This window comes from Hyperoodon ampullatus (assembly GCF_949752795.1).
Source record: "Hyperoodon ampullatus genome assembly, chromosome: 3".
NCBI classification, from domain to species: Eukaryota; Metazoa; Chordata; class Mammalia; order Artiodactyla; family Ziphiidae; genus Hyperoodon; species Hyperoodon ampullatus.
In genome coordinates this window covers 5,965,474-6,037,562 of record NC_136916.1, presented here as the reverse complement: position 1 = coordinate 6,037,562, position 72,089 = coordinate 5,965,474, and the positions used below count along the sequence as shown (strand labels likewise).

The 72,089-nt window shown below is 40.5% G+C and overlaps 2 protein-coding genes across 3 annotated transcripts; one reads left to right on the top strand and one right to left on the bottom strand.

Annotated features, from left to right (window-relative positions):
• Window positions 1-21,659: 21,659 nt before the first annotated feature.
• PTER (phosphotriesterase related) lies at window positions 21,660-50,104 on the top strand (the record flags this gene model as incomplete). 2 transcript variants are annotated; one of them, XM_079700285.1, is made up of 4 exons in its annotated part: window positions 21,660-22,091; window positions 23,722-23,987; window positions 43,425-43,565; window positions 49,894-50,104. In XM_079700285.1, 4 exons carry the CDS (start codon window positions 21,660-21,662, stop codon window positions 50,102-50,104), a joined length of 1,050 nt encoding a protein of 349 aa, XP_079556411.1. The 2 variants fall into 2 exon arrangements, with proteins under 2 accessions (XP_079556411.1, XP_079556412.1); XM_079700286.1 differs by lacking the exon at window positions 43,425-43,565.
• A 3,217-nt stretch (window positions 50,105-53,321) lies between these two features.
• On the bottom strand, window positions 53,322-60,114 carry C1QL3 (complement C1q like 3; the record flags this gene model as incomplete). Its single annotated transcript, XM_079701125.1, has 2 exons — window positions 53,322-53,501; window positions 59,527-60,114. The coding sequence occupies 2 exons, from the start codon at window positions 60,112-60,114 to the stop codon at window positions 53,322-53,324; spliced, it is 768 nt and encodes a 255-aa protein (XP_079557251.1).
• Window positions 60,115-72,089: the final 11,975 nt, after the last annotated feature.

Here is a 72,089-nt window from a genome sequence, read left to right as displayed (position 1 = left end):
TGCTTGTTTAAATTTAAGACAGAGACATACAATCCAGAAATGAAAATGGTGGGAAAGAAGGCATGCTTAGGAATGGTTAGAACCATTTACAACTCTGCCTTTTGGTACTTACTTGGGGTGAAAGCTCACCTCAAAGTGGCCTCCCCAGACTTTCTCCCCCTGTTCTCGTCCCCTAAAGTAACCAAAAACTGCATCAGGACACAAGAACCCTGGACCCAACTCCCATTTCTATCACTGCCATCACTTAGCATTTTAAGCGTTCTTGTTTCATTTTTGAAGTGGGCATGATAGTACATTACCTCCCTCAAAACAAGAGGCTAAAGCAATTTTTCTTCCATTAAAAGTAATCTTTTTAAATATATGACAAAATTATCTATGTTCAAAATCCAACAAAACAGATAAGCACAGAGGAGAAAAAGAAAAAAGAACTAAAAACAATTCTACCCCTCGAAAGGGCCTCTATAGGCATCCCTGGGTATTTTCTTTTTTTCAAACTATTTCCTATGCATAGGGTATACATTTTTTCCATTAAAACTTTGTATTATATAGTACGTTATTAAGTAGTGTATTTTTAGCCTCCACATGTTTGTCTTTTTTACAGTTTTTTCCCTGTAATTGATATCTAGTCTCATAGTGTTGTGGTCGGAAAAGGTACTTGATATGATTTCAATCTTCTTAAATTTACCAAGGCTTGATTTGTGACCCAAGATATGATCCTGGCGAATGTTCCATGAGCACTTGAGAAGAAAGTGTATCCTGTTGTTTCTGGATGGAATGTCCTATAAATATCAATTAAGTCCATCCTTTTTAATGTATCATTTAAAGCTTGTGTTTCCTTATTTATTTTCATTTTGGATGATCTGTCCATTGGTGAAAGTGGGGTGTTAAAGTCCCCTACTATGATTGTGTTACTGTCAATTCCCCCTTTTATGGCTGTTAGTATCTGCCTTATGTACTGAGGTGCTCCTATGTTGGGTGCATAGATATTTACAATTGTTATATCTTCTTGGATTGATCCCTTCATCATTATGTAGGCTCCTTCTTTGTCTCTTGTGATAGTCTTTATTTTAAAGTCTAATTTTGTCTGATATGAGAATCGCTACTGCAGCTTTCTTTTGATTTCCATTTGCATGGAATATCTTTTTCCATCCCCTCACTTTCAGTCTGAATGTGTCCCTAGGTCTGAAGTGGGTCTCTTGTAGACAGCATATATATGGGTCTTGTTTTTGTATCCATTCAGCCAGTCTATGTCTTTTGGTTGGAGCATTTAATCCATTTACATTTAAGGTAATTATTGATATGTATGTTCCTATTACCATTTTCTTAATTGTTTTGCATTTGTTTTTGTTAAGTCTTTTTCTTCTCTTGTGTTTCCTGCCTAGAGAAGTTCCTTTAGCATTTGTTGTAAAGCTGGTTTGGTGGTGCTGAATTCTCTTAGCTTTTGCTTGTCTGTAAAGGTTTTAATTTCTCTGTCAAGTCTGAATGAGATCATTGCTGGGTACAGTAATTTTGGTTGTAGGTTTTTCCCTTTTATCACTTTAAATATGTCCTGCCAGTCCCTTCTGGCTTGCAGAATTTCTGCTGAAAGATTAGCTGTTAACCTTATGGGGATTCCCTTGTATGTTATTTGTTGTTTTTCCCTTGCTGCTTTTAATATTTTTCTTTTTTTTTGACTTTTTTTTTTTTTGACTTTTTTTTTTTTATTAGTTTCTGCTTTATAACAAAGTGAATCAGTCATACATATACATCTGTTCCCACATCCCCTCCCTCATGCATCTCCCTCCCTCCCACCCTCCCCATCCCACCCCTCCAGGCGGTCACAAAGCACCGGGCTGATCTCCCTGTGCTCTGCGGCTGCTTCCCACTATCTATCTACCTTACGTTTGGTAGTGTATATATGTCCATGCCTCTCTTTCCCTTTGTCACAGCTTACCCTTCCCCTTCCCCATATCCTCAAGTCCATTCTCAAGTAGGTCTGTGTCTTTATTCCCGTTTTACCCCTAGGTTCTTCATGACATTTTTTTTTTTTTAAATTCCATATATATGTGTTAGCATACGGTATTTGTCTTTCTCTTTCTGACTTACTTCACTCTGTATGACAGACTCTAGGTCTATCCACCTCATTACAAATAGCTCAGTTTCGTTTCTTTTTATGGCTGAGTAATATTCCATTGTATATATGTGCCACATCTTCTTTATCCATAATATTTTTCTTTGTATTTAATTTTTTTAGTAGTATTTTTAAATTTATTCATTTATTTTTGGCTGTGTTGGGTCTTCGTTGCTGTGTGCGGGCTTTCTCTAGTTACGGTGAGTGGGGGCTACTCTTTGTTGCAGAGCAAGGGTTCTAGGCGCGCGGGCTTCCGTAGTTGTGGCTCAGGGGCTCCAGAGTAGCTGTGGTGCATGGCCCTAGTTGCTCCACAGCATGTGGGATCTTCCCAGACCAGGGCTGGAACCCACATCCCCTGCATTAGCAAGTGGATTCTCAACCACTACGCCACCAGGGAAGCCCCTGTATTTAATTTTTGATAGTGTGATTAATATGTCTCTTGGCGTGTTTCTCCTTGGTTTTATCCTGTATGGGGCTCTCTGCACTTCCTGGACTTGATTATTTCCTTTCCCATATTAGGGAAGTTTTCGACTATAATCTCTTCAAATATTTTCTCAGTCCCTTTCTTTTTCTCTTCTTCTTCTGCGATCCCTATAATTCGAATATTGGTGCATTTAATGTTGTTCCAGAGGTCTCTGAGACTGTCCTCAATTCTTTTCATTCTTTTTTCTTTATTCTGCTCTGTGGTCGTAATCTCCACTATTTTATCTTCCAGGTCACATATCCATTCTTCTGCCTCAGTTATTTTGCTATTGATTCCTTCTAGAGAATTTTTAATTTCATCTATTGTGTTGTTCATCGTTTGTTTGCTCTTTAGTTCTTCTAGGTCCTTGCTAAACATTTCTTGTATTTTCTCCATTCTATTTCCAAGATTTTGTATCACCTTTACTGTCATTACTCTGAATTCTATTTCAGGTAGACTCTGCCTACTTCCTCTTCATTTGTTTGGTCTGGTGGGTTTTTACCTTGCTCCTTCATCTGCTCCATATTTCTCTGTCTTCTTATTTTGCTTAACTTACTGTGTTTGGGTCTCCTTTTCACAGGCTGCAAGTTCGTAGTTCCCTTTGTTTTTCGTGTCAGCTCCCAGTGGGTAAGGTTGGTTCAGTGGGTTGTGTAGGCTTCCTGATTGAGGGTACTGGTGCCTGTATTATGGTGGATGAGGCTGGATCTTGTCTTTCTGGTCGGCAGGACTGCATCCAGTGGTGTGTTTTGGGGTGTCTGTGAACTTAGTATGACTTTAGGCAGCCTCTCTGCTAATGGATGGGGTTGTGTCCCTGTCTTGCTAGTTGTTTGGCATGGGGCCTCCAGCACTCGAGCTTGCTGGTTGTTGGGTGGAACTGGGTCTTAGTGTTGAGATGGAGATCTCTGGGAGAGCTCTCGCTGATTGATATTACATGGGGCCAGGAGGTCTCTGGTGATACAGTGTCCTGAACTTGGCTCTCCCACCTCAGACGCTCAGGCTTGACACCAGGCCAGAGCACCAAGACCCTGTCAACCACATGGCTCAGAAGAAAAGGGAGAAAAAAAGAAGGAAAGAAAAAAAAATAAATAATAAAAATAAAATAAAATTGTTAAAATAAAAAAATTAAAAAGTAATTTAGGGCTTCCCTGGTGGCGCAGTGGTTGAGAGTCCGCCTGCCGATGCAGGGGACATGGGTTCGTGCCCCCGTCCAGGAAGATCCCACATGCCGCGGAGCGGCTAGTCCCATGAGCCATGGCCTCTGAGCCTGCGCGTCCGGAGCCTGTGCTCCGCAGCGGGAGAGGCCACAACAGTGAGAAGCCCGCGTACCACAAAAAAAAAAAAAAAAAAAAAGTAATTAAAAAAAAAGAAGGGAGCAACCAAACCAATAAACAAATCCACCAATGATAACAAGTGCTAAAAATGAAACTAAGATAAACATATAAATCAGAAACAAATCAGTCGCATACAGCAAACCCCAAGTCTACAGTTGCTCCCAAAGTCCACCACCTCAATTTTGGGATGATTTGTTGTCTATTCAGGTATTCCACAGATGCAGGTACATCAAGTTGATTGTAGAGCTTTAATCCGCTGCTCCTGAGGCTGCTGGGAGAGATTTCCCTTTCTCTTCTTTGTTCGCACAGCTCCTGGGGTTCAGCTTTGGATTTGGCCCCACCTCTGCGTGTAGGTTGCCAGAGGGCGTCTGTTCTTCGCTCAGACAGGACGGGGTTAAAGGAGCCGCTGATTCGGGGGCTCTGGCTCACTCAGGCCTGGGGGAGGGAGGGGCACGGAGGCGGGGCGAGCCTGCGGCGGCAGAGGCCGGCGTGACGTTGTACCAGGCTGAGGCGCGCCGTGCGCTCTCCCGGGGAAGTTGTCCCTGGATCCCGGGACCCTGGCAGTGGCGGGCTGCACAGGCTCCCCGGAAGGGGGGTGTGGATAGTGACCTGTGCTCGCACACAGGCTTCTTGGTGGCGGCAGCAGCAGCCTTAGCGTCTCATGCCCGTCTCTGGAGCTCGTTTAGGCGGTGCTCTGAATCCCCTCTCCTTGCGCACCCCAAAACAATGGTCTCTTGCCTCTTCAGCAGGTCCAGACGTTTCCCGGACTCCCTCCCCGCTACCCGTGGTGCTCTAACCCCCTTCAGGCTGTGTTCACGCCGCCAACCCCAGTCCTCTCCCTGCGCTCCGACTGAAGCCCGAGCCTCAGCTCCCAGCCCCGCCCGCCCCGGCGGGTGAGCAGACAAGCCTCTTGGACTGGTGAGTGCCGGTCGACACCGATCCTCTGTGCGGGAATCTCTCCGCTTTGCCCTCCGCACCCCTGTGGCTGCGCTCTCCTCCGCTGCTCCGAAGCTCCCCCCTCCGCCACCCGCAGTCTCCGCCCGCGAAGGGGCTCCTAGTGTGTGGAAACCTTTCCTCCTTCACGGCTCCCTCCCACTGGTAAAGGTCCCGTCCCTGTTTTTTTGTCTGTTTTTTCTTTTTTCTTTTGCCCTACCCAGGTACGTGGGGAGTTTCTTGCCTTTTGGGAGGTCTGAGGTCTTCTGCCAGCGTTCAGTAGGTGTTCTGTAGGAGTTGTTCCACATGTAGATGTATTTCTGATTGTGGGGAGGAAGGTGATTGACACATCTTACCCCTCCGCCATCTTGAAGGTCCCCCCTCTGCAAGATCTTTTTTTTTTTTTTTTTGCGGTACGCGGGCCTCTCACTGTTGTGGCCTCTCCCGTTGCGGAGCACAGGCTCCAGACGCGCAGGCTCAGCGGCCATGGCTCACGGGCCCAGCTGCTCCGCGGCATGTGGGATCTTCCCGGACTGGGGCACGAACCCGTGTCCCCAGCATCAGCAGGCGGACTCTCAACCACTGCACCACCAGGGAAGCCCCAAGATCTATTTCTTATCCAAGAGAATCCAATTGATAAGTTTTTGTTTTTTTTAAGGTCATCTCATGCTGGATGATTTTACATGTCACCCAGGAAACTATATTTTGTTATTAGGGAATAGTATTCGGCAGGGTTTATGCTCTGCATATGTTACAGGATGGTTCTACAGTGTTAACAACACTACAGATGCTTCATTAACACTTATGTCTGTTTAGTAACGAGTAGTGCATTTGATAAGTCATAGAGTGCTAGTTTGTTCTTGATTGATAATTACTATATGGCTTAGGTCAACATAAAGACGGATTATGGAAAACTAGGAAAGTTTAGGAGCTGCTGAACTTGTTAGATAAACCCCTGCATTAGCTTGTTCGGATGGCATAAGGACATGCAATAGCTCATATACACTCTCTCCTAATATTGACTCAAAGTGGTTATTACTCTTTGGTTTAAATATAATTAAGATTTTTTTGCTATTAGGTATTTAGTTCACACTTAAGAGATTCTGTATGCTTTGTCATTATTATTATTATTATTATTATTGCGGTATGCGGGCCTCTCACTGTTGTGGCCTTTCCCGTTGCAGAGCACAGGCTCCGGACGTGCAGGCTCAGCGGCCATGGCTCACGGGCCCACCCGCTCCGCGGCATGTGGGATCTTCCCGGACCGGGGCACGAACCCACGTCCTCTGCATTGGCAGGCGGACTCTCAACCACTGTGCCACCAGGGAAGCCCTTTGTCATTATTTTTATTACCACTTCCTGCGACAACCAGTTTAGGTAGATACATTTAAATTACTCCAGTTCTTTTTTTTTTCCAGCCCTTTTTGTAATATTTAGGAAAAGGGAAGCAGAGTGCACTTAAATGGCTTGCTTCATGCCATGCAGTCTACAGTGGAGTTGGGATTAGATTTTCTGGTCCTGGATAATTGTAGCTTCTTCCTTAGGCCAATGAGTGATGTTCCCTCTGAATAGTGTTCCCATAAAAATGGACACCAGGATAACTTAATGTGGTGTTTATAGCAAATATCTACATGGTTAAATAAAGTGAGCACTGGACTAACAAGTTGGGAGACTGCGTTCTGGTCTAGGTTATCTGGCCTTCAAAAAATAAGGATTCAGTTTTTGCATCTAAAAATGAAGTCTTTGTATTAAGTGAGCTCTGTAGTCCCTTCCAGCTCAAAACGAATATATGTGGAACCTAGAAAAAGGTACAGATGAACCGGTTTGCTGGGTAGAAATTGAGACACAGATGTAGAGAACAAACGTATGGACACCAAGGGGGGAAAACCACAGTGGGGTGGGGATGGTGGTGTGCTGAATTGGGCGATTGGGATTGACATGTATGCACTGATGTGTATAAAATTGATGACTAATAAGTACCTGCTGTATAAAAAAATAAAATAAAATTCAAAAACAATATATACATATACATATATCCACTCTTTTTTAGATTCTTTTCCCATATAGGCCATTACAGAGTATTGAGTAGAGTTCCCTGTGCTATACAGTAGGTCTTTATTTTCTTAAAAAAAAATCTGCAAACAAATAGTATTTAACATTAATTGAAACTTTCATATTTTAATTACAAATATGCATTTTAATATTAATAAAAAAATTTATTTTACCTGCTTCAAAACCATTAATCTAAATTCAAAACCATACCTTTTTTAGATGTATCTAATAATTTGACATGTTCCAGCAGACTTGTAATTTGAGTTAAAATGTTTTTTTTAATTTAGGAAATTGATGAAAATTATTAAAGTTGCAGATATAAATCTAATCCAAAAAAGAGATTAAAATTATAGTGCTTTGGTATACCCATACTTGTTAAAGTACAGTTAGAACTACAGTGAAAGGAAACTTCTGCTTTCATAATTGTACAAGTACGTAGATAAATACTGTGTTAAATAGTATTTCAAGTATATGACTTTCTGTGAATTCTTATGAAGCAAGTAATAGCAGTGACTGAAGCACCAAATTAAAATATAATGTTAGACAACCTTTCTAAGTCTTTTAGGGTACCTTATTTTTATGAGGAAAATAAATAAGCATTACATTCCCTTTATATTTACATACATATATATGACTAGGGACTAGTTAATTAAAAATTTGTTAGTTGGCTGTAGGGAATTTTCCTAATTTTGTGAGGCTTGTTATCTTTAGAATTTAGAATTCCTTTAGAGCATTTTTTTTCTGCCATCTCAAAGACTTGGAGAGAGTGATTATTGCTCGATGACACATGTATTTATTACAGACTTGCCCTTGGTGCCTCTGTAGGAAATCAGTTTTCAGGAGTAGAAATAAGCTGTTTGTTACTTTATATTTAGTACATCAAATACCTGTCTTTCCCCCAAAGAGGTTTCTGTGTCAGGTGCCACAGTCTCTTAGGACGAGGCAAAATTTGTTACCTTGCCTTCTTTCCTAGACCCATCAGTAAAAATTATCTCTAAAGCAATTTTTCTCAAACTTGAGGAGCCACAAATTCTCAATGAATATGTTTGATTTTGTGTTTTCATTTTTATGATAATCTAAACAATTGTAAGCATAGTCTGGATCATTATAAGCATCTTACAACCAAATATTGCCATAAAATTTCATTATTTGTATCTCCATTTGTTTTTCAGAGTTCAATGATAAGAAATTATTACCTAAAAGCAACACAGCATCTATCTTTTTTTCTGATTTTTTCCCCCCAAACTGGGATCTCTTTTTCCCTGGGAGCCATGCCTGTGTTTTGTAGGATGTCAGGAGGTGGTAAGATTGACACAGTGGTGCCATAGTCTGGTTAAAGTGGTTTGGGCCCTTTAATTTCCTTCCTAAGAAGTGGATTTGGTTTAGAAACTAGATCATGTATGACAACTGCATGTCTGTTTCTTTTTCAGAGTCTCACTTTAGAATCTATACCACTATCCTAAGTATAGAATGAAGAGTCAGGAGTTACCGTTTTCTAGTCTTCTTTTTTTCCTAGCTCTTGCAGTTTGTACTGTGTCTTTAACACAATCAACCTCCTTAAGACTGGTACCCACTCATCTCTCTGTTGCTGAGGGAGGGACACGGATACAGGGAAGGCAGCTGTGAGACAACTCAGCCAAGCTTCTGATAAACCAGCCAATGAAAGCTAAGAGATTACATATCATGATACATTGGGATTCTCATCCTGTGTTCTTTTGCAAGGAAAGGGTGATGTCTATTTTCTTTGGTGCACATTTTAGGTGTTCATTAATAAGTGCAGGTTGCCTATATGGGAAAAGCATCTAAAAAAGAGTGGATACATGTATATGTATAACCGATTCACTTTGCTGTACAGCAGAAGCTAACACAACATTGTAAATCTACTCCAATATATAAATAAATAAGAAGAAAAAAAGTACCGGTTGAATCTCAAAGGAGAAACCCCAGAGATCTTATACTATTTTTAAAGGCCTCCCAAGGGATGCTTACAGAGCCTAGAACAGTGTATTCTGCCTTCAGTGAAAATGGAAGATAGCTCATCATCCTTGTCTGAATAAACCCCATTTCCTCATTGGTGAAATGGGAACAATAATAGTAATAGCAGATTTCATCTAAAAGTATGTCCTGTGGTCCAGTCTTCTAGTTGGGTACTTTTCGGTGACTCACATTCACTGGTCCCTTGCTTATTTCACCAGGACATTAGGAGATTTAATTAAAGTGTAAAGAGCGTCCTGAGCTCTTCAGAGAAACACATGACGTTATTATTGTAGATCCCACTTTTGATATTCCATAATCTCTTGAAAGTAATGAAACCAGCAATATAGAAAGCTGGGGCTTCAATGCAGTTAGAGTTTTATGAAGACACATTCATACCATGTGATATTCATAGTGGTCATCATTGTGGGGTTTGAGAGTTCAATTACTGTGAACTTTCTAATTGTTCTAAGTATTTTGATTTAATTTTTCCCATCAATAAGTAACACGTTTGAGAGGTCAATGAGTATTCAGGTCATGCTATGTTCAGTCAACATTTAAGACTTTCCAATTGTGTTTTCAAACTATGATTGGGAAAAGTACTTTACACAGCTATCATTTTAACACTTCTGTAAGTTAGAGGGGAAAAAAAGAGAATGCTCATCCAGGATTCCTTTCCCCTGAAACGTACTCCTGCTCTTAAAATCCCTGAGGAACAATGAAAATTCGCTTTTGTTTCCTAACTCATCCTAGCCTCCAGTCTCCAGCATTCAGCCTATACTCACACTGTCCATTTAATTACCATCCTAATACAGGTCTCATCCTTCGGGGCCAGCCCATGCGTCAGTATTTTCTACTACAGACCTGCCATGCAATCCATGCATGAGCCTCTAAAGACTGCTTACAACCCCCAAAACATTGCTCATTGCTCATACCACCCGAATGCCTCCTTGCAAAAATCCTCTTAATGTTCTGCAGCATTGCCTAAATGTCACCTCCTCCAGGAAGCCCTCCCAGCCCCTCCAGTACTGATGAAAGTTGTCCAGACAATACTCCCCAGAGCACTTGCTTTGTACTTGTTTTCTAACATTGACTGCACTCTCCTTTATATCATAGCTGCCCCACCAATACACAGAAAATATCAGTTTGACATTGGAAGCTCACCCTATGTCAGGCACTTGTGTTGGAACGCTTCAGCTTCCTAAGGCAGGAGTGCTCCTTTTTCATCTTTGTTTACCATAGTATCCTCCTCCAAAGGAGATCAGCAGATCCTCAGCAAACGTTTGTAACACCAAATTGAAATGTACCCAGGTGAAATCTGTGGATGCCTGGAAAGCAGGCTCCCTTATGTTGCCTTCCTATGCTCTGAGAATTCAAGGACCAAGTTATCCCCTCAAACCTACAAATCAAAGTTACTTTTCTTAATATTTCGAAAAGAATAACAGTAGCTGGTCACAAGCCTAGAACGAGGCCACAGTGCCAATGAGAACATCAGATTGTTTCTGGCTGAAATTACGTTCCATCAGTGTGGAATTGAAGAGTGGATAGAACTCAAGCTGTTCATTGGTTGAACAGACATTTTTGAGCATCTGCTTCTTGCCCATAACTAATATAGCTCAGAGGTGGTACCTACTTCTGCATGTGTGGGAAGTAGTTATCAAAGCAAAAGTAGTTATATGTATAACTCCTCTTCCTCAAGCATGGGTGGCATTTCTCACACAGGCATCCGGGTAGAAAACAGATCATGTTTTGGAAGTCTCTAGAACAAGACAAGGAGGGCTACAATCAGGTGAAGAGTCCTCTGGCTCTCCTTGACCTTTTTCTGTAGGAAAAATGGCAGGTCTACCATTTTTTTCACCAAACAGGCTAAATGTGACAATCTAAAAGCACATACATGGTACTGATTCTTTTTAAGCTTAGCTAATTCAGCTAAGCAGGATAGTGAAAGTCAAGACTTTTCTAAGACAGTCTACTGTGTGGTCTTCAAAATAAATAACCTGAGATGATTTTGTGGGAAATGGCTTTTAGATAGTAGCTACTCGTGCAGTAGAAAGGCCTTCTGGGATTCCAGGAAAATTATTTTGAAATTAAACTCTCCTAAAAAGAAATTAGGGGGGATGGTCTATACATTTAAAAAATTAGCTGTAAGAGTCATTATCCAGTTTTACTCCTTATAAAGGAACGGTTACTGCTATGAATCACCTGCAGTAATTTTACTGAGTATTTTTAGTTTCTGGATTTATATTTGGTGTCTACGAATTCAGGTAGGAACTTCCTTGAAGATGAAGTCACTTGACATTGTTTCTATATGCTCAAGAGTCTTGCTCTTATTTCGTAAGGGAAAGTTTTTTTTTTTTAAAAAAGAGCATATGTATTCCCATGTAGTACTGTGTTGGGTGCAGAAGGATAAGCTACAATGGCATGTTTACTATCTTCTGAGAGTTTAGAGTGCAAAGATACAGGAAACTTGAAAAAACAAACATGGCCTCAAAATCCATAACCCCACAACTTTTGGGAAAACAGTTTTCCATGCTTTTAAATAAGTTTTAGTGGTTTTGATTTAGGGAAATAATGTGATCTGCCATAAATGGGACATGCTATGATCTTAGAATTATTTATTGTTAGATGCTTATTAATAAATATTCCAGGAAAAATTTTTTTAGCCCTTTTCTAGCAACCATGAACCTGTTCTTCTTTTCTGGTCCTGATTCTACTTCCGTTTATAATTTCCTTGCTTCGGCTTTAATATTTGTTTTCTTTATGTGTCTTTTGTGTAAGTTACCTCAAATCCTTCGAGGAATAGGGCTGGATTAAAACAAGCAAGCATATAGCTCTTAATTAAGTACTGCTATGTGCCAGGCACTTCCAGGGGCTGAGGACTGAGAGCCAGGACACGGGCTCTGCCCTCAAGGAGCTCAAAGTCTGATGGACAGACATTAACACAAGATGTGAGTTTCAAGGGTAAACTCGTAACTATGAGAGCACCTAGAGTGGGCATCTTATCCAGAATGCTTGAGCAACAAAGAGGAACATCATGAAAACCTTCCAGTTAGAAATGATGCCAAGGAACTTCCCTGGCGGTCCAGTGGTAAAGAATCCTCCTTCCAATGCAGGGGACGCGGGTTCGACCCCTGGTCAGGGAACTAAGGTCCCACACGCTGCGGGGCAACTAAGCCCGCGCACCACAACTACTGAGCTCATGCGCCTCAGGTAGAGCCTGTGTGCCGCAAACTACAGAACCCACGTGCCCTGGAGCCTGCGCGCCACAACTAGAGAAGAGAACACCTGCATGCCACAACTAGAGAGAAGCCGGCGCGCTGCAACGAAAGATCCCGCATGCCTCAACAAAGGTCCCGCATGCTGCAACTAAGACCCGAGGCAGCCAAAAATAAATTTAAAAAATTTTTAAATACTTTAAAAAAAAAAGGTTGTCATTTTCAGCATTTCAAGGTCCTTTAAAAAAAAAAAGAAAGAAAGGAATGATGCCAAAGCCTCATCCTGAAGACCTAGAACAGGTTAGCCAGGATAGGAAAAGGCTTGAGGAGGCAGAGTGGGAGTAGGTGGGATTTGTTAGCTCAGAAAAAAAGAGGCAGAAACACATTCAGAGACCTTGAGACAGGTGCAAGCATGTTGGGTATCTCCCATAGGCTCTACCTGCCAAGCACAGGATCTTACACTTAAGGGATGCTCAAGAAATATTTATGGAATCTATGATAACTGGCTTTCTTTAAAAGGATGGAGAAGCTGGATGTGAAAGGGTTAATTTGTGGAGGTTTCTGCAGAGAGACAGATGGGGCTATGGGAGAAGGTACCTGAAGTGCATTGTGACAAGGGGGGAGGGGCGGGCAAGGAGAATGTACTTAGGACCAAGTCTCAGGTGCCCTCAGGACCACACAAGCTTGAAAATAGAGAAAGCTTCTAAGGAAATGACACTGAGTTGAGAATTTAGCCACAAAAATCAGTGGGGGAGAAAACAACACAAACTTTAGAGTCTGTAGGAAGATGGTGAGTTGAAGAGTCTGGCATTTTTGAGTAACTGAAAGGCCAGGGAGGAGAGGGGTCAGGGAGAAAGGGTAGAGTGGAGTGAAATGATTGGAGAAGGAACCAGATCACGCCATGCTTTATAGCTTATGCCAAGTATTTTGGACTGTATCCCAAGGGCAATGGGAAACCTCTAGGGGATTTTGAGGGAGGGACAGAAATGATCAAATCTATGTTATATCAGGATCCCTAGTCTATGGAGAACAAGTTGGAGGGGGACCCAGTGGATAGATAACTATGTTTATTTCATTTTTTGTTTTTCTGCTAACCTGTCAAAGGCTGTTAACCTTCCTTGAAAAAAGATTATTTTATGGTTTTGTCCTTATATGGTTTATCTTTACTTAAAATTTATATCGTTTGATCTCTCTTTTTCACTTATAAATAAATGATGACCCATACTTCATAGTTTCTGACATTTCCTATGAAATGACTCATTGACTACCCCCCCATCTGCATCCCTAACCACACATAGGAGTGTATTCCATAGTGGGATTGTGGTCCTTGAGTGGCTTGACTGTGATAACATTTATTCAGGCTGCTGAAGCTTTTCCAAAAATCTCGTTGGGCTCCAGGACTTCAACGAGAGTCAAGTTCAATCCATGAAGGGCTCGGTCAAAGAGCTTGAATGTAATCAGAGCGAACCATAGCCACTGCAACGGCATGTAATTTGATCAGAAGTATTTGCACATGAACAATATCAAATCTCAGGCTTGACTGGCAATTAGCAATTCTGTGATAATAAAGAAGAATCTGAAATAGCTCTTGAGTTAATAAATCTTTGTGTGTCTTAGCTGAGGATTCAAAATCTATATTCTATGAAATAATGCTATTTGCAGCAACATGGATGGACCCAGAGATTATCAGACTAAGTGAAGTAAGTCGGACAGAGAAAGACAAATACCATATGATATCACTTACACGTGGAATCTAAAATATGACACACATGAACAAATGAACTTACCTACAAAACAAACAGACTCACAGACATAGAGACTTGTGGTTGCCAAGAGGGAGGGGGAAAGGGGGAGGGTTGGATTGGGAGTTTAGGATCAGCAAATGCAAACTATTATGTATAGAATGGATAAACAACAAGGTCCTCCTGTAGAGCACCGGGAACTATATTCGGTATCCTGTAATAAGCCGTAATGGAAAAAATATGAAAAAGAATATACATATATATGTATAACTGAATCACTTTGCTGTACACCAGGAACTAATACAACATTGTAAATCAACTATACTTCAATAAAAATAAATACATAAATAAACCAAAATCTACACTCTATTATTTTACAGGTGACAATAGTATAGGCATACGATAGTATAGGTTTACACTGGTAAGATTGACCTTTTCTCATTTTACTCCCTTTTAATGATATAAATGAAACAGATATACATTAAAAAACTGGAACATAACATTAAATTGTAATTAAGAAAAAAATTATCTATCTTTACTGTCTATTGCCCAAGATACACAATACATTTTAAGTTCTACTCATATGTAGCCATATACATCCACCATAAATTTACAGTTTTGTATTTTCTTTCACATGTTATGAGAGCATTTTCTCCTATCCCTAAATATTTTTTGAAACTATAACTTGAATGTTTGCATAATGTTCCATCATAGAGGGAAACATTCCTATATTATTGGATATTTTGGTCACTATTCTAAATAATGCCCAAAAGAAAACTTTGGGCATAAATATTTTTTACAGGTATCTAAATATTTCCTGAAGACGGATCCCCGGTAGCACTATAACATTTTAAAACTCTAGCTACATATTGCTAAACTGCTTTTCAGAAAAGTTGGGCAAGTTGGCACTTTGCTAGGGTTACGTATAGGAGAGCCATATGTCACCATGTTCACAATGCTATTACTCATCTCTCACAAGCCAGACAGTGAATGAGCCATCTGTGTTTTAACCATCTCCCAACTCAGACTTTCTACTGGATCCCCAAAAATGTGCCCACTTCTGCTAACTTTTAGGACTCAGTTGCCATTTAGAATGGAAAGCTTTTTTTTTTTTTTAATGTGAAGCTAGATTTCTATCTACGACAAATTCCAAATGGTTAGTTGTGTTTCAAGTGTAAGTTAAGTTCCTTAAATGTGGTGTACACGTTAAGTACTTTTATTATTAAGCGTTGTTCACACAAAATTGAAATCAAGCTCCCCTCTCTGCCACCACGTTTTGGAGCTTATCTGGCAGCAGCAATTCCAAGTAAGTATCTTATTTGATATTTGGACAGCTATGTGAAATTTGGACAGTTTTCCATTATGTTGTATCCACTGGCAATTATTTTTTAAAAATACATCATGCTTGAGGTTTAGTTTGTAGGCTTGAGAATTTTATGTATGTAGCCACTTCTGTCTTCATTTCTCACTAAGAAGGCATAATGTAAACTAGACTGTCACATTTGTTTGTATATAAAAGGAAAAGTAATTATTTGTGGGATAATCCATTGGGATTTGGAGCATAGTTGTACATATTATGTGCCCTTTCCACTTGCAAGCTTCAACAAAAAGGGGGGGGGGAGGATTTTAATCTTATTGGAATGATAGAGTTATAGTAAATTTTCCTTTATTCATTTTAGGGTGAAACTTTTTGCTCTTCCAGTCATTAAGGCATAAACAAATGACTCTATTTAGTTCAGTCCGGTTTCACAGGTGCAAACCAAATGCTAGATACTATGTAAGTATAGGGGATAAAAGAGAGCTTTCCCCCTTTCCCCGCCTATACACACACACACACACACACTAAAATATACATTTTAAAAAACACTCTTAAAGTACAGCCTTTATTCATAGTTAATAAATGAAATTGATATTTAATGAATGAAATTCATTCTGTGTCTCTTATTATATGTATGTGTATGTATGTATGCATATCTATATAAAATACACATTTTAAAAACTGTTTTTAAAGTACAACCTTCATTGATAATGATTTCTAGAAAGTCAATAATATCCATTTCAAGTTAAAGGCTATCACAGAAGCATGGATGTCATCCAGAAGTCATCTGGTCAACCCCTTCATTTCACAGATGGGAAAACAGCCTCAGAGTGTTAAGTTATTTGCCCAAAGTCACACAGCTGTTTAGAGGAAGAGCCAAGAGCTTTGACTCTGACCAGACCATTCTTCCAACTAAACCAGGCCACCTCAAGAATAGCCTCCCAAATGAAACTGTGTGAGGAATATAGATATTTTGTGGATACGACATTAATTTGATTTGCCAAGAATTAAAATTAGCACAAAATTGAAGATTCTTAATGACTAAATACAGTTAAGGACCAGCTGTGTGATTTGCTCAAAATATTGTTGTTTCCAGGAGACAACCTATTGCTAGGAGTCCATGGAAGAAGAAACAACAACAACAAAAAGTCCTCTATAATAAGCTGAGAACTAACTTCACCTCAGAGAGTTCTTTACGAAGAAAAAGAAGTTTTAATTATTGTATCCAGTAACTTGGTGTATGTTTCTCTTCCAGGACTGTATGTTAGCAAAATCAAAAAGTTTCATCTAACATCCTCAAAGCACTGAGTATGGAACCTTTTTCTGAGAATAAGGGCCAAGATGAGCTAAGATCTTAGCTTTTCAAATGAAGAAAAACACGAAGGTCCATTCAGTTCTGCAGACAGCAGCATTTTGCCAACATTGCACAACTATTACTTATGTTACTACGATAAGTAGCAAGCAATATTGTATTTTGACCTCCATAGAAAGAAAGGTTGTTTTTTTCCCCTCTCTTTTTCCCCTACACCCACATCCTTCCTCTCTCCCTTTCTTTTATTGAGGAGAAAATATTTACCGTCTGTTGACTAAACAGGTAACGGATTCAAGAAGCCAGCAGTACAATTTACCAGAGTTACAGTGTGTGTGACTTGAAGGGTTGACTAGTTAGCACATGTTTGACTAAATTAAAGAGTCAACGAAGCCACAAGCTCCATCCCTTCAGTCAAGAGCCCGATGTAATTTCTGAGTTTAATAAACACTTGAATGACTTGACCTAGTGGTTTAGATGAACCGTTCTCATCAAGGAGCACAGGACGGGGAAGCGCTGAGCTGAGCCAGAGGAGGGGGGCATCTTTCCCAAGCACACCTGCCTGTGACCGCATTTTTCTAGGAATGTCACTTCCTGTGTACATCTCTGCCACCATCTTCATATTTGTTGTTTGAGATTTGGAAATATCCAGAGTTTGTCTCTCTTACTTCCTTAGTCAAATAGAAAACAAAAAACAAAAACCCAAAAAAACTTGGGGATGAAACCCACCATTTTCCTCTGAATTCCAGATACAAGTTGCTCATTTGTATCTCTGAGTAGTTTTGTTTTATTTATGTCACAGTTTGAAGAGCTTGCTGGGTCCCCTTATTGTTCTGTGTACTGAGGTGGCTGGATTTCTTTCTCTTTATTCAGACATGGCTATTGATCTTCGGACAGTGTTTAATATGAAAAGTTATACATCTCCACGCAGGAGAACCACTTAGCCATAAATATCTGGGCAAGTGGACATGTGGGGACGTGTGTGAGGAGAAATTCCCTGTGTCACTGTTGTTCAGCCACCAGACCGATGCTGTTGGAGAGAAGGCATGTCAAAGGCTTGAACCTGCACATGACGGAAGTATTCAAACAAGCTTCCAAGAGTATTATGCGGTGTTTAAAATATTTTAGTCACAAATCAAATGTCAGCTTTAAGTGAAGCGTTTATGGAGTACTGCTGCTCTGTATGATGTAACCCATAAAAAAATAGAAGTGCCCACACATTTCCATGAGACAGCACTTTTTTTCTAAGGAGCCCATTTATTTGGGGGATACTACTTTTATAGCACCAGCAAGGCCAGTGAGAAACTTCCATCTGTTGTACTTCTTTCTGCTTCTGCTGTCTCACCATCTCCACTGGCGTCAAGCTCAGACTAAGCCACCACTGGATTTTGTCCAGATTCTAGCAACACCCCGCTGGTCTCTGTAGGCACACTGGCCCCACTTGTGTCCATTCTCCGCACAGTTGCCAGGTTATTCAGATCATATCTTCTCCTGCATAAAACTCTGAAATGCTTTCCCATTTTTTAATCCGTTAGGGTTTGATTAGGGAAAGGAAACAACTATAAGTGAAATGGACCAAGGGATTTATTACAGAGCTTAGAACTTACATAGTTGTAGAACAAGTGAACTGAAAATCAATTCATCAAACATCAACTTGCCAATTTCACCATTGCTTCTAAAATTATAAATTGTGTATCTCCAATCTGGTCTAGGACCTGGTGCAGCAGATGTAGGGGCAGGAAGAGGGCTTATGTCTATGAAATTGGACAGTATATTGCTGTTAAAGAAATTCCGTACATTCGTATGTAAAATATTCAGAGGTCCAGAAGTCCTACTCTCTGAAATATGAAATATAATTGAAATGGATCTCCACCCTAGGTAGACAGAAAAAATCTTAAGAGTAATGGCTAGGGTGAAGTAGCTGTGGCACAATTTCAGTGAAATTAAACTAAAATTACTCCCAAACTACCTACTCACCACCCAACTCCAGTAATTTAGCCAATTTGCTATACATTTTATAAAAGTTCATTTATGCATATGTTTTCAAAAAAGACCAACCCTGCATATTGTCTCTGGTTTCCAGCTCAGTGGTATAATAGCGCTGTTCTCTGATTCTGTTCCTTTTTTTTCTTTAAATTTCTATGTTCTTTTTTTTATTATTATTATTTTAAATTCTATACCCTTTGGAATTGGAAGAGTTGTTTCCTCTGATCAGGCTGTCATAGTAATTGCAGATTGTCCTCAGTCTCTCTGACTGCTCAGATTTCATACCTGAAGTACAACAAAGCTTGTGGCCAGTGTGTTTATAGCTCTGGCTAACCCTTTTCCCACTACCTTCTGTGCAGGTGTATACAGTGTGGAAGCTTGCCACGGATGCTCTGTAAAATGCCTGAAGCCTCCTTTTTGTTTGGGGTGGGGGGGTCACTCTTGTTTGCACAGCTGTGCACTGCAGCTTTTACTGCCCACGTACTGTCCTCTGTATTCTGTGCACTCTCTCTATGGAGGAGGGCCATTAATAGCCCCTTGCCTGCCGACTGAGAAGAGAACAAGTTCCAGGGTGAATATAGACCCAAAAGGGCTCCCTCACTGCAGAGGAACTAGGAAATCTACCTGCATATTTTAATCCGCTAAAAGATACATTCTAGCATAGAGTGGTGTTGGCTATAGTTTGTTCTTTAATCTTTTAAGTGTGGGTTCCATTGTATATGACCACAGAAAGCACCAACTAGCTGTGCCTGAGAGTGTTAGAGGAATTTCCCAGAGGAGATGACATTTCCTAGGTGATGTTTTTTTCACAAAGACTAGCAGCTTGTGAGTTTGAAACTTACCAACATTGCTCTTTCAAATCTATATCAATTAAATATGCAGTGTGGTGCTTTCCTAGTAAAAGTGATAGTGTTTTGTCAGTTTCTCCAAGTTTCTGGCCCGTGGTGATTCTCCAGGATCACATGGGTGAGGCCATCAACCAGGAGGGGAAGAACAAATGAACCCATATGGGATATTGAGTCTATTATTAATGGTACTTTGATCTCATCCACTGAAGGAAATAGCTACAGTAACAAGGAATAAGGCGTCGAACAGTGAATTCCTAGACATCATCGATGGAAAATATTGCCGTCTGTAGTGACCGGCAGCTACAGAGTGATTCTCTAAATAGATAATGATCTTCTTCCGCTATGGCCGCCACGTGCAATATTTAGCTTTTGGAAGCCTGGCTTGCAGACGAGTGCTCTCAAACAAAAATTAATGGCCATGCTAGCCACAAGTTCTAAAGTTCTCTGTCAAGCAGTCTAAATCAATCATTTATGCATTGCATGCTAGTATATATCAAACACCTGCATTCCAGATAATTGTAGTGGCTTGATGCAAAGTGGCCCCATAACTCAGTATTCCTCTTTCTCCACCTTTGATTTATTTTCACCTTGTCTTATGTATGCACTACACCCATTACAAACTTGTCCTATACCCATTGCTTCTCTAATCAACCACTTCCTCTAGAAAGAAATAACCCAGGACATATGTAATAGTTTCCAGAATGAGCATAACAAACCTACTATTTTCTTGAAGGTGTGTGCTGGGTGCCAGACACTTTTACAGGTCTTTTTACCTGTGCTATGTAATTTAATTCCTATGGCAGCCTATGAAATGTGCATTGTTGTTCTAATTTACAGATGGGAAAACTGATTCTCAGAAAGCCACAGAAGACCATCAAAGGGATGTGCCTCCCCCATCAAAGGGGGAAAATGGTCTCAGAATGTCTTTTAAAGGAACAATGTGAAAGAACAAATATTTAATGAAATATCTAAAAGAGGTAAATTCATAGGGACAGAAAGTAAATTGGTAGTTACCAGAGCCTTGGGGAAAGAGAGAATGAAGAATCATTGCTTAGTGTTTACAGAGTTTCTGTCTGGAGTGATGAAAAAAGTTTTGGAAACAGATACTGGTGATGGTTACATAACATTGTGAATGTAATTAATGCCACTGAAGTGTACATTTAAAAATTGTTAAAATGGCAAATTGTATGCTATATATGTGTTACCACAATTAAAAAGAGGGGAGAGGAGAAAAAAAAAAAGGAACAATGTGAGAGCTTCGAAAGACACTGTTTTACTCAGTTCCCAGCAGATTGTTTTCCACCGTCCGTCTGGGTGTGTCTGGTTGGTGCGACAGTGGGACACTGTCTCTGGCCGTGGTTTTGCCCTTGACTATGTACCTTCACCACTTTCAGGATCATCTTTTTTCTTTCCAAGCGAAATCCCTTCATTTAGGAAATGAAAAGCATTGGAATCGGGTCCTTGCTGTCACTGATAGAAACTTGGTGCACACTTAACTTGTGTCACAAATGAAAGTAAACAGAGGATAAACAGAGAGGTATTTGCTCTTTTTAGAGACAACAGACTTCAGTTTCAGTAACTCACAGTAGCTCATTATGCCTAAGAAGTTTTACTTTTCAGTATTTTTGAAGTGTATTTCTGAGGTGTGCCCTAGGCAAAATAAAACATCTAGAATGGAGAGGTTTGTTTTTCTTTTTCATTATTAAACCTAGATGTAGTCCCTCCAGCTGTTTTTGAGGGAATAATCTGTGAAATCGTCATAGTCAGAGATTTTGTCGTATTTCTCTTTATATATCCAATTTCTACATGGTGGACCTTCAACAGAAATTTGTTCACGTGGATAGTGAATGAGTCATGGAATGATCAGTAGCTTCAGTAAATTTAATTTAGCTGAAAAATGACAAATGAAACAGTTCTGATACATGGCTGCTTTTGAGACAAGTTATTGATTATGAAGTGTTTTTTTTAATGGAGATTATTTTTGAGTTATCCAAGGCAGCATAGCTATGACTAATGAGGTAAAATTAAGCAAAAGAAAAATGTGAACTGAATATCAAGAGATACTTCCAGTAGATGAGTTTGGGATTAAATCAGGCAGAGGAGTCCCAAGTGGAAGTGGTTGGGGGACATTTAACGCCATGCATGTCACTTAGAGCTGCAGTGAACTTAAGCAATTTACAAGCAGCAGGCTCTGACTTTGGCAGGATGATAAGTGAGATCGTATCTCTAGTCTCATTGATTCTCTCTCTTATACGGGTATACGTTCACAGCCTCACATCCCCTATGGACAGAATTTATGTGTGTGTTAAATTTTCTGATTACAGTTTTCTTTTTTCCAGAAAACGCTCGTTTTAGAGCATCTCCTGGTCCCATCAGAAATGTCTTCCTTAAGTGGGAAAGTCCAAACTGTTCTGGGCCTTGTGGAGCCAAGCACACTGGGCCGCACCCTGACCCACGAACACTTGACAATGACTTTTGACTGCTCTTACTGCCCGCCTCCTCCGTGCCATGAAGTGATCTCCAATGAACCTATTACGATGAAAAATTTATTTTGGATCCAGAAAAACCCTTATTCCCATAGAGAGAATCTGCAGTTGAATCAGGAGACGGAAGCCATCAAGGAAGAACTGTTGGATTTTAAAGCCAAAGGTGGAGGAGCTTTGGTGGAAAATACAACCACTGGGATCAGCCGAGATGTGCAGACCTTGAAGCGGCTTGCAGAAGAGACTGGCGTCCACATCATATCCGGAGCTGGGTTTTATGTGGATGCAACTCACTCTTCAGAGACCAGAGCCATGTCAGTGGAGCAGGTAAAAAGCCCTAATTTCTTGGAACAATATTTGTGTGTAAATTCAGAATCATCAGAACTTCAGACCGTGGAATATCCCTACGTGTCATCTACATTTGGAAATGTCACTGGCTCAGAGGCATGCTGTAGAAATTTGCTAGCTAGCAAAGGCATCTGTCAATGGGACCTAAATTAGGAACATTTCATTTCATAAAGAAAAAGCATCCAGGAGGGAGATCTAAATGCACTAGTCACCGGAAAACCCAATGGGTTAATACTTAGATTCATGTATATCATGGTGCGCAGTAGCGGTGGCACAGTCTGTGTGTAAACCTCGGTTTTCCATTAGAAGCTTCAGTTATGCAACCTCAATTTTCTTTCTGGATTTTATAATAACCAGCAATAAAAATTCACTGTCGGGTGAAACCTGGCAGGCAGAGACTTGGCACAGTTGCGAATATGTTTCCTTCTCCTTTTACAAACCAGGAGGGATAGAAGAAAATCCATGTTCCTGTTTTTGTCATAATATGATCTTAAGCAAGAATGAGCAGAAGGAAAAGTAAATCTTTCAGGGACAAAAAGAAAGGATAAGCCACAAAGCTTTTTTGTATGGGTGTGTGCTCTCCTTTTACATATACGGATAATATACATTTAGATGTGTGTAACCCTAGCCCTGAACCTAAACCTAACACCAACCCTACACCTTACCCTAACCCTTACCCTAATCCTAATCTGTACACTACACTAACCCGTGCTTTAACACGAACCCTGACCCTAACACGTTGCCATACCCTCACCTGTACCCTAAACCTTACCGTTTGCTAACCCTAACCCTATATGTATATATTTATATGTATCTTCCATTGCCTGTTTCATAGGCATAGAATGTCAGCTGCAGTCTTTGCAAAGAGTCAGTTAATCTTTAAAATACTTAATATTTCAAAATTTTATCTGCGTTTTTTTTCCAGTCAGGCCTTTCCCTTTTTACTCATTTATATTATTTGAAGACTATCCTGATATCAGGATTACACATTCTTCTAACCACTCAATATAAGGATTGTGTGCTGTCAATCTGCTTTGCTGTATAGGATAAAGAACAGAATGAATAAGAGAAAATTAAAGAATTACTTGCTAGAGTTGACATAGATTCAGAGGCAGTCTTTTTACATTCTGGATGCCCCTTAGGTTCAAATACAGATTTTTATCTCAATGAACGAATGTACAGTGAATGTACTGTCATTAAGTCACTTTTTCCCCTGCAGCCTCCTAACGCCATGAATTTCTTGGTAAATAATCACAGTAAGTTACTATGGACTCTTTGATTTAGAGTAACTTGTTGTTTTGATTATTTTTTAATTTTTATTTTATATTGGAGTATAGTTGATTAACAATATTGTGTTAGTTTCAGGTGTACAGCAAAGGGATTCAGTTCTACATAGACATGTATCGATTCTTTTTCAAATTCTTTTACAGTAACTTGTTGAATTTGAGAGTTGGTCAGTAAAACGCCTTCCTCATTGACCAATACTAACTGAATGGATGTTGGATACATTTTTAAAAGAATGAGTGACCGAATGACTACATTCATGCACATACTGTGGTGACTCTGTGTTGATAAAATCCAGTCTATCAATTTTCATTCTCTTCCTTAGCTAACCGATGTCCTTGTTAATGAAATTCTCCATGGAGCTGATGGAACCAGTATCAAGTGTGGCGTTATTGGGGAAATTGGTTGCTCCTGGCCTCTGACTGAGAGTGAAAGAAAGGTTCTACTGGCAACAGCTCACGCTCAGGCTCAGCTCGGCTGTCCTGTTATTGTTCACCCGGGAAGGAATCCAAGTGCACCATTTCAGATTATCCGAGTGCTGCAAGAAGCTGGAGCAGACATCTCCAAAACGGTTATGTCACACCTTGATAGGTAAGCAGACCATCTGCCAACTAGTGCAAACCATCACAAGATTCATGAATGATCAAATAAGTAAAATCATCAGATCCATAAAGCACTAGAAAAAAACTACTAACTACTTGGAAGATAGTGTTTATAAAGTTTTACCATAGACGTTAATAAAAATCCCCAGTGCCATTTTTGTGTCCCTACCCTGTGTCAGTATCCTAGGTATTTTGCATAATGAATTTCTTTTAATTTACTTAATCTTTCATGATGCTTCACAGTTGGTGTCCCCACTTTGTCTCAGGGTATGATGTCACAGTTGGTGCCAATTCCACACGCTCAGTATTTGCCAGTAGTTAAGAGTGATAAATTTATCTGCAAATATAAAGGGAAGGGGAATTGAATGGCTTTCACCCTGAGAATAAACGCATAGAAATGTTGAGGTGTGTTGTTGTGACTGGTGGTTTGAATCATCTTAATTTTGGAAAATGCACGGCTAAAAAAATAATAGTAATACGTATAGTATTTGTTTGGCGGTATTATGTCTTAGTTTCCTATGGCTTCTGTAACAAATTATAAGAAACTGGGAGGCCTCAAACAATAGAAATGTATTCTCTGACAGCTCTGGAGGCCAGAAGTCTGGAATCAAGGTGTTGGCAGGGCTGTGCTTCCTCCAGGGATCTACAGGAGGAGGGATCCTTGCCTCTTCTAGTGTCTGGTTGTTCCAGGCTTTCCTTGGCTTGTAGCCTAACTTCAATTTCTGCTGTCTTCACATGGCCTCCTTCTGCTTGTCTGTGTCTCCTCTTTTGCTTCTTATGAGGACACTTGTCATTAGATTTAGTGCCCACCCAGATCATCCACAATGATCTCATCTCAAGATCCTTAACACAATTATGTCTGCAAAGACCCTTTTTCCAAGTAGGGTCACTTTCAGAGATTGACAGGGCTGAAACATGGACATGTCTTTCTGAGGTCCACCACTCAACCCCCTCATATTGTATTAGACCCGTAGGGCTCAGCAAAATAACTGACTATATAAACAGACGTTAGCTGCAGTTATTTGTATGAAGAAGCCTAACAATGCTGCAAAGGCTAGACATCGGCCTTTACATTGAATTGATGAAAGAATTAACATGGTACCGATGAGACTAATAATACGTTACAATTAATTCTATCTCGCAAAGTGGAATACAGCCATATTAGCAGACTGATAAGTCCTGATCATCAGACCTGACAGTCTGCTATTTAATAAACTAATGCTCCTACAGAACGTATTGGTAAAATGCTTCATCTTAATAAAAATACTGTAAAATCCTATGCAGATAAAAAATAAAACATATTATAATTGTGGCAGAACAGAGAAACCAGTGTTAATGGGGAACCTGAGGGACATCAAGGTAAAGGCAGTTGTCCTGGCAGCTGGGTTGCTATTGAGATCAATACTTGGCTATCTTCAGGAATCTTCTGGTTGTACTGATAAAACAGAGGGATGTTTCTGGATACTGGTCACAGAGGTAGTGCGTCGCAGTATGAAGAATAGAATCTTTGGACCCAGAGACATGTGCTTTTAAATCTTGCCTCTACCATTTGCTCTGCGATCTTGGGTAGCTTCATTTGAATTTAAAATAATGTATTTGATAATATACTTTTGTATGATATGGAATATATGTAGCACCTTTAATCAATAAGGATGATTTTTGGTACTTTTTAAACAGTGTGAAGTATATCAGGCATACAAAAGAGTATAGATAATATATATTTAAAAATTTTTTAAATATTTATTAAGTTCTTGAAAACATTGCATTCTGCTGTTATTATATAAATCCTCTCTATATACCCCTTAGACTACAGCTGTTAATCATGGTGTTCAAATATTCTATATTTCTACTGATTTTCTGACTGCTTGATCTATTGGTTACTACGAGAAGTATGTTAAAATCTCTCATGGTGGATCTTTAGTTTCTGTTTGTACATATTTCAGTTTTCGCTTCATATATTTTGAAGCTATGTTATCACATGCATACAAATTATTATATCTTCCTGATGAATTGAAACTTATATCAACATATATGGAGCTGCTTTACCTCGCAATGTAAGTACTAGTGTTTTATTTTTTTATTTTTATTTTTTAAATAAATTTATTTATTCTATTTATTTTTGGCTGCGTTGGGTCTTCATTGCTGCATGTGGGCTTTCTCTAGTTGAGGTGAGCGGGGGTTACTCTTCGTTGAGGTGTGCGGGCTTCTCATTGCGGTGGCTTCTCTCCTTGCAGAGCACAGACTCTAGGCACGTGGGCTTCAGTAGTTGTGGCACACAGGCTCAGTAGTTGTGGCTCGTGGGCTCTAGAGCGCAGGCTCAGTAGCTGTGGCACACAGGCTTAGTTGCTCCGTGGCATGTGGGATCTTCCCGGACCAGGGCTCAAACCCGTGTCCCCTGCATTGGCAGGTGCATTCTTAACCACTGCGCCAGCAGGGAAGCCCAGTACTAGTGTTTTAAAAGCTGTTTTATCTGATGTTAATGTGACCGTACCAATCTTTTTGTGTTTGTCTTTATAATTTACATGTGTCTCGTATAAAAAGCATATGGCTGGGTTTGGAGTTTTACCCAGTCATTCTCTTTTTTTATATGCTAAATTCAGTTTATTTGCATTGACTATGTTTACTGATATGCTTATTTCATTTTTTTGTCATAGTTATCATTAAAATTTCTTGATTTCTTTTTATTGGCTTTTTTCTTCACCTCCATATTCTATTTTTCCTCTTTACTTCTTTGGAAGGTATGTGTACGATTTATATCCTATTAGTAGTTATAGTAGAAAATTTAACATGTATAGTTAACACATCAAATTTAAACATTTTAAAATATAGTAAACAATTTTACCTTCCTTCCTTCCTAGTAATACAAGAACTTTAGAAACCTCAGTTACTCACCATCTAAGTCATAGGCTATATTTTCCAGGATGTGGGGTCTACCTGATTTTTTTTTTTTTTTTTTTTTTTTTTTTTTTGGCCACACCGCACGGCTTGTGGGATCCTAGTTCCCTGACTGGGGACCGAACCCAGGCCCTTGGCAGTGAAAGCGTGGAGTCCTAACCACTGGACCACCAGGGAATTCCCTACTTGATATTTTTTAATCCCAGTGATAAGACATTATTTTATTATTAAAAAACATGGTTAATGTAGATTTAGATTAACTTTTTTGCTTTTTTTCTTTGCTTATCATTTCCTCTCACATCTCATACCTTTATCCTTAAATTATTACTTATTTCCTGAGGTACATCATTTGAAGTTCCTTTACTGAGGGTCTGTTTTGGTAATAAATGCTTAGATTTCATGTGTCTGCAAATGCATTTATTCCTTCATTCATAAGAGATCATTTAATATAATAGATAATGTATAATAGTGAATTAGAATAGATAATTCTATTTAAAAGTTATTCTTTCCAAGCCCTTTCCATTTTTATCTGACATGTATTATTGCTGTTATATCAGCTCAAAGTAATTGTGCTTCCTTTGAAGTAACCTGTCTTTTTTTTTCTGATGACTTTTAGCATCTTTGTCTCTGGTATTCTGTATTTTCCCTATGATCTATCTCAGTGTGAATTTCTTTTTTATTTTGTATGCTTGGAATTCCTCAGTAGGAGGGTATTTTTCATTGTTTCTGGAAAATCTCAGCCATTGTCTCTTCAAATATTGCTTCACCCATATTTCCAGATTATTTACATTGTAAACTATAAGTTGATATAGGTAGGATCTTAATACCTGCACTTCATACTTCCATCCATTTGCATCTTTGAGCTGTAATTTCTTCAGTTCCATCTTCCTATTTACTCCTTCTCTCTCCAGTGGAATCAACCTGCTGCTTAGTCTATCAATTTGGTTTATAATATTAAGAACTATAGTTTTTATTTTTTCTTCTGTAAGTTCTATTTGGTTACTTTTCAAATCTCCTTGGTTAATTTTGATAATTTCTTTCTCCTTCAACATGCTTTCAGCTTCATCTTTAAAAAAAAAATGAAGCATACCATGTTAACCTTGCACCTAATAAATCTAATTCCCACTGTCTTTTTATTCTGAGTGTATAGTTTGTTGGTCCTTCTGGCCCTCATTCATTATTTCCTTGTAAACTATTACTGTGATCTTAGATTCCTTGGAAATTATTACAAATCCTGGGTTGGAGGGTCTTTTCCTGGCCTTTTGTTTGTTTGCTATGTTTGTTTCTTATAGGCAGTCAGGGGGCATTACCAACCTGAGACTACTTTAAATTTTTAAAAATTAAAAGACAATTTTTACTGTGGTAAAATACACATAACATAAAATTTACCATCTTAACCATTTTGAAATGTCAAGTTTGGTTGTGTTCAGTACATTCACATTGTTGGGCAACTGATATCTAGAACTCTCTTCATTTGCACAACTGAAATTCTACAGCCATTGAACATCAACTCCCCATCCCCCCACCCCTGGCCCACGGCAACCGCCATTCGATTGTCTGTCTCTACGAATGTGACTACAGGTACCTCATACAAGTGGAATCATACCGTATTTATCTTTTTGTGACTGTTTAAGCATTTGAGGGTTTTAGAACCACACAGGTGCTATGAATTCTGGCCCCTAAACTCAGTAAGTGCAGGTTTGTGGTTATAGATTCTCATGGAAGACTTTTTTCCCAACTGCCTCCCCTCCACCAGAAGACAAGACTGAGGAAGACATATAATCTCCAAAGACTCCTTCTGTGGGCCAGATTTGCACTGAGTCCACCCACATGGGTGTTGTTTTTGGGTGAGAGGAGTACTCCCTTCTTGTGCTGGCAGAGGCTATGTCTCTGATTTATTTCTATTCAGCCCCGGTTTTTTCTCACTTCGTCCTTTAAAACCCCCCAGGCATCAAAAAAACAAACAACCCAATTACAAAATGGGCAGAAGACCTGAGTAGACATTTTTCCAAAGAAGACATACAGATGGTCATGAAAAGATGCTCAGTATCGTTAATCGTCAGGAAAATGCAAATTAAAACCACAATGAGATATCACCTCACACCTGTCAGAATGGCCACCATCAAAAAGAACACAAATAACAAATGTTGGTGAGGATGTGGAGAAAAGGGATCCCTTGTACACTGTTGGTGGGAGTGTAAGTTGGTTCAGTCATGTGGAAAACAGTACGGAGTTTTCTCAAAAAACTAAAAATAGAACTAGTATATGACCCAGCAATTTCACTCCTAGATATATATCCAAAAAAGCCAAAAACACTGATTCAAAAAGATACGTGCACCGCAATGTTCACAGCAGCATCATTTACAATTGCCAAGATACGGAAGCAACCTAAGTGCCCATCAACAGATAAATGGATAAAGAAGATGTGATGTCTATAAGCAATGGAATACTACTCAACCGTAAAAAAGAATGAAATTTTGCCACTTGCAACAACATGGATAGATTTGGAGGGTATTATGCTAATGAAATAGACAGAGAAAGACAAATACTGTATGATATCACTTATATGTGGAACCTAAAAAATACAACAAACTAGTGAATATAACAAAAGAGGAAACAGACTCACAGATACAGAGAACAAACTAGTGGTTACCAGTAGGGAGAGGGAAGCAGGCAGGGGCAAGATAGGGGTAGGGGATTAAGAGGTACAAACTACTATGTATAAAATAAATAAGCCACAAGGATATATTGTACAACACAGGGAATATAGTCAATATTTTATAATAACTAAAAATGGAATATAAGCTTTGAAAATTGTGAATCACTATGTTGTATACCAGAAACTTACATAATATTGTACATCAATTATACCTCAATAAAAAAAAAAAAAAAAAACAGGCAAACGGCTGCTCTAGGTCACCCCTTACTCCTTATTTTCTCTGCTCTCTCTTGTTTCTGCCCCCTGAACAAGTCCTTTACTTTCCTACCAGCTTAGCCAGGCATTTAAAAATATGATATTTTGTCCCCTTTCATTTTATTCATTATTTTACATGTACTATGTTGGCAAGGTATCCTGTGAATGTTTAGCCTGCCCTACTGCTTGAACTGGCTCATACTAATTCTTAAAGAAGAATCTTTCTAACTCTATTTGTTTATACTTAGACATGTAGGTAAGTGAGAAAATGAGGCCTGGCATTAATAGAACATAACCTTTCATTGAAAATTGTGAAATAAACGTTAACTTCCACAACAGCAGGACTTCCTTGTTCATAACATCAAACTCTACGTGTGTGTGTGTGTGTGTGTGTGTGTGTATATATGTTTACTCCTTGCTCATAAAATCAAACATGTATAGGTACATAAAATATATATACACATATGTATATGTATTTTCTTTTAAACGATAAAGCTACAGTATCTGAGATTCACTGGCTGCCATTTCAATGCCTCCTTTTAAAATGGCCCAGGATGGAATGGGGAGCTCGAACTGACATCAGACAAACTCAGAGCATCCTAGAAAATCCTGAGACCAATTCTAGAACAGCCACCCATCCTGTCCCTATATTATGGATTATTCAGGGTTCCAGGCCTGAAATACTATACCTAGAAGTATGAACGTTTCAGAGGACAGGCAACTAGGGAAAATGGCTTTAGAAAAAGGAGTGCATTGGGAAAAACAAACCAAATAAAGTAACAGAAAAAAAAAATCAGGGAGGCAGAGACAGGCAACTTTAGCTTTTTGATGTGAGTGTTCACAGCAAGACAGTTGCCAGGCTGGCGTTTGACTAGGTCAGCCTTTCACAGACTCTCTGAGGTCTGCTGGGCTGCACACACAATCTGACCTGTACTGAAACGGCAAGGACTTCAGCTTCTATAATGGGGACAAATCACAAAAGAACATGTATTTCATGCAACAAAATGCACATACAACACACAAAAAGAAGAGCATCCTGAAAACAAGGCCTCCAGGAAAACAACAAGAATTTTTAGGCTTGAAAGAGAAGGTTCTGAACCCACAGGCTGCTGTGACCGTGGGAAGCAAGGTAAGATGCTGGTCTGTCCTGCAACTCTTTTTAGGACACTGGGCTTTCTAGCCGGACTGCCGCTCAGCCTTGACTACCTGTAAAACTGTTCATTCATCCCCCTAAAGGTAGGATTTCTATCATTTGAGAATACAAAATAAAATATCTCCAGGTGTCCACAATCCATTGATGCAATTAAATTTTTAAAAAGTTTTTCTAATCTTTTTTTTTCTAATTTAATTATTTGGTTGCACTGGCAGGTGGGCTCCTTAGTTGTGCCTCCAGGGCTCCCTTGTTGTGGCATGCGGGCTCCTTAGTTGTGGCATGTGAACTCTCAGTTGCAGCGTGCATGTGGGGTCTGGTTTCCTGACCAGGGATTGAACCCAGGCCCCCTGCATTGGGAGCATGGAGTCTTATCCACTGCGCCACCAGGGAAGTACCAACAATTAAATATTTTTAAAGATATATAAATCTTCACTAGCATTCCTGATAAGGCATTTTACCTTAAAATACATGCACACACACATAAAACAACAACAACAAAACTGCTATATGCCTATCCAAAAGAAGCAGTTGAGACCCTGAGAGGGAAGAGTTAACGAATGGCCAGCACCTTAGGACACCTCTGAACCACACTGTTGTCATGTGACCACTTGTGACCTGCTTCAGGTCATTTGCCTGGAGAGAACAGCCTGACAAGATAAATCTGCTTCTGTGTCTGGGCCCCTCCCCTAACCATCTGTTCTCTTTAAGAAATACAGGCCTGTGGAAGTGCCTGTGGACTGCGGTGGATGTAACCCGAGGGAACATTGTAGGGGGCTGCCCTTGACAGTTACAGCCGCCCAAAGTCAACATTTTTCGAAAAATAACACCAGCACTTATGTGTTCCTGTTTGGGCTTTTAATCTACAAAGGCTTTATGCCTTTTAATCACGTATTAAAACTTGACTACCTGTTAAAACTCTAGCCACATTTCCAGGTGGCATATAATCACAGCACTGCCTCTGCCCCTGGTTTGACACAGGGTATATGGGATTGAAGAAGATAACCCATGGAGAGTCTTTTTGCCATCCGCCTCCAAGGAATTTTCTCTGCAATGTACTATAGAGTAGCTGTAGGTATTTTTATGACAGCAAAATTCTGTCATCACCAAGGAAAGTTGGGTAAAGCAACGTGGCTGGGTACTAACTATTTTCTGATCAAACTCGGAGCCACTGGGATGGCCAAAGACAGGTGCTATGCCTCAATCTTTCTTCTACTTATCGATTTAACAAACCAAAGGGTTTTAATGGAAATCCAGGGCCTAGAGTTTGATTAGAGGCACAATGCTAATTAAGCGCAGGAACATAGCACATCTCTCTCTTTGAAAATTTCTCCCTGTGGAAGGTAGAGGAATTTGACCCAAGGGTTTCTGAAAGAGGAGAAGGCAGATTGCAGTGGATGGGCTCTTTACCCCTGATTATCCAGGCCAAATTTGCCCACCTCCTTAAAGGACACAATTTAGATACATTTTTTTATGCTCTTAATTAGATAAAGTAAGTGAGTGGAAAATCACTTCATTTATTCATTCATTCAACAAATATTTGTGAAGTGCCTAATTACCATATACCTGACACTAGGATGTAGCACGGAACAAGACCCATTTTCTGCCTTCAACATGATTACTTCATTGTAATTATGGTGACTTAACCTTAAGGGTGTCATTGTAAAGGCACCAAAAAATAATCATCTGGTATCCTTCGAACTGTACAGTTCTAATTCCTGTGAATACTAGTGAATTAATGTGAAACCATCCAAAAACAATTCCAGGCAAAAGTTTGGCAAACTTAAAATGGACCAAAATATTTTTATATATTTAAATAGCATGGAGGTACTTAAAAAAAAAGAACAATTGGAATGTTTTGCACATGAAATGGTTTATAACACTTAGAATCCTCTGCACACAGTGCTGTATTTCTTAACAGTTTATTGTTAGGATTGTACGTATGCATGCATTACGTGCAAAATGCACAGTATGTGGTGAGAGGGATGAGTATGCCTTGTGGAGTATATACTTTGTACATGTTATATATAGTAAAGACAACTTACTTAGTCATATCAGCTCAGATCCAACTACGGAGTGAGAAATTAAAGACATTAATTCAGGCAACAAAATAGGGGCCTGAGAAGCACATGAGAATTGTTAAGAGAGAATATTTACTAGTACACTGCCCTTTTCTCATTTCCTAAAACCCACTGACATTTCTTCTGTTACCCATATGGCATGAGACAGGAAAATATAAGAAAAACTAGATGTTTTTAAACATACCATCATGGCTACTGGTATAGAATTAGGTATGACTGTAGCTAAATTTTACATAAAAATCTACACTACAACCCACAGAATGGGAGAAAATATTTGCAAATGAATCGACAGACAAGGGGTTAATTTACAAAATATACAAACAGCTCATGATCAATATCAAAAAACAACCCAGTCAAATATCGAAAAAACCCAATCAAAAAATGGGTGAAAGATCTAAACAGACATTTCTTCAAAGAAGACATACAGGTAGCCAAGAGCCACATGAAAAGATGCTCAACATCACTAATTATTAGAGAAATGCAAATCAAAACTACAATGAGGTATCACCTCACAATGGTCAGAATGGCCATCATCGAAAAAGCTACAAACAATAAATGCTAGAGAGGGTGTGGAGAAAAGGGAACCCTCTTGCACTGTTGGTGGGAATGGAAATTGATACAACCGTTATGCAGAACAGTATGGACGTTCCTTAAAAAACTAAAAATAGAGTTGCCATATGATCCAGCAATCCCACTTTTGGGCATATATCCAGAGAAAATCATAATTCGAAAAGATACATGCACTCCAATGTTCAATGCAGCACTATTCACAACAGCCAGGACACAGAAGCAACCTAAATGCCCATCGACAGAGGAATGGATAAAGAAGATGCAGTACATATATACAATGGAATACTACTCAGCCACAGAAAGAATGAAATAATGCCATTTGTCACAACATGGATGGACCTAGAGGTTGTCATACTGAGTGAAGTCAGTCAGATAGAGAAAGACAAATACCATATGATATCACTTATATGTGGAATCTAAAAAAATGGTACAAATGAACTTATTTACAAAACAGAAATAGAGTCACAGATGTAGAAAAAAAAACCTTATGGTTACCAGGGTGGGGGGAAGGGAGGAGGGATAAATTGGGAGATTGGGATTGACATATACACACGACTATATATAAAATGAATAACTAATAAGGACCTACTGTATAGCACAGGGAACTCTACTCAATACTCTGCAATGACCTATATGGGAAAATAATCTAAAAACGAGTGGATATATGTATATGTATAACTCATTCACTTTGCTGTACGGCAGAAACTAACACAACATTGTAAGTCAATTATACTCCAATAAAAAAATTTTTTTTTAAAGTCTACATCAGTTTATAGAGAGCACTCAGTGACAAAGAAACACAAACCTTGAACACATTTCAGTGTGATGTCGTGTGGTGACCTTGGCCACAGCTACTCTTTCATGAATGCAGTGCCTATTCTATGTCTGCCTGGGACAATGGAGAAAGAGGGAATGCTGGGGTCACAGTGTCTGATTCTATTTCTGACACCAGCACTTACTTGCTAAGTGACCGTCAGCAAGTCATTTAAGCCTCCAGTCTTTTGCTCATCTGTCAAAAGGCATTAAGAAAAATTATGTTTTAACCCTTAATGTGCTAGGCAAATTTCCCCGATTATCGTTTATCATGGTTTTCCTTTCATTGCAAAACTTATTTTAAAAGAAATAGAAAATCCAGGCAAATACTGGACAAACTGAAATGGAGCAAAACTGCTTAATATACCTAAAAGTGCCGAATAAAATGCAATTAAGTTATGCTGGTAATTGGTATGTGTTGAGCATCCTAAATCGCACTCTTTCACAAAGACACTTGGGCAAATCAGCCCAATGTCAACAGCAAACGAAGGCACTAGTCCTGTATTCTCTCTGATACATTATACCCACCAAAAGCTTCCACAAGTAATTTTTTTCTTCTAGAGACATTTTTCATGACTCTGACACCATTCCCATGAAACGTGACATTATAACAAATAGGATTGCCATGTCTATGAGATTTATCTTCACTCTCCTCAATACCATCATGCCTTGAACTGTGTATCGCTTACATGAAAAACGCAACCTCTTTTGTGCTCTGTGGTAGCTGGAAAGTTCATATGGTAAAAAGCTCTTCCTAGGGTGGATAAACTGTGAAATCCATTTTAAAATGAGGTTTTAATTACATTTCGCAATTCAGAGCCAACTTCTGGTTTTGGTGTAATTTAAACAAGAGTATTTTTCTCTTGCAGCCATCTGTTCCTTTTCCTCAAGCCTACACTTATGTCATAATATTGAAAATGTGACGTCATTCCCTCCTATGACATCACTAAACATCTCTGTACGATAAAGACCCAAGAAGGGAACTGAATCACGTGGGAGGAAGATGCCTGTTCAAATATAGATAATGAGGAATATGTAAAATAAATACATTGCAATCTGAATTATTTTTCTATTGCTTTTCATTCCCAGTTACTCTCTACAGTTGAAAAGACTGTTCCATAAAATTAATGCTTTATCACAAAAAAATCCTCTAAAAAAGACAAAAGAATCTTTAAAATACCTATGTATATGGGAATAAGCTAGTACATTAATGTGAATGCACCATCTGAATTGATGGTTTTGAGTTTGTGTGAAACCAGAGTTCCTGGTAATTTTTTTTTTTTTTTTTTTTGCGGTACGCGGGCCTCTCACTGTTGTGGCCTCTCCCGTTGCGGAGCACAGGCTCCGGACGCACAGGCTCAGCGGCCATAGCTCATGGGCCCAGCCGCTGCGTGGCATGTGGGATCCTCCCAGACTGGAGCACGAACCCATGTCCCCTGCATCGGCAGGTGGACTCTCAACCACTGCGCCACCAGGGAAGCCCCCTGGTAAATATTTAATTGAAGTAATAAATTATACTTTCTAGCCATAGACGATGTTTAGGCTGTACATTAAAAACTTACTTCATTCTATTCAGTTTCTATTTTTGACATTAAAAAATAAATTAATTGAAATTCATCAATTAAGAATTTTTCAGATTTTGCAGGTAAGTTGCAACTGTCATTAATAGTATAGAAATATACGTGAATAGTGTCTTAAAATTATATATTAACATTGAATTTATTAGGTTATAGTAATTTATATATTAATTTCTTTTAAACATTGTATTATAACTTTTAAAAGTTATTTTACGTTGTTACATCAACAATTCTAGGTGAGTTTCATAATTCTTTTAAGTAGTTGTTGAAGAACTCTCATAAAATTATAAAGAATCCCACATGACACTATCTGTACAAATACTCATTGGTTTTAAATTAAGAAATTCAGTGAAGAGGGAGACAGGATTTTTTTGGAGTTCTTTTGTGGTAAACAATTTTTATAATAATCAGTCATTGAAATTAAACATTGTTTTAAATAAATCAGTTATATATAAGCATCTCCTTATTATCGTATTTTTAAGTTAAAAAAATTTTTTTAATTACTTGGTCAAGTTCATAAGTTTTGGCACTGAAGATATTCTGTGCTTCTGTATGTGTAAGGCCCTGAGCTAGTCCAGTCTCAAACTACAGGGACACTCACAGTGCTTACCTTCCAGGCCCTGGAATTCACAGACTGGAGTAGCTGATGAATTCCAACAAAGTCACTGCACAGTATAATGGAAAGTGCACTAGCCTAGGAGTTCCTGGAATTCCTGGGTTCTTGATCACTTAAAAGACCCAAGCTTTAGTTTCTTCATTTCTGCAATCATGTTAATATGCAGCATCAGTATTTCACCAGTTCATTATGATTTTCAGAACCTGCCCTTTCCATGCTCGTGGTAGCATTTAATGATGCCAACATCTAATGAACTGCCCGTGACAGGCCCTTGATTCTCCTTCTACACTTCGGTCACTATGGGGACCGTGTCCCACTGCTTACTCTTCCTTCTTGCCCTATTCTGGTCAATGACAGGATTATTCACCCAGATGTTAGTCTAAAGTCCCCTCCCCTCTGCAGCCCCACATGTTAGAACCTGTCTACCACGCTAAGATCTCCAAACACAGCCCCTGTGATCTATTCCTCTGTTGTTCACTTAATTCAGGTCCTCATTGTCACCTGAACGACTGTAATTGTCTCCAAACAGGAACCGCTCCCTTAGCTCTGCAACCTAATCTAGCCTCCAAATTGCCATCAATTGGATCTCTGCAAACACAAATCTGATTACATTCCCCCACCCTGATTTACGATCCTTCAGTGGTTCTGTGTCACCTTCAGCACAAAATCCAAACATCTTGGTCATCTGGTCCCCACCCATCTCTCCATCTCATCTCCCACCCTCTCTGGTGCACAGGCAGAATCTGGGCTAAAGCCACACTGCCCGTGACTTTGAGTAACCTGTGCTGAGTGTTCTTACATGCTTCTCACACAACCTAGTTCGTCTGGTGGAAATACCCTATTCTCTGACCTACTACGCAGAGTCTTTCTTCAATATCCAACTCACCAGAGATTTTGTTCTCTATGAAGCTTTTCCTGGATGAGCCAAGCAGTGTTTGATATCTCCTTCTTTGTGTCACCCCAGTTCCTAGTAGTACTTTCTTAGACTTGGTAAGGTCTGAAAAGCCATTATGTGTTTCCATGTCTCTTCTCCTCAATAGACACTGATCTTGAAGGATGAGACCCTGTATTATTTGTCTTTTCTTCCCCAGCTCATACTTCATAGTAAGTAGATGATCAACAATTTCTTATTAGATGGATGGGTGGGTGGGTGGATGGATGGATGGATAGATGCGTCTCCCCTCATGCACTTTAGCTCTGATAAATTACAGCCTTATCTTCTAGAAATGACAAGCTCTTTTACCTCTCAATAGGTGTTCTTCTGGATTATCCATCCCTCACCGGACACTTAAACCCCACCAACCTACATCTGAATAGTTTTCTTCAAGACTCAACACAAAGGAGTCACCTCTTTCATGATTCTTTCATAATATACTTTGTATGTATTTGTACTATAAAAAGCTTTCAACACATTTAATTGTAATTATTAATTTAAATATCTATCTCCTTCCCTAGACTTTCAGTTTTTTGAGACAGCAGCTTAAATTTCTTATTCATAGGAGTATTTCTAGCACAAAGGCTAGCACGGGGTAGGTGATAGCACAAGACAGTAAATGTTTGCTGAATTAATTCATGAAGGTGGGCTTGAATGTATGAGATGAAATCATGTATTTGCGAGTATTTTGAAACTGTAAAAACCCAAGACAAATGTTAGGTAATGTCATCATCTTGATTACACCACGTGTTATATCCTTTCCTCTGCTTCTTAGTTCTTGCCTCCCAGAGAGCACAAAGATCCTTCTCTAAATTATCTCTTCACACAGACTTCCTTGTTCCCACTCAGAGTGCATTTTGACATTAAACTACACCCCTCAGCTCTTGGATCAGATCTAGAATATAAAGAGGTTTGAAAAACAGAATCAACTGTCTTGCATTTTAGAACTGGCCTTAAAACATGTATGTACATGATAACCATATTCTGAAAATGAAGATAGCCAAATGGCATCGGAGAACCATTTTCTTAGTTAACAGCAATATATTTGTCATAAATATAAGCCCGTTCCTTACACAGAGAGAGTCTGTTTACTGGTTGAAGAGCAAAAGTGTCAAACATGCAACAGAAGAAATGATATAATATGAATAACAAGAACAAATACTTGATTCAAACATCTCATCTTCCTCTTGGGAAACCTCAGGATATTTTACAAATGACATTGCAATCAACTTCATTCACCTGGAAGAAGGGACTTTCTCCAGGTGAAATGCAGTAGCTCTTCTGCATCTCAAAGTCACCTCATTGACTATGTAGGGCAAGAGGTGAAAGATATATACCTTAAAGGCTGGGGAAGACTGGAAAAAGAACGAATATAATTATTCATGGATATAGAATATGGAATGAGGAAAACTGGCTGCAGTTGACACCTTCGCTCTTATAAGAAGTGCTGTGAGATCACTGAGGGGCAGGACCTCCGTTTAATCCTCTTCTGACAGACGTCAAACAGAGTACATTTTCCCCTGGTACCATTTTGACATCTGGGGTCAATCCTTTCTCCAAGTGAAAAAAAAGTCACATGCATAAATGCAACTTCAGTAGCACCTTCACAGTCCCTGGAAGTCATCCAGCTGAATGTCAGTTTAATGTAGTTAAGTCACCTTGTTAGACATTCACGGTGCAAGGTGAGATGCTTTTGTGATGGGGGGTATTTCTCCATAGGTAGGTGCTGACGTAAGGAATGGAGCAGCTGAGGTGGGTGAATACCGTCATCACAAAAGGGGCAGCAGGGTCTAAGAACATGGCTTCTGGGCTTCCCTGGTGGCGCAGTGGTTGAGAGTCTGCCTGCCGATGCAGGAGACACGGGTTCGTGCCCCGGTCCGGGAAGATCCCACATGCTGCGGAGCGGCTGGGCCCGTGAGCCATGGCCGCTGAGCCTGCGCATCCGGAGCCTGTGCTCCGCAACGGGAGAGGCCACAACAGTGAGAGGCCTGCGTACCGCAAAAAAAAAAAAAAAAAGAACATGGCTTCTGAAGATGAATGCAATTTGCATTTATTCACCACCTCCTCATTTGGGAAGCTGAGACTTACAAGCTTTTCTGAGACTTAGTTTCCTCATCTATAAAATGGGGACGATCATACTTTTCTCATGTAGTTTTTGTAAGGATTAAATGAGATAGGGCCATTTTTTTGCCTGAGGATTATTGTTTTATTTTCTTGCTTCACCTACTTCTCCATCCTACCGCCTCATTAATAGCTAATACCAAACTCATTTTATTTTCAGGGCTGTCTTCTGAAAAGTATGTCTGATCATTGACCTACTTTTTCCCATGGATTTTATACCATGTTTCCTCCTTCAACAGGGAGAATTTAAGTGCACTCATATCTTAGTTGCCTTCACACTAATGTTCAGTTATCGAGGGTGTGTCACATCATCAAATGTCACTAATAATAATAATATGTATGTATGTAGGTACATACATATATGTATGTGTATATATGTATATGTGTGTGTGTGTATGTATATTTATCCTGGCTTTTTAATGACAGCAAATTTGTCTGCCTCCTTTTTAAACTGCATTCTCCTGATGGTCAAAATATCAGCTTAATTGCTTCTTTTCTGAAATCTTCTCCCCTACATATGACTGTGAAATTCTTAAGAGTGTTTTACAGAGGGACCATTTCCCTCAAAGACACACTCCTTTCTATGTGCTGTTCTACAGGGTAAGAATTCCCAGGGATTTTACATTTGAAACTTACATGTGTAGATGAATCTAATTGAACATGTTCGTCTCCCTCTAGAAAGTGATCCCTGCCTATGGTGCCATTCTTCCGATAACATTTCCAATACCGGCAGGATTTATATATAATTGACATCTGGAGATCCGGATGCCTATGTTCCCCATCCCTCTCTGAGATGAGGTTTTTGGAAGACCACATCCAGGAAGATCATTCAGGGCCTCGTGGTCCACTGTTAAGGCCCTGGCTTTTTCTCGGAGGGAAATGGGGAGCTATTGGTGGCTTGTGAGCAGAGGAGAGACCTGATCTGACTTAGGTGTGTAGATAGATTTTGGTTGCTGTATTGGAATAGACTGTAACAGAGCAAAGGTAGAGAAGTAGGGAGAGTACTTGGGAATCTATTGCAGGGATCCTGCAAGAGAAGATGGTGTTTTGGACCAGGAGGGTAGCAGGGGAGGTGGTGACATATTTGGATTCTGGTCCTATTTTGAAAGTCAAACCAAAAGTCTATCTTGATGGGCTAGATGTAGAGTGATTCAGAGGAAGAAAGAGGAGAAAGTTCCAAGATTTTTGGCCTGAGCACTGGATGGATGGAGTTGCCATCAACTTAGTTGGAGCAGCTGGTTTGGGGCAGGACATGAGGGGTTTAGTTCAAGGCATGTTAAGCTTGAGTTGCCTATTAGATATCCAAGTAGAGATGGCAAGCAATTAGGCGTGCAAGTCTGAACTTCAGGAGAGAGGACCTCATTATAGAAGACCCTTAATATATGCCACTTAATATTTGTAAGAGGCTTAGAGCAACATCAGGCTCCTAGTAAGAAAGTAAGCAATGGTCGCAATTAATATAGTTCCTTCTCCTCCTCTGACCATATTATTAGAAATATCCAAAATAACTGTAATGGTCAAATCCTGTCTATTATATGTTGTTTTGCTTTGAGCTACCGATTGAAGACCTCCACAAAGTACTCCTTTCTTACTTTTTGGATAACTTCCATTTTTCAAGTGCAGTTTTTGAGGGTACTGCAGGGAGGGAACTACATTTCAAAATAAAAATTAAAAAACACAATGTGCACACAAAGTCAATGTAATTCTGGAAAATGTCCTTGAGGATAAAATATGTAGCAGTGGGTCTTTCCTGGTGGTGCAGTGGTTGAGAATCACCTGCCAATGCAGGGGACATGGGTTCGAGCCCTGGTCTGGGAAGATCCCACATGCCGCGGAGCAACTAAGCCTGTGCGCCACAGCTACTGAGCCTGTGCTCTAGAGCCCACATGCTGCAACTACTGAAGCCCGCACGCCCTAGAGCCCGGGCTCTGCAACAAAGAGAAGCCCGCGCACCTCAATGAAGAGTAGACCCTGCTCGCCACAACTAGAGAAAGCCCGCGCACAGCAACGAAGACCCAACACAGACAAAAACAATAAAAAATTTTAGAAAAGGAAAAAAATACTAAACTTACCTCTTCCCCCTTATGTTATTTTAATTGTGTATATTTCATTTTTAAGCAGGGTTCTTTGGGGAAAACAGAATATGTTTACTATAGTAAAACACATATTCTTTTAGCCTAGTAATTTTGGAAGCAAAAATGGTCTCCATGGTAAGAAGATAGAAAAGAAGTGGTATTAATAGAAGGTAGCACAGAGCTAATATGCATTTTATAGCATAAAGGAAAGACTTTTTTAGCCTCCCTGCCTAAAACAACATCGTGAACTCTAAGTTACGCTAAATTGGTGAAGAGAATAAAAGGAGCCCGCTACGATATGATGGCTGAGTGAAAGTCAAGACCAACTCTCCGGCAGCAGCCCAGGACAGCAGCATCCTCTCACACTCGGACACAGAGGCTTAAATGGTCCTCCTAGGGTTTGGAAGAGAGGCTTTGAAAATACTTCTGACCTCTTAGAAGCAGATTTATAGACATACAATAGTGCTTTAATCCTTGCATCCTGGCATTGCAAAGGAGTAGGATATCAGAATGGATAAAACCCTAATAAGACAAGGATTATCTGATGTTGCAACTCTTCTCCAAGCCCATTTTGGATCCCAATCACTTCCTTCCTCTAGGTCCTTAACTCCCTTCACACAATGTTTAATGAGGTGTATTTTTTCCCTCACATTTTTTCCATACTGCCTCCTGGTAGGATTTTTTCTTTCTTTCTTTCCTATTTCTCTCTGTGCTTGAATCTCTACGATGGCATTTTGGGAGTTAATTTTAGGCATCCTTTTTACTTGTTAGAGTCTCAATTTCTTGAGATAATCTACTCTTGTTCTAGACTCGACTCTTCTGTCTGTAGCCTGCACTCATCCTATATTTTTCTCCTTTTCCCATTCATTTACATAGTCTTACAAAGAGTGATATTTTTACTATGATCTCTACTGAAGTGAGAAGATAGCCATAAAATTATCATAAAATAATAAATTCTGTTTAAAAAATAAACACACCAGAACATAAATATCTGTAGGAGTACCGCCCCTCCTTTTTTAAAAAAAAAAATTGCAATTGATATTCACATATGCTTTGGAATTAATTTTAGAACAGCTTTATGATCTTCACAAGAAAATCGCCCTGTTACCTTACCTTGGCTTCCTGTTTTATCCAGATCAGTATTACTCACCTAATTCTCCAGTCCTGAGGCCAAATTTCCTCTGATAGTTTCCACAGTTCACAGCAGTCCCACTAAGGATTTTCAAAGGAATACGGAGCATATCCTGAAGACAATTCTGAAAAAGAATGACAAAATTGTTTTGGAGATGGCAGCATAATTAAAATGTCTATGGTTCCCAAGTCCTTGAGATGGGAAAACACCCTTTTGGATGGGAATTTTCCCTAATTTCTGGTAACAAATTGAACTATTTTATAGTCACATCATAAAAGCCAACTAAAAAGTTCTTTTCCTTGATTTCAACTACATTCCAGTACATAGTGTGCTTAAAACTTTGAATCTGTATATGTGAAAAATATGCTCTTGTTTTTTTGTTTGTTTTTGGCCACACCACGTGGCACGTGGGATCTTAGTTCCCCGACCAGGGATCACATCAGCGTCCCTGCATTTGGAAGCTTGGAGTCTTAACCCCTGGGCCACCAGGGAAGTACCTGGAAAATGTGCTCTTAAGAGTAACAATATGTCTGTCTTATTGTCTCTAGGACTCTCCTTGACAAGAAGGAACTACTGGAGTTTGCTCAACTTGGCTGTTACTTGGAATATGACCTCTTTGGTACTGAACTTTTCCATTATCAGTTCAACCCGGATATTGACATGCCCAATGATAATAAAAGAATTAAAAGGTAAACATGATGAAATCTCTCATGGTATTTCCTTTTACCATCTCTTTTGGATTTTCTTATCTGGGTGGGTATTAGCACAGATTCAGAAAACAGTAAGCAGGCAGACCCAGGGACTGCAGAGAAAAACATATCAATGCTGTTTCAGGAAGGCAAATCTCTATATATTATTTTGAGGAGAAAATGAATCAGCCTAAGTAGGCGAAAGCTTCGCAAAGCCTTAGAAGTTCAGTGCAGATGGGCAGCTGATAAGAAACACAGACAATACTCAATCTCTGCTCCGACAATAAAAGAACAAAAGACATTTCCCTCTTTTTATTCTTAATGAAGTAAGCTGTTTCTTTCTCAGGTTGACCACACCTGAGGTCCTAACCTCCTATAATGAATTTTTGAAATGCTTTACTTAAAATATTCACTAAAGAGGTGACTGCAACTTACAGGCTACACGTATAATGTCTAAAGGTCAAACATTATATAAAATCCAACCTCTCAAAATTGTCCAATATTTTGTGGGTGAAAGCAAGTAATTGTACAATTCATTCTCTGCAACCAAGTGGAAAATTTCGGGAGTCAAGGCTGGATGCTACCTGGTTTGTCGTGGTTACATGGTGATATGAAGACTGAATGCACCAAGTTAGGGAATGTGGGAGGAGAAATAGATTTGGGATTGACAGGATGACTTTATCTTGGGAATATCGTGTTGCTATCCGGTGGGGCCCTGGGATAAGGGTGTGAAGCTCAGGACAGAGACTTGGACATAAATCTAGACATTGTTGGCTTGCATGTGACAGTTGGAAGCATGGGAATGAATGAGATCACTCAGAGAGGAGAACGAGGACAGAGCCCTGGTGACCACCAGCACTTAAGGGATGAACTCAGGAACAGACCCTCAGAGACAGGTTGAGAAATGTTCAAAGCGTTAAGAATATCAGGGAAACGCATTGTTATGAAAGTTGTTGGAGAAGAATACTTAAAGCAGAAGGGCTTGAACACTTGTAATAGGTGGCAGATATCAAGTGAGATAAAGACTGAAAAGTATCCATTGGATTTCACAATCAGGAAGGTTTTTTTGTTTTTTTTTTTTCTTTTTTGGCTGTGTTGGGTCTTCGTTGCTGCGCACGGGCTTTCTCTAGTTGCTGCGAGCGGGGGCTACTCTTCGTTGTGGTGCGCGGGCTTCTCATTGCGGTGGCTTCTCTTGTTGCGGAGCACAGGCTCTAGGCACACAGGCTTCAGTAGTTGTGGCTTGTGGGCCCTAGAGTGCAGCCTCAGTAGTTGTGGCGCACGGGCTTAGTTGCTCCGTGGCATGTGGGATCTTCCTGGACCAGGGCTCGAACCCGCATCCCCTGCATTGGCAAACGGATTCTTAACCACTGCGCCACCAGGGAAGCCCAGGAAGTTTTTATTTCAGTCCATAAGTGCAGTCTTGGCAGAAAGGGCTTGAGGCACGAGCAGAAGGTGACGAAGAGGACAGAGGCTACTCTTTCCAGAAGGTTGATAGTAAAGGGGAGCAAGGCTGGAGCTGGAAGTCCAGACAGGACCAAAGGAAGGTTTTGTTAGGAGACAGAGAGAGTGAATGCAGGGAAGTGGTGCCTAATCTACAGGGTTATTATAGAATTTATATGAAATAAAATATGCGGTTTTTGGCTGAGTGTCTGGGGTAGACGATGGAAGTGGTCAACGTTAACCTAAAAAAAATCTGGACAGGTAAGAGATATAGAGGAAGGCTCCTAAGGAGACAAAGAGATGGAATCTGGGCAGCCAATAGGAAAGGAAGTATACTTTCTCCATGGAAATGAGAGCAGGTGAGGCAGGTAATGGAGTGAGTGCAGACCAGTGTTTTGGTGAGAGGAACAGGAAACTGAGGACAGATGGTCCCGTGTGATCTCTAGGGTGCCTGTGCAGGAGACATGGTCATCTCCTGAGAAGGAAGGAATGGATTCAGGGCAGGCCCTTGTAGAGGAGGATAAAGGCTGGGCGTGGATGGTGAATGAATGAGAGAGAGACTATTGTGTGGAAGACCCAGCGGAGCCAGAGATCATGACTGCACGACTGTCTATTGGCACCAATGTGCATGATTTGGTGATTATTTTCCTAAAAAATGTTTTGTGTTTTGGTCGTAGGACCAAAGAAGTTTTGTGAGTAGAAGTAGAAGATGGAGACAAAGAGCTTGAGGGTTGGGATTCTGTCTGAAAAACGTGGTTGATATTGGGGAGACCACGGAGGGCTTGAGATGAGGGTCACGAGGTCCACGCTGGATGGAAGAAAGTGTAGAGAGAGATGGAGAGATGTCCAGGAATAACATAGCAGGGGAAAATCCCTGGATGCTTGAAGCAAGTGGGTGAATTCAGATCGTGGAAGAAGGTGAGCGAAAACGTAGAAGGATGGAACTCCTGGTCAGAGTGGGAAAAGGAAGGTTGAGTGGAAGTAGTTCTCCATGGCGCCAAGGAGCAGAACAGGGTTCTGACTGTAGAAAACTGGTTGGAATGGGAGTAAAAGCCAAACTGGAGCAGAGAAGTGATGTCCAGAAACTGTGAGGCTCAAGCAGCAGGAGTTGAACACATGTACATTAGGTTTGAGGGGGAGGTCTTGAGCCAGTGGCCACAGCTGAGACCTCCTGAGGGTCTTTCCCCTGGGAAGTCGATCTTTACATGTATGCTACTGTCCCTGTGTACTGGCACACCCCCTTGATGAACTTATTAACAGTAAAATAGGCTTCAGGTTTAATATCATCAGAGAGACTTGATTGATGTTACAGGAGTTTTATATATAAATATGGAGACACTCAGCTCTGCATGAGCAAACTGCTTTGACTGTTCTGACCAGAATCGCTAGGGCCTTTTATTATTTTTTTTCTACTACTCAAACCAGTTCTTTGATAAACAGATTTATTGGTTTGTTTGTTTGTTTTGTTTTATGATTTTAATTTCCTTGCCCAGGAGTACCACTCAATACAGGCAAACAGGTTTCCTAAGAGCCCTACTAGCTTGGACCATACTCAGAGGTGAATATTCTCTGGAATTTAAAATGGGGTGCTGTGTAGACCTTTCTCATCTTTCATGACCTCGGAACCATGATTTCCTGATGAATGCCCTCAACACACGTTTTACAATTCATCTTGGAAATAGGAAGTTTGCTCCCAGGACCTGCTTTGTTTCTCTAAGCCCGTTTATGGCAGTGAGCTGTATCTTCTCCACCCCTATGCTTTCCATGACACTCCTAGACCTGGAATAAAAGAGGGAATCTGAAGAGGGAGGTCTATGGGGATATGAGCTTTCACTGAGCTAAATGCAAACATTCTAGATGTATGGAAATACATCAAAAAGTATATATATGTGCATGTGTGTTTGTGTGTATCTATGTATCTGTGTATGTATGCATCCTTAATCTTTGTAAATTAAAACCATGCATTAAGTCCCTGGACTCAAGTACAGCTCACGGTAATTACTAAATGATTTTTGGGTTGTGTGTGTATCCCCTTGTCCCTACCTCCTGGGCACCTGATTTTCATCATTCATCAGTAGTCCTTCTCTGAGCCTCAGTAATCTTAAAGCTTTGACGTGCAAGAACAGAGAAGCACGCTTCTGCCTACCTCTGGTTTTCAGCACCAGAAATTCTGTGTCTAACACCTGTTTTCAATCTTATGCTCCATTTCTCCATCTTATTATATCTCTGCCTTTTCACACATTGTAGTCTCTCTCTAATATTTGTTTGCAAAACATTAACTCATTTGTATTTCTATAATTACTGTGATTTTTGTCTTCTCATCTGTAGTGGTTCCTTCCTTCTGGCGGTCTCCCTCTAAATACTGTTCTTCTACACAATGGCGCAGCATGTGAGATGATCTCTTATTTTAGGAGTGACCAGGCAGTTTTCTTGATAGTCAGGATATAATTATGTTTCTAGAGCCAGAACATTCTCTTTCTCATGAGATAACTAGTCTCCAGATTCTTGACTTAATGAGTTCTAAGGGTTCCTGTTTTGAAAGGAGTGTCTTTCCTTACTACTGAACAATTCAGTGACTTTGTGCTTCAGGATATGACACAGGCCTCTTACAGGAATATGTTTACACAAACGTGCCTCTGTAGTAATAAGATATCTCTTTTTCTCAGTCAAGGAAAAGAGACAAAAATGTTGAGAAATGCTCAGAAAATATACAGGGGAAAGTGTACCCTAAAATTTCCTGTAAGGTGATACTCCTTTTCAGTTGCAGATCAAGGTTTGTCACACTAAGTTTCAGCACTCTGCATGCATCTGTCAAATCTTTCTCTTTTTTCATAAACGATCATATAACTGCCTTAAATAATTCCCTTAAAGAGAGTTCATTCCAAAAGTAACTTCAGATCAGGACTTTTGGACATTATACAAATTTTAAAGAGGCAGATAATGCCCTACCCCTATATAGGGGTAGGTAGGGATATAGGGAATTCAGAGGTAGGGGATTAAGAGGTATAAACTATTATGTATGAAATAAGCTACAAGGATATATTGTACAACATAGGGAATATAGCCAATATTTTATAATAACTATAAATGGAGTATAACCTTTAAAACTTGTGAATCACTATACTGTACATCTGTAACATATACTATTGTACATCAACTATACTTCAATAAAAATAAAGAAAGAAAGAAGCAAATAATGATGGTGGCACAGCTAGCACTCTAAGTACTCTTAGGACACACATGAGGTACATGTGAGGTGAATGCAGATTTCTAGACAAAACACCCAGGTTGGCTCTTTTCTGGCATTCATTTAGCCTGCAAACATAAGATCTAATCTTTAAGTATAATTTCTTTTAAAATGTATATTCTCAGAGGGCAAGGCTTTGTGCTCAAGTTTTTTGATGTACTGGCCCACATTTTGCTTGCTGTAGTAGTTATTAAATATGACTCATGCACTAGAATGCCGAGAAATGCTATTGAAACAAAAAGGATACCTTTCAAATAATTAGCCCTTGGCGGAAGGCACTGCCCATCCATCTAGATCCATTTGGAAAACTAGGGATCAACAAGACAAGACAGAAAATGCCAGAGAACAGCCATGGTCTCCAAGCTGCATCTCCTGCCATCAGAGACCCATGGAAATCACGGCAGACACTGCCCAGGGTCCAGACCTATACAGATGGTGGCTGTCAGAGGTGACCGACTCACATTACAGATTACAGCACTTAACAAAGCCAAGAGGATTAGATGTTTAGACAATAGGCAGGAAGCCATTCTGTGGTCAACTGACTATAAATTTAAAGGAACAGCTCATTATTTATAGCAATCTTAATGAAATGGAAGGAAGAAAGAGGAAATTATTATTGGCCAATTTAATCCAATGCTCCCAGACTACTACTAAGTCAAAATTCCCATCGGCTTCAAAAGGACTAGTGCAGAGGGACCGTAACTGACCTTTTAAAAATGACTAGCAATCTAAAATATGACACAAATGAACCTATCTACGAAGCGGAAACAGACTCACAGACATAGAGAACAGACTTGTGGTTGCCAAGGGGGTGCCGGGTGGGAGAGGGAGGGACTGGGAGTTTGGGATTAGCAGATGCAAACTAGTATCTATAGGATGGGTAAACAACAAGGCCCTACTGTAGAGCACAGGGAACTATATTCAGTACGCTGTGATAAACCGTAATGGAAAAGAATATGAAAAAGAATATATATATATGTATAATGGGGTCACTTTGCTGTACAACAGAAATTAACACAACATTGTAAACCAACTAGACTTCAATAAAATTAATTTTAAAAAATAACTATCAAGCTCATCATACACCCTTCATTTTCAAACCAACTGATTTTACTCTCAGAATGTTTTACTTGTACAAAGATTCCTTTTGTTTCCCTATTTTAATCACAAACAGTCATTGATTTTATTTGCTAGGAGAAAAAGGAGAGACAGAGAGAATGAAATCTGAAAAATGGGTCGACTAAGCGAGGCATTTTAGAATGGAGAGCTGGGTACAAATCCAGAATAAAGTTATTTAATAAAATGCTAAAGTGGCCATTTATTCAAACTGGCACATCCTATTAGAAGCTGTCTTTAATGCAGGATTGCCAGGCATTGTCATAAATATCACAAGCTAGGAATTTCTGTGTGCAGGGAATAAGGATCATGTTCCTACCAGGATGCGGTAATATCTTTATCATCACCACACAGTATTTATTAAGGGTCTCCCAGGACACGTGCCTAACACGTGAAATAACCTCAGGCCAAGGGAAGACGGTATCTTTATGACAACACAATAGGTTTATGAGTAAAAAGTTTAGAGCACCCTGAAAATTGTAAACGTGAGACCGATGCCGTATAATGAGTTAACATTTTTCACAGGGTACGTCTTCTGGTGGATGAGGGCTATGAAGATCGAATTCTGATGGCACATGACATACATACGAAGCATCGGCTGACGAAATACGGAGGTCACGGCTATTCTCATATACTTACCAACATTGTTCCTAAAATGTTGTGTAGAGGTATAACTGAGGCTGCACTTGATAAGATACTGATAGAGAACCCCAAGCAATGGCTAACTTTCAAATAGGATGGTTGTTCTGAATTCATACCTTGAGTATAAAGCTTGCAGGGAACAGACAGTGATTTCAAACCCACTGTGAGATATTAATCAGAGCTACATTGGACTGACAGAGCATTTCCTTTTTATTGCCTTCTCAGAAACTGGCTATTATATCTGTACCTTTAGAGAGTTACTGAGCCTAATTAAGCCCTATTGTTTTTCCTTAACAAAATAAAGACAAAAGTACCCATATCCAAACAATGATTTACAGTCTACATCCCCTTAGTGGAGTTTTGCTTCCTTTTGTTTTGTTTTCTTAATCTATCACCAGCACTCCATGAGAAAATTTAAAGTGTTTCTAGTTAAATTACCCCTTTCTGGAGCAATCTAATGTTTCTTGTAATATTGATGATTCTTCTAATTATCCTGCTGTTCTTTAATTAATGCTTAATGAATAATATGGCACTTCAAAATAGCTTCTGCAGCAAGGGAAGTTGAATTTTGAGACTTTTTTTCCAAAAGATACTGTAATATAATTACCAATTCACAATGGTAAAAATATTGTGGAAGGTTAATTATATGCTGTTCACCTATCTATATATACTGATAATAAATCAGTTTTGTTGCCTGTGGCTTTCTGGTATCCAGTTTTCCTATAAATTTTGTTGTGTTTTGAAAAATTTGTACAAGGGGACATGAACACATAACATAGTACTCAATTATAAAAATTCAATCATAAAAGTCAAAATATATTACATAATATAGTTTAATGAATCATTACATTTATAATAACAAAGGCCACAATTTAATTAATAATATAGAATGCAAAAAAAAAAGAGAAATGTTTGCCTTATATATATTCTCTTTATTTCCTTTACCTTTTATTTTTCTTTCCTTGGGCCTGAACAGAGAAAATAATGTTTACTTATCTGAAGAAAATGTCAGATCTATTAGAAGTGACAGTATGATTCTAGAGCCAACTCTTTAAAAGACACCCAGCCCTGATGTTTTGTGTAAATAAAGCCTTTTTAAAACTCTTAGTTCATGTGTTCTGCTGTTTATAAACTAATGTTTTGGTTGAATCCTTTACTATGATTTGTTACCTAAAAAAAAAAAAAAAAAAAAATCTCCAAACCCTTACTGCTAATTCCTCTTTGATAAATACATACTGTTAAATGGAAATAAAATCCACTGCAATTCCTTTATGAGTTATCTTACATATTAGAAAGGCCAAATAGAATTAGTCATTATTCTTGATAAACGGGCTTACATGTTTTTAATCATATAAATCATGAGAGTTACTCAGACCAAGGCATTTAAACCAAGCAAACAGCACATTCAGATGGGAACACCAGGCATAACTCTTTTGGAAAGTTGAGGTTGGCTAAATAAAAGATATTTCTGTGGATCAACGATGATCAAGCTTTCTGTGTATTAGAACAGAAAGTATCCAAGAGGAATGAGCCAAACAGAACAAACTAATTCCTTTAAATGAAAAAAATGCAAATGTCCTTCGCCAGTAAGACAGGCAGATTTTTCAATCTCTGTTTTTGAAATCTACTTCTCAAAGAGTCTTCAAAGGCACCTGAGAGTGGAACAGATTTTTCATTGTAATAGTGGAAGTTGTCTGATAGTTAGGATGTATCAACATGCATTTTAAATCTTTTTCTTAGATTAAAGAGATGGCTTTTGGCAGTGTACTTTAACCAGAGAGGAAGGATTTACGCTACTCTCAAAATCTACTTTACTGTCAGCTTCAGTCCACCTGAGAAAAAAGAAAAAAATTGCTCATTCAAATGCATATATTTCATAAACACTGCAAAGGACAGCTACTTCGTCTCTGCAGTCCTAACAGTAACAGTTGGCCACAGAATGCAGTGAAAGTATTGATTGGCATATGGTAATAAAGAAGCCACAGACCTAATTTACAGACACATGATTTCTGGGGCATTTTAACCTAATAAAATTTAATTTTCTGGATAACTCTTAGAAGTCATCTAAATTATTTTGCTACTCCATATATTTTTGTCTTCCAAAATATATTTCAATCCAAAATAAGTCAAATAACTTATGCACGTTTGTGTGTGTGCCTACACGTACATTTCTTTAAATTAAAATTTTGGGGCTATACAGCCATTGTGCCTACGGTATGAAGCCATATATATATTTCATCTAACATATATATATGTACACATACATATATATATGTAGCAGGTATTTGTATAAAATATATACACTTTATTGTCGTATTGGTTATATGTGAAATTGTTCATTTTGAAATAACCTCAGGCCATGACTTGTAGTAACTATTTGAAGGCCTTACTTAGTGTCCCCTTGGTGACGCATGCACCAGTGCAAATTAAACCTATATGCATTGGGTTACGTATAATCTTTTGTTCCAAAGAAGGCAAAAGCCTCAGTCTGATTTAACACCAAAGAATAAATTTCTCTGACTTTCCAAGTAAACCTAAATGCATTCTATTGACAAACTGGACACAGGGGGATTTTCTAAATACCATACGTAATTACACATTTACACACTTAGAGGGTAATCCTATGATACAAGTTCAATCTCTACTTTTAAAGACTATCACCCGAAAAGAGAGGAAAGAAGATTCCTAAGAAAAAGAATGTGAAACATGATCACAGGCTTGGGAATTCCCTCAAATCCAGAAAATTCCAGGTTAAGGCTTAAAGTTGAATCATTCCCAGGTCTAGCTCTAAGGTTAACAGGAGTACAAGGCAAACAATTTCTTTGGGGACAAGCAGCATTATGTCAACGAGACCTCCTCCTGCAGGGTAAAAATCATTCTTCCCCACTCTATGAATGGACCCCGAGTATCATAATAAGTAGGTAAACTCACAAGAACCAAAGCTGACATATGGATAAAAGCAGCAAGATCACAGTACACCAAAGTATCATATATATTGAAGAAATAATTCAGTGTCTTAGATTTTTCTGTAAAAATTTGTGATCTATATAGGACTTCATTCACATGGACACTAACAATAGGAGGATTTGCTTTGGCGGTAGTGGATCAACATCTGCTTATCTTGTTTTTAATATTTTTTTTTACATAATGTTTCTGAGTATACAGATGTGAGTCAGGTAGCATTTGAATTCCCCACATACACACAGCTGAGGTGCCCCGCATCCGGCATCCCCTGGGGTCCTCGATTCACTGACATTAGCCATACGAATCCAGTGTCCAAACTCAGAGTAATAAGCTTAGTTTTTGCATGATCAGTCAGCATAGATAATAAATCCAGAAAATGTGCTGTATTTGTTGTTGTTTCCTCCATGGGCTTTCCCACCATCTAATTTGATGTAGACTTCGTCTCCTGGCTCCAAATGAAGAACCACACTATTGCTCGCATAGTCGTAATTCTGATCAGCGTCTTGGGCGATCGCGCTAGCACGCACCTGCATGAAACAGACAAGAATTAGAATTTGTAAGAGAGAATTCTCAGGCTTTCTTTTTCTTTTTTTAACATCTTTATTGGAGTATAATTGCTTTACAGTGGTGTGTTAGTTTCTGCTTTATAACAAAGTGAATCAGTTATACATATACATATGTTCCCATATCTCTTCCCTCTTGCGTCTCCCTCCCTCCCACCCTCCCTATCCTACCCTTCTAGGTGGTCACAAAGCTCAGGCTTTCTTTTCTTTCTTTTTCTTTCTTTTTCTTTTTTTTTCCATTCACACAGCATCATAAGCAGACTGGCTGCCATGGCACTGAATTTAGCACAGCCAAGTCCACCTTGGCCTTGGGGCTTTATGAGGATATCTTTGTAACAGTTTCGACTATGTTATTGGAAAGGAGAAAATAGTGCTTTTGTGAAGGTGATTCGAACAGTCTTTGTTTTTCTTTTTACTGTATGTTGTAAACAATGCATACCACTCTATTCTCTTCCTAAATCATGACTTTTTCTAATTCCTTGTGACTCTGTGCCCAATCACTTCTTGAAATGGTCATTTTTTGCATTTTAATTAAAGCCAAGCAGCAATATCCTAACCAGCTGTTTGAGTACAGAAGTTCAATCCAAACTTCTGTTGGTCCCCATGATTATTAGAAAATTGAGATCCACAGTACATACAGACTCAAAGAAATCCCACTCCTGTAACTCTACTATACAGGAAGAAAAAAAGAAAAATCCTTTCGATTTGGGGCTTTCAAAATCTAATTCAAGGGAAAGCCCCTGTACCCGAAGCTTAACTCAATGAAACATCTTTGGTTTAAAAGTCTTCAGAGTTCTTTTTTCTATCTGTGCCTTTTTATCACTTAATTGTGATGTGTGTACGTAAATAAGCTACTTAATTTCAACACATCTAAAAGTTATAGAAGGAACTACATTTCTATAATTTGAAGTCTCTAAAATTTCTAAATTTTTTGGAATGATCTCATTGAATACCCTTTTATATTGAGGTGATTCTAAATGTGTGGTTTGCTTTGAGGATGGAGATTTGCTTCTAATCCACTCAGGTTGAGCCTGTGATCTCATTAGTGAGCTGACAGACATTTGCAAACAGTCCAATTGCCCATCATATCAAGTAATATGGACATTCTGTCACATCCTCAACTCCAATTAGGCTTCATATCCGTTTAGCTATATTTTGATTCTGACTTGGAAAAAAATTTTTCAATAGTCAGACTTGTACTTGATTTATTTCAGTAAAACATCTACTTTGTGGCTTGTTTCTGTTCCACTGTAATGATATTTCTCCGAATAACACAGCAAGTGATTTAGTGGTTTTGTAAACCTGCACTATGTAATAATGCATGACTTGGGGTGCAATATGTGGGATTTTATCACTTGGCAAAATGAGAGAAATGAGACATAAGTCAAGAATTTCCGTGCCTTTCTTTCAAAATTTAAATGACTGGTTTTCAAATTAAATTTTCATGTGGTATGTTCTCACATTAATGCTGAAATGTTAAAAAAGGAGAAGACTCTTTGACACTGCTGAACTTGTAATTTGAGTAGTATTTAAAAAATTTATTCCTGGATATCACATAGCAAAAGGAGAAAAGGGCTTAAAAGATTCAGAATTGCTTAACATTGCACTGACCCTAATAAAATGAAAGCAAAATATAATTATGCTCACAAGCACTGACTTAAACGTACACACCAATTTAGTGAGTTGATCTGCTTTGACCATTAAGTAATAATACAATTTAATGTCATAATATTTCCTAGGAATTAATCACTAGTTTATAGGAGTTGGATGCTTTGATTCATTAATTTCATCTAGTCATTAGTTCTCAGGGAAAAAAATCTACAAGGAGGAAGAATAGTACTCTTAGGACCTGGTTTTTTTTAATGTGTGGATTTTTAATGGGTGAGAAAAATTAAAATATAAAATACTAATTAGCTATATTAGTAATATATTAATTAATTATCAGTCTATGATATACTTTTCACCTATGATTAATAACCAGACACACATTTTTAATTAGTGCTTTAGGTATTTAGTATTAAGTTCTATGGGTATTATGCTTTAACATTGTTTTCTACATGAGGGCATTTGGGAACTGGGATTCATTAAAATCACTTGATTTAGAGACAACAGTCTTAAATATCTATCTATCTATCTATCTATTTATATATAAAATGCAATTTTTATTCCATGGGATATAACCACAAGCCCACAAAATTGTTACCATTATTTATTCAGTAGGTGTTACCACAAAAACCTGCAAATGCATTATTATGTTCCCACAGACTGGAAGGTTACCCTTATGGTTTTCACTTCCTTTGTTGGTTAAAGCCAGTGTGATTGCTTTTTAATGAAAGTGATTCTCTAAGATTTTAACCATAAGACTCTCCCAATTAAATACCTGCCATACTCCAGAGTACTTTGCGTGATTTTAGTATGCCTGCTCACCTGATCATACTCTAAAGGTATAATGGGACTTGAAATTTCAAGCTGTAGTATCCAGCCCAGTAACTTCCAACAATTCTTCCTTTAAGCCATCAGACTATTGAGGAAAGTAATGCATCCACCCTGGAGGCTATTTTCAGGTTCCTAAATGTACACAGATTTCAGCATTTTCTCTGACGATATGATGCATCCTTTCCTTAGCCCGATATACCCATTTCTACCTAAATGTACTCTAATATCTTTCCATCCCATAAGTTAACTATTTAGATTCCGCTGATCTTTAGTGCACATTTCACAGCCCCTAAAAAGATAATTCATTTGACATTTCATTAATCTTGCTAATAAATGAATAACAGCCCACAAACTGTCTTGTTTCCAATATATGTCATGTTCAATGGTGCCATAACTAATAAATTCTTAGAGTAAAAACTAGTCTTTAATTATTTTATAGTTCTAACCTTAAGCCAGTTTTAGTTTTTATTAGAGTGGCTTATTAGAGTGGTATTATAGTGATTGGATTCAAATGGCAGTATTTTTTATTCAGGTTTCCTGCTAAATGTATACAAACATTTAAAAAAAATATTTCCAGTCTCTATGGAAAGCTATTTGAGTCCAAGTTTTGCCTTTAATATGCATTGTCATGGGCTTTTTAGACATGGTAAGATTAAAATTAGGTTGATGGTTTTATGGGGAATATGAGAACCGTGGTCCTTTCAGTGCTGTGTTTGTGAGGATGTAATGGGCTATGCTGCCTTAGCATTATCTTATTAGGGAGGGTTTATCATTAGAGACAATATTTATGGTAACATTTGCTAATTTAATTAATCGCTACTGATGCTCTCATAATTTCATTTTCATTGTACTTCTGTGGAATCATAAACAAAAGGTTAAGTGGCGCATCAGGTTAATTTACTGGCCTTTGATGTTTCCATCTGTGATCCTGCATTCAAACACAAAGCATAAATAAAATGGTTCTCATGTGGTTATGGTCCAGAGGCATTCCTCTATCCTAGAGTGAACTGCATTTTTAGTTTAATTTTTTTGTGCTTCTCAAATCCACTTAATCCATAGAACATTACGCTGACATGGATCTCTGAGTTTCTGTTTTATGAAAACAAATTAGGTCAGCTCAGAGGGGGGAACTGCCTTCCATCTAAGAAGTGATCAGACAAGAGCAAAATTGAAAATCAGGGATAAACTCTTTCTTTAATATTAATTAAAGAAGGATTTTTAAAGATTCCTCATTTGCAACGCCTGCAGACCAGACTTTACAAAACAGTTCTATTCTAGATATAGAATTCTTTAACAGTAATATTGTAATAACCATTTTGCAAAACAGTCCGTGCTGAACTCGAAAATATATTGTTTTCTACTATATTTGTTTTTCTGAATAACTTGTTGCTCACCTTTTGTAGAAGTATCAGCTTAATAATGCCAATGAAAAGCATTATACATTTTAAGGTCAGCTGTTGTGCCTTTTTTTTTTTCCTTCCCCCTCCATCCTCATAGAATGTACATGCTAGTATGATACAAAGAAGCATGCTACACTCCCAACAATGAAAAAATTAAAAAAACAAAATGCACATAGAACACATATATGGAATGGTTTTCTTGGAATCTTTACCTGGGCTTCAGCATCAACATTTAAACTAATTTAAGTGTACTGTTACCTAGCTTTTCATGCAGTTGCAATTTCCACGTACTTAAAGAAGTGTGTTTTTATACATGGATAAAACTTGAATCTTATTCTATTTGAATTAATACCTCTAAAAACAATCTCTCCAGCCTGATAGTATTTGCCAGACCTAACCTTTGAGTCAGAAGACAGCCAATTTGTAAATAAATGGGTGTCTCATCAGTGCCTGCTGAGGGGCTGTTCACAAGGCATTTTGTTAGGGTGACACAATAGCTCTATTTTTGTACAATGCGTCATGGCCTTTTTAGCCATTTACCTATAACTATCCCACTGCTCTGTGAATAATTTTTATTTATCTTAATATTATTTTCATGCATAATAACTATAATAAACAACCCTGTCAGTGCCTCCTGGTGGCCATTTTTCCTCTTTTTGTTCTATGTGACCTTAGGGTCCCTTAAGCTATTTACTTCTGAATTCCTTTAGAAGTGAGGGGTGGTAGGTAGGGGGAGGGACAGGATATTTTGTCCTTCCTCTTATACGTTTAGGGTATTTGTCTTTCACTTTGGAAGAATTCTGACACTGTGAATTAGGACTTTGGAATAAAGTCTGCTTTTAATGTTGCTGAACAGAAACCTGGGTTATAGCTAGAAAGGTCTGAATTCAAGGGAGAAGTGACCTGAGCCGGAGAGCCCTTGTAAAATCACAACTGGCCACGGCAGGGTAGGGGAGCCACTCCCTGGACCACCCAATAAACAAAGTTGAAGCCCAAGCATTCAACCCAGACTGCAGGCTGCAAGGTCTCCCCCAGCGGCTGCTGATTCAGCGCTTTCAGAGGGTCTGATTACACTTTGAGGTAATTATAAATATTATTTTCCTCCCCCGATGAAGAGCTGGGACACACTTTGGTTTTGCAATGACCGCGAATTTCTCAAGCAAACGGGGAAGTGGCCCCAGCATAACACTGCAGACCAGTGGCCCTTGTGGCAGCACCGGTCGTCTCGGCTCAGGAGAGCAGGTCCTCTGGCCGAGGGCTGATCTCAGGCTATTTCACAGCCAAGGCCAAGGCCACTGCCGCCTGTGAGCAAAAGGCTGGGTTGGAAAGACCCTCACGCAGGCGCCCTGGGGCTCGCTGGCAGTGAGGCCCAGAGCCCCGGGGCTGGGCTCTTCCGCCCGGCCTCCCGACCACCTGCCCGTGCGCCCTCCTCCTCCAGCCGGTGGAGTTTGGGCTCGGTGTCTGCGAGCGTGCTTTATGGCACAAACCCGGAGTCTCAACTTTTCCTTTTGTTAGCGGCACTCATTACATCTCCCCTTTCTTCAGCTGAAATCTAAAGCAGAGTTTTTGCATCTCGAATCTGACTATCTGTGAGTTTCCCGGGGCTGGGACGCCGCAGGGACCTTGCGACCGCCGGCCCCGTGGTTCTGCCTCGGCCTTGGACGCGCCCGGCTCGGACTCACTCCTTCGCGCCCCTTCTTTCTCCCTTGGGCCCCGGTCTTTCTCCCCCGGGTCTGTCACCCTGGCACGCCCACTCCTGACTCCCCCAGCCCTCCCATCCCCGCCAGGGCCTGACAGTGACCCCGCACGGCTGAGCACCCCGCAGCCGGGGGTCGCTCGCTGCTCCGGGACTCCCCGCGGTGCACAAACTGCCCCGGGGACCGAACCTCGGCTTGCACCCCTCGAGGGTCGCGCGCACCAAGTGCAGGTCCCGGGCTCGGGAACCACCGTCTCCAGGCTGCCGGGCGCTCTTTGGCGTACGACCCTAGCCTTCCCGGGGTGGAACGGCGTTGCCCCTCGCTCTCGGCTCCCGGGAGCGAGGCTGCCGCGCCCTTCCTCCGCGGGCTCCCACCCCCATGCCCGGGGTCTCCTCCCTCTCGCCTGCACCTTCCCGCGCTCCCTCCCCGCCCTCCCCGCCGCCTGCCCGCGCTCACCTGGTTGTTTTTGCAGAGATCGGCCCACATGCTGGTGCCATCCCCTCCGCGCATCAGGACGTGGTAGGTGAAGAAGTAGATGCCCGGGATGGAGCAGGTGAACTTGCCCGTGCTGGGATCGTAGTGGTTACCGAGGTTGGTGACCACGTCGTCGAACTTGAGCACCTCGTAGCCTTCGTGCTGCCGCTTGAGGCCGGCGTAGAAGGCGATCTTGGGCACCGTGCTGTAGGTGGCGGCGCTGATGGCCCCGGCCGCGTTCAGGCCGGGCGCCCCGGGAGGGCCCGGCAGGCCTTGGCGGCCGGGCTCGCCCTTCTCGCCCGGGGGGCCCGCGGGGCCCGGCGGCCCGGGCTCACCGGGGGGCCCCCGCGGGCCCGCCTTCCCGGGCCTGCCTGCCTCGCCTTTGGGGCCCTGGATGAAGGTGGGCAGGGACTGCATGAGGCCGCGGTCGGGCGTGGCGGCCGTGCTGGGCGCCTTGGTGCCCCCGTAAGGGTCGCAGACCATGCGGCAGGTGCCCAGCATCTCGTAGTGCGCCGACGTGCCGGCCGAGCTCACCAGCACCGGGATGAGGACGACCAGCAGAAGCACCATCACCACCCCCAGCGCCCCGGCGGCGATCAGGCGCCTCCTGCTGCCCACCAGCCGGCTCAGCGCGGGGCGATCCTCTTCTCTGCTTTTGGACAAAATTTTGAAGGTTGGGCGGGGACCTCCTCAGAGCCGAAAACAGCCCCCTGTGAACCCCGAGTCCCCTGGGCGGGCGCGCGCCGGCCGCTCCTCGCCTGCTCTCGCTCCCCCCCAGCCGAGGCTGCGGCTGGGGAGGGAGCTCGGACGCCCGGCGACTTGCGCGCAAGTCCCCGAGCAGGGGGTGGGGTGCGCGGGGCGCCCTCTCGCCGCCCGCGAGCCCCTTCGCACCTGTGGCTGCCGCCGGCGCCGGCGCGGCCCCCGGGAGGGCAGAGCCGCCGCCGCCCCTGGCGCTCGCCGGGGCCGCTCACACTTTGCCGCCGCCGCCGCCGCCGCCGCCGCCGCCCGCGATCGACTTTGCGGGTTTTGCCGACTGCGCCAGTTCGCACCAACTTTCCGTCTGAAGTTGCCTTTTGCTGCCTCCTCTTCTTTCGCTCGCTGGGATCGCCCTCCTCCTGCCTTTTTGGTTTTGTTTCTGTTTTCTTCTTTTCCTCCTTGGCAACCACCAGAACTCTAATAGATGCGCATCCCCCAAACCCCGCGCCGGCCGCGCGAGCTCAGGCCAGGCGCCCCCCGGGGGCGCGGAGCGGCGGCGCTGGGCACCGGCGGCTCGGGGAGGCTCCGGGCTGGAGCGGAGGGGCTGGCGGGCAGCGGCGAGAGCCTCACCGCCGGGAGCGGAGCGAGAGCGAGACTGAACGCAGAATTCTGCCTGGGTACCACCTGCCAGGAGAAGAGGAGGCTGACAAACGCGCGCCGGAGCAATTTATAGGCACCCAAGGCGCAGAGGAAGGGGAGCCGCTTTGGCATCTCATTGCGGCATCTGCTCTGCTCATCCCACTCAAAGGGAGTTTGGCATTGCTCTGACAATGTGGGCTTTTTCCCCCCCCGGCCTCTCTTTTTTTTTTTACCACCCCCCGCCCCTGCACATGGATGAACAGTGAGATTTTGAATACTCCCTTGCCGAGCCCAGCCGATGGCGGCGCTCTCGCTGGACAGATGGGGGTGGGGAGTGAGACAGACGTGCTGTAGCCTTCAGCACTCAAGAGTCACACCTAAGTCCCCTGTTTCCCCACTGCCTGCAGCCCCAGTTGGAGGGTGCAGTTGAAGGTTGAAAGGAGGGTGGCTGGGTCGACAGTATTTCTCTAATGGCTCACCCACCATCGGCGTTTCAGGTGTTTTTTCAAAATGCCACTTTTAACATAAGGAGAGCCCTCTAGAATTTTCCAGATGGTAGATGTGATTTTTTTTTTTTAACCTTATGGTTTTCCTCACCAGCCTCCCAAAATGAAATAAGATGTTTCCCAGAGAACAGTAAGGTGTGTTGAACAGCCAAAGGCCGTTTCTCAATGATTTTAAATGAACATGCCCACCGCATAAAAGCAGGGGAGGGTTGGTTCTTTTTACGAACGCTGCAGATGGTGAGTGTATACATACGAACTCTTATTTACAGGCTTACAGTTCTAGCAACCTTTCAGGAGATTCAGCCATTGACCTAAGCTGCATTTCCTTAAAGGTACCACATGCATGAGAAATAAGCACTTGTCAAGATGCCTTCAAAGGTCTTCAGATGAAGCAAGCAGCTTTCACAAAAGTACTGAGCAAGATCTTTTCCTAAGATATAGAAAGAGTCCTGTAAGTTTCAGAGCACATCTCCTGCATGTGTCTTGGGGGAGGGGGAACACAAGCAAAATATGAGAGAGAAGAGCTCCCATCTGCCGGTGGCGAACAGGAGAAGGAACAGCCTGGATTTATAATATTAACGGAAAGCCCCCGGAGTAGCTGTTAGGCAAGGTATCCCACCAACAAATACATAAGACACACGAGAACGGCTTTAAATAAACAAGTAGAATTGATTCGTAAATCATACTTTTGCATATTCAGGAGCAACGGATGTCAGTCAAATGTGGGTGACATTTGCTTGTCAATACGGGGATGATGGCTGGGAAGATGGTGACTTATTACACACCAGGGCGAGAATTGAAATGAGAAGCAGAAACAAATAACAAGCAAACAATAACATCCCCGGCGCCGACCAGGGGGGCCTGTGGTCTGGTCCGTGGGCTCCACAGCACGGACGGACATCCCCTCCTCTCGGCTTTCTGCCTATACCCCTTATCCCATCCCACCAGTTCAGTTCTTTCTTTCCTCCTTCTCTGTTTCAGAACAAAATAAGGTCAAATGGGGAGGCAGGAGGAAACAAAGATTCATTGATTCTTCCAAGAGAAATGTCAGCAGCTCGTCAGGTCTTTCCTGGGAGAATCACCACTGAGGCGCGTTGGGCTGGGAGGCACAGCCCAGCCCTGGTCTCCCCCATCTCCATTCTCCCTCTCTCTGGATGCTGACACAGGCCCTGATCCTGCTACTGAGACACAGTCCTTCTCACTTCTCAAACCTTTAACTTTTATTTGCGGGGGGTGCTTTTATAAACGTGTGTCTTTACCTTGGGCATAATTACACGTATATTTCACACTATTTTTGTTCACACGAGCTGCATCATTTTCACGTGTTTAAGCAGCAAACACATCATAAGTTCTCTCCTGGCTACAACACCTGTTCTCCTAAAATCTCTTCTGGGTTGCTTCTCAAAGTCACCTTTCTTTAGGGGGGTACAAAATGGTAACACATGGTGTCAGCAGTGGAGGGTAATATATTAATGAAACAGGCTCTTCCCTGATACACCAAATTATCAAACGTCATAAGACTTCTCTATGGCTAAGGAGGGTTGAGTGGGGATAAAAGGAAAGGTTTTTTAAAGGTAGAATTGTATAAATAAATTCTCATCAAAAACCTCAAGATACATGGAGGAAGCCTCAGCTCCTAGAGGAACCCATCAAGGCTGAAATAGTTGAGTTAGAATGGACCCTGGAAAGCAAGTCTCTACCTGCTCGCTTGGCAGATGGTGAGACTGAGACCCATAAGCCTCGAGTAGAAGCAGGGTCATCCCATGCGCTTGCTGGTACACCTTCCTCTACACCACAGTATCCGTACACCGCAGCCCAGCCCAGCCCGAGACCTGCGGTACTGTTCCCAGGAATTCAGGCTTTCCTCCTTCTACTTTCTCTAATGCCAAAGCAGAGCTTGATTTTTCCAAGTGAGGGCTCCAACATCTCAAAGTTCTGCTGAGACCTGGACTGGTGCTCAATCGTCATCCTTCACAGCGAGGACACCATCCCCCATGTCACATGGCTGACCCTAGGCTTTCCAGCGAGTGTACACACCTCGACAGTGCATGGACATTTGGCTTTTGAGTGAAGGAAGTTTAAATGATCCGTCTCCTTCCTTTCCTCCAGAAATGTCCCGCCAAGTTTTGTACTTTGGGAGAAACTTCTTTTGTTCCCCCAAGATCTTCAGGGATGCCTGGGTTGTAGATGAACTCATGGCTGGTTCCTGCCACTTTTCACTGCTTGAATTTCCCAGAAGATTCTTTGGAAAGTTACTCACGCTTCAGCCCTTATTCTGACAGTTTGAATAAACCATCTGATATGGCATATTACTCATCATCTTTATATGTATATAATAATAGAAAATGTGTCAATTAAAAAAAATATTTGGTTCTTTTCAGTCCTCATCAGAGGACCGAGTTTTCTCTCACAGTCGATATTAGCTTTGGAAGCAGGCCCTGGAATCTAGTTTTCACAGGACTTCCCAATCATTTCTCAAGAAAACACCAGGCTCCATCTTCCCATTCCTTCTGCCCCTGGGCCTTTGGGACCATTAAATAATAAAGTCAAATACAGAAACCCAGGGGCTTCCCTGGTGGCGCAGTGGTTAAGAACCCCCCTGCCAATGCAGGGGACATGGGTTGGAGCCCTGGTCCGGGAAGATCCCACATGCCATGGAGCAACAAAGCCCGTGCGCCACAACTACTAAGCCCGCGCTCTAGAGCCCGCGAGCCACAACTACTGAAGCCCGCGTGCTGCAACTACTGAAGCCTGTGCGCCTAGAGCCCGTGCTCCACAACAAGAGAAGCCACCGCAATGAGAAGCCCGCACACCACAACGAAGAGTAGCCCCCGCTCGCTGCAACTAGAGAAAGCCCGCACGCAGCAACAAAGACCCAACACAGCCAAAAATAAATAAATAAAAATAAATAAATTTAATAAAAAAAAAAAAAACAGAAACGCACGATCTGGGTTGGGTGATGCTCCTGTGATTTTCACCTTTCCCACATCATTTCTGTCTCTTTTGCAGAACTGAGCAGATCCTAAACACACGACTTCCACACAGACGTGCGTGGCCACCCATTAATCTTTATTGAGCACCCACTGGCAGCATAGCCCTACACTGGGCTCTTCCAAGGCAAACAAATATTTAGTCATGAGAATGATTTCCAAATCCAGCAGCACTTCAACAGAAATAGCATTTCTTATAACAGGAAAAAAAATAATGAATTCACAGACCCAAGGGCTATCTAAAGAAACAGATATTAAAAATGTAAAAAAAAAAAAATTGGGGCCGGATCAGCTATTGATCTTTAATTTCTGAGTCTCAAAATTGTATTTCAGGACACACACTCCTTTGACTGAAGAACTGGAGGATTCCAGCCAGATAGGGTCTGCTTGGAGTTATGTAGGGAAGCTTTGGAATCAGAGGAGTCTTAACTTGAATCTTAGCTTCCTCATTTAGTAGGTAGGGAAGTTTTACCTGTCAACTTCCTGAGGCTTAATTTCCTTTTCTGTGAAATACCTAAATCAGGATTGTTGCGAAGATTGAGTTAATGCATATAATTACAATGATACACAATGCCCAAGAAAAGCCCAGTAACCGTCAGCTTTCATCTTAGTATACTGTAGGTCTACTGAGTAGTGTGTGTATGTCTATGAACTTGATGGCAGAACACAAGGCTCTCAAGGAAGTTAAAGCTAAAGAGTCAGACTTCACACAAAGGACATCCAATGGGCAATAAGTAGTACAGACTTAGACAAAACGAGAAAGAACACAGAAGTTCTCCAGGAGAGCAGCCTTCTGTGTTATAAAACAAAGCAAGACATGACTCAAAATAAAGATCACGGGCTTCCCTGGTGGCGCAGTGGTTGAGAGTCCGCCTGCCGATGCAGGGGACACGGGTTCGTGCCCCAATCCGGGAAGATCCCACATGCCGCGGAGCGGCTGGGCCCGTGAGCCATGGCTGCTGAGCCTGCGCGTCCGGAGCCTGTGCTCCGCAACGGGAGAGGCCACAACAGTGAGAGGCCCGCGTACCGCAAAAAACAAACAAACAAACAAACAAATAAATAAATAAATAAATAAATAAATAAAGATCACTTTACCCTTCTCCAAAGGAAGAAGAAGTTTCATAGCCAGGTCATTTGAATTCACTGCAGTCTGCTAGACCAAGGTTTTAGACTTAGAACCTAGTAGGGAAGCATTAGAACATGCTTTTTGTCCTCTGGAAAGTTCTCCAAATCCCAAGTGGCAAGTGTATTTAAAAATCACAGAGGTGGTTACTCAGGACCTGAGCCTCTGGAGGATGACTCTCAACAAAGCAAACATACCAGAGAGGGTGGCTTTGTACAGGCAGCCAGAAGAGCAATCACACTGCTGGAGACCTAAGTCATAACCATACTCAGGAGAGAATTCTCAACACAAAACTCTCCATTGAAGATGGTGAGCTGAACAGCTAGCTTGGCAGATCTACTGTCAGAAAATGATCAAATAGCCAGATGGAGAAGGTAACTAGCATATGACGTAAGACTCCGTTACAATATATGGCTTCAACTTGGTCTCCAATTCTGGCTATATCATTCCATAGAAGGATGAAATCTCTAGTATGGATATGATATTTTCGACTTGCCATGGGTCAAATATTATGGTCCCTATGACTCTACTTAATGTAGAATTGAAATGTTACAAAGAATGAGATCTAAGAGATCAGCAAGTCCTCCTAAGCTATGCTCAGGACAACTCAGTCATACAAGGTAGATGAATGAATTCAAGAAACTAATAGCACTTATTTACAAAACAGAAACAGACCTACAGATACTGAAAACAAACTTATGCTTACCAAAGGGGAAACGTGGAGGGGGGAGGGATACATTAGGAGCTTGGGATGAACATTCACACATAATAATGTGTGAATAATAATATAATAATAATATATAAGATAGATAACCAACAAGGACCTCCTGGATAGCACAAGGAACTCTACTCAATATTCTGTGATAGCCTATATAAGAATCTGAAACAGAATGAATATATGTATATGTATAACTGAATCACTTTGCTGTACACCTGAAACTAACACAACATTGTAAATCAACTAGACTCCAGTAAGATTTTTAAGAAAAGAAACTAAAAGTGGCTGCCGTTAGACTACGGGGAACTTTCCAGCAGAAGATGCATCCTAGGGACACAGCTCAGAAGCTGTGCACCAGACAGATGAACTGGTCAGGCAGCGATAAGAATTGAGGCGGTCTTGTTGTTTTGTTTTTAAAAATCTAAAGTATCATGCATTCTGAGAGGAGAGGTTACAGAGAGCTTCTGATGGAACCAGACCCTGCCCAGAGCAGCCAGTATTCCAGAAACTAGCTCTAAGAGTAATTAGGCTGCAGGGGGCGTGACCATCAAGTGAGGGTGCACTTGGGCCCACTCCCCACTCCTACTCCTGCCAGGGCAGCTGACCTTCAAATATGAACAATATGTCCTATGAAGAAATACTGTGTCCCTTGGGTATCTGTATGTGAATAGACATATTAGCTTTTCCTTAATGCAGGCAATCTCTTGGGAATAGTTTTAAATGGTGTAAAAATAGATAGAATTTCAAACCATAATCCTAAAAATAAATTGTGATGGTAGTTTAGATTTGTAATAAACTGGAAGGAAGAAAAACCAAAATTTTTGGTTTTTCGGAGGTAACTGCATGTTCAATATAGGTAGATGAATACGCCAATATTTCCCATTGAAAGAACCAGTAATGATTCATAATGCAATTAATTACTTTATCTTTAGCTCTGGAAAGTGGAAAAAGTCAGCAAAAGTTGATCCTACTTAGACCAGGGTTTTGTGATTTTCTTTTTCCTGCTCAAGACCCAAGTGATCAACCTTCCACTTGTCAGTAACCACAAAGGTTCTCTGGTTTCACTCGGGCCCTTCTGACACACACTGGCAGGCAGGAAGATTCTGAGTGTGATGTTCGTCATCCTGGGTGTGTTAGCCGTTTATTGCCCGCCGCTGCCTTGTTGGGACCATTCCAGCAAGCCAGCAACTTCACAGAGGTGGGAACACAGACAAGATTGTTCATTTTATTACCAATGGCTGCTTTTGTGAATTTCTGGTAAATTTTCTTGGCAGAAAATTTAAAATTATTGGCTGAATTAGAGGGATTAACTGAAAATGTCTATTATCCAATAGCTGCCATTATGTATTTATATTTGTATATATATAAAATCGCAATTATAAATATTAAATATGGCACATTTATTATATTATCATAATACAGGTACATATATTATATATATACATAATACATATATGTATATTATATATGATTTATATATCAATATATTTGTATGTAAATATATATATATATATACATATATATTTTTTTTTTTTACATTTACTCTTTTTTTTTTTTTTTTGTGGTACGCGGGCCTCTCACTGCTGTGGCCTCTCCCGTTGCGGAGCACAGGTTCCGGACGCGCAGGCTCAGCGGCCACGGCTCACGGGCCCAGCCGCTCCGCGGCATATGGGATCCTCCCGGACCGGGGCACGAACCCATATCCCCTGCATCGGCAAGCGGACTCTCAACCACTGCGCCACCAGGGAGGCCCTACATTTACTCTTAAGGAATTGTTTTCATGGGTAGGCAGAAGGTCTTAATGGTCAGATAATGAGAGCTAGCTATGGACCACCCATGGTGGTTTCTCTTTGTTGAAAGCCCCAGAACATGACCTTGGCACCCCGGACACATGAGCATTTGTCCTTGTATTACACAGACCACTGGTTGGCCCTCTTTACCCATTTCCCTCAGGGTGGAAGGAGGCATCCACATGGTCCTTTTTTACAAAGGCCTTGGGCAGAAAAGAGAAGAAGAAAAAAATAGGAGCTAATAAGAAGGAATTTTAGGAGAAGTGTGGTCTTTCAGAGAAAATCATGCAGTGGGTCTAAGCTACATAATTAACTTTTTCCTCAGAAATTCAGAGCAAGCTCAGAAGGGCCTAATCTAATGTTTTATCTGGCGTTTGATGGCACTAGTTAGAATGAAGTCTCTGGATAAGCCACTTCTATTATCTTCTCATTAATGTGTTCCATTTAATTCAATTTAATCTAATTGAAAACAGGCCAGAAGAGAGCCTGACTTGGCTGTCCCCTTCCTATGCCTCCAGCCTCTCCCACCTGCAAACTGTTTCACGCGCAGCATCTGCAGGCACCTTCCTTCAGCACCTGCTGCGGACCCCACTGCAGAGCCACCTCTGTCCTCCCGACGGCTCCACCACCCACCTCCCCTCCTGCCACGGCATCATTCTCCCAAGCTCCATGAGTTTCCTTCTCCTTACAGCACTGACCTCATTCCGCTTTGCCAAAGGCCCGTGTCCTTTCTCCTGTGACTGCGAGAAAGTCCAGGTCTTTCATCTTCGGCCTCCCACCCCTCCCCTCCCCCTACCCACATGCACCACAGACACGTTTACTAAGGGCTAAATACATGTTTGTTGATGTGAATTGCTGAATTGGGAATCAGCAGCAGGGTTTGCAAAAGAACTTTTTAAGATTGAGGAAATCTGGATGTACCGAACAAGCCTGGACTGGAAATGAGACATTTCCAAGGACTGAAAATTCTTTAAACTGCCCAAAATGTTAGATTAAGAAGCCGATTAGTATCCATTATTAGAAAAAAGAAACGACAGAACTGAGAAATAATCTGTACAAGAGTTGGGATTCGAAACTCATTAGGGCCTCAGATGTCAGACCTAATATGTGTTTTCTCTGCAGGAAGTGATAATGGTAGACTCACTGATATTTAGGACCAGTCCCAGTAGTTTAAAAACACTATTAGGTTTGTTTAACCATCGTATTTTCAGAACACTTTATAACATGTGTATGGCGGGAGCAAAAATTCTCCTGTGATTACCAAAGGGGCACATGCATTCCCCAGGGATTTCTGTCTGAGGGGATGGCCATATGAATCACCTACGCTAAATCCTCCAGGGTATCTTTTATGGGGTTCATCCCCTCCTTTCTTTAAGATGTGTTGAAACATTTTCTGCCTATACCCTGTTTGCTGTCAACAAATAGAGACATACAAAAGAACGAAATAATGCCATCTGCAGCAACCTGGATGGACCTAGAGATGGTCATAGTGAAGGAAGTCAGACAGAGACAAATATCATATGATATCATTTATATGTGGAATCTAAAAAAAACAGTACAAATGAACTTATTTACAAAACAGAAATAGGCTCAACGGATGTAGAAAACAAACTTACAATTACCGGGGGGAGAAAGCAGGGGGAATAAATTGGGAGATTGGGATTGACATATACACACTACTAGATATAAAATAGATAGGTCATAAGGGCCCACTGTATAGCACAGTACTCAATACTCTGTAATGGCCTATCCATAGGGAAAAGAATCTAAAAACGAGTGGATATATGTATATGTGTAACTGATTCACTTTGCTGTACAGCAGAAACTAACACAACAATGTAAGTCAACTACACTACAATAAAAATTTTTTAAAAAGAGACAATATATTTCTTCTAAAATACAGATGATCATATCAATTCTTTTAAACTTCACCTGTTTCCAAAGAAGTATTTGAAGTTTCTGACAAGGAAAAAAAAAAGACATATAAAATAGTTCCTTTACAATAAAAATATGAGAACTAGAGCTATGTGATTGAAAGAAGGGCTAGACAAGGGAGAAAAAAATTGCAGCAGAAGTATTACATCCAGGACAGTAGCTGCTCTATAGAAAATCAAATACTTCTGTGTTCCCCAATAGCCAAGGCAAAAAGGGAAACACCATGAGTTACCTTTAGCTCATGATTTGTTAAAAGAAACATCAGTCTTTCAGGAGAAAGAGAATTTTTCCTCTCACAGAATTCTAAGAAGAGTTTATCAAGAAGGGGGTATGAAGTAATATTATAGATAACAGTCAAGGTGGTTTACAGAAAATGAAGAACTATTCCCCAAAGAGGAACTAAAGTAGCCCAAATCTTATTCAGCTTACTAGAACATCTTGAAATTCATTCAAAGAAAGCTGACATATTGACTAAGAGGCAAATACTGCTCCCAGAAACCACATAATTAGCAAGAACAGAATGAATGGGAGAAAGAGCAGAGAGTGGAGTTTCAACCGAAAGAGGTGACGACTTATTTTCAAATAAAAATCAAAAGTGCGGTAAACGTTATCCCTGGAGTGACAAAACTCAGCGAAAACAAACGCAAATAAATTCTACATTTCTGTTTCCTTTTAGTGTGTAATTTGAAAAGATCAGTCAAATCTGATTAGCTACAGGAAAAAAAAAAAAGTTAAACCATTTGGCAGATTTGTTCCCAAGTCATGACTACAATATTTTGACCTGTGAATTATGACAGATATAAAAGTGTTACTCGTATTATAAAAACAACTTTGAGCAGATAGGAATTTAACTGAGTCACACGTAAATCTCCAATTCTGTAAATAGAAAACGCCTGCATATACTATTTGATAATGATATTCATAAACACCAGGAACTACCCGTATAAAAAATTAACAACTGTATGCACTTGAGAACTGCAGACACCGATCTACTTGCTGCAAATGAAAAAATCACTTTTCTCCCTTCACATTCAACTGGTCATTTATAAGTAAGCATATTTATTTCAATCCCAACAACTCCTTAATTTAGCCTAGAGTAAGTCACTGGATGTTTACTCACAATCTCTAAAATATGGACAAGTGTATGCAAGGTAAAAGCATCCCAGTACTCCTGAGACAGCCAATGAATTTTCTGAAGATTTTTGAGCATGCAGTATAGTGTGAATTTTAATGATTTTCAGCTCCTCTTAGATCCACACACAAATATAGAAATATGTATCGGGCAATGCAAATGAACTTGAAATGGGTTCAGTGGATGGTAAAGCCAGCCCTGTGCTGAGTGCTTTAATACCCGGGGGTTCAGAAACCACTCAGAAGGCAACGTTCTCCCATCAGCAAAAGATAAAAGGCAAAAGGCAAACTGCTCTTACAAAGCAATAAACACTATGTAATGCAAAGGGGGAAAGTAAATCCTCTTCCACAACACAAAAGGGAATGGAGCCAGGGAGATAAAAATGCCAGAATAAATACAGGTGGTTTAAACTAGTAAAGGAGAATCTGAACAAGAGAGAAAAATGACTTGCTGGTTTTCTTTCTTGGAGGGCTTTACAAACCAAGCTTTCTTCAAATAACTCAAGTTTCAAATATGGCAGCACAGTTAAGTTCCACGTTTACCTTTCGTCGTGGTCATGGAAAGCTTTGAAGCAACGTGAGCATTTCCAAAGAATTGGAAACCCTTGGGAAAAGACAATTACGGTATTTATCAGTGCAACTGGAAATAAGGAATAGAGAGGAATCAGGAACAGTGGAGATTTGCCATACAGGTGTCTGCTGTTTCCTTTACCAAGTCAAAAGCTGTTGATGCGCTTAGCACTCTGCCCTTGTGATAAACTGTGGTCCCTCATATTCATCAGGGACTTGATAGCTGGGAGTGGGCAACTCCAGATTAAAATCTCCCCTGTTTTGTTGGCCAGGAGATTCATTTTTGCTGTCGTCCACTCCATATACTCCTCCCTTTGTTTGCTGATTATTAATTTTGGACTCATTAGTGATTGAATTTTTCAACTACAAATGCAATTATTTTAATGATTCATTCGTGTAACGTTTTTTAATTTAAAGTAGGAGGGAATTCAATCTCAACTGAGTTCT